This window comes from Taudactylus pleione, unplaced genomic scaffold (assembly GCF_031769625.1).
Source record: "Taudactylus pleione unplaced genomic scaffold, aTauple2 ptg000019l, whole genome shotgun sequence".
In the NCBI taxonomy this organism is placed as follows: domain Eukaryota; kingdom Metazoa; phylum Chordata; class Amphibia; order Anura; family Myobatrachidae; genus Taudactylus; species Taudactylus pleione.
The window spans coordinates 24,254,560-24,326,648 of record NW_028284421.1 but is presented as its reverse complement, the minus strand read 5'-3'; the positions used below and the strand labels follow the sequence as shown (position 1 = coordinate 24,326,648).

Here is a 72,089-nt window from a genome sequence, read left to right as displayed (position 1 = left end):
AATTTGGAGGCCCCTGTACAAGCTGGCTCTATTTTACCTGAGTTGCCCCCCTCCAGTGTGTACTCCGAAAGAGTGTTTAGTGCAGCCGGGAACCTTGTCAGCGAAAGGCGTAGGAGGTTGCTTCCACAGAATGTGGAGAAGATGATGTTCATCAAAATGAATTATCAGCTCTTCCAGGGAGACCAGCCTCCAGAAGGTACAGAGGGACCTGTGGTGGTGGATTCAAGTGGGGACGAGTTAATACTTTGTGAGGATGAGGATGTACACACTGAAGAGGGTGAGGAATCGGTGGATGAGGAGGATGAGGATGACATCTTGCCTCCGTAGAGCCAGTTTGTGCAGGGACACATTAATTGCCAGCTTGTTTTGTGGGGGCCCAAACGAACCAATAATTTCAGCCACAGTTGTGTGGCAGACCCTGGCGCTGAAATGATTGATTTGTTAAAGTGTGCATGTCCTGTTTATACAACATAAGGGTGGGTGGGAGGGCCCAAGGACAATTCCATCTTGCACTTCTTTTTTTTCTTTGCATTATGTACAGTTTGGGGCCTAGTTTTTCTAACTGCCATCCTGTCTGCCACTGCAGTGTCACTCCTAGATGGGTCACGTGTTTGTGCCGCCCACTCGTGTCGCTTAGCATAGTCATCCAGCTACCTCGGTGCAACCTTTTGGACATGAAAACACTATTGTGAGGTGTGAGGTGTTCAGAATAGACTGGAAATGAGTGGAAATTAAGGTTATTGAGGTTAATAATAGCATAGGAGCAGAGAAACCAACAAATTCTGTGATTTTAGCTGTTTTTATGCTTTTTAAAAAAAAATAAAGATCCAAAACACAAAACCCAGAACCCAAAACACGGAAGGGTGGTTTTGGCAAAACCAATCCAGATCCAAAACACGAAGAAAGATCCAGATCCAAAACCAAAACACAAAACACGAAAAGTGGCCGGTGCACACCCCTACTTTATTTAACTATTTATTTTACAGTGGAGGTACAGGTGCTGGTCGCCTGCTGGCACTTGTAGTTCCACAAGTGCCAAAGGGCAGGCATGCTGGCACCTGTAGTTCCACTGTAAAATACAATAGTTTACTACTATTTAACACTTTATTACCCCCGTTCCCACAGCCCAGGGGTGCGGGGAAGAGCCCCGGGCTTCAGACCAAGCCTTGGGTTTTGGGAGAGGGGGGACCCCTTCTTGGCGGGGGGTCCCCACCTCCCCACCTCCCCTGAGATCCCTGGCTTGGGGTCTTAATGCTTTGGCCATGGAGCCCCGGTGATAAGGTCTCCTGGCTGTGGCATTACACCCCGGTCTGTTTGGGTCCGGTGCTGGTTTTAAATACAGGGGGACCCCTATGCAATATTTTTCCCCTATATTTAAAACCAGGAATGGCCCTGCAGCCAGGTACTGATTCCTAAATTACGGTGGAGCCCCACTCGTTTTGTTCCCCATAATTTTCGGAACCAGGACTGGCTGACCAGTCCGGGGCTGGTTATGCTTTTGGGGGGGGGGGACCTACATCATTTATTTTTTTTAATTAACCCTATTTTTAATATATACAGGCAGAAACATACACAAATCACACTGATCTGTGTATGTTTCTGGCAAACTCGCAGCTCCGGAGGTGAGTTTTTAAAGCTTCAATTTCTAAGCGAGTATGCTGTCATCTTACCCGAGATTGTCATCTCGATTCTTGGTAAATATGCGAGCTGTATATTTTAGGTGAAAAATACTTCCGAGTTTGCCCAATGGTGATAAGATTCGAATTTGCGATCTCACCCGAGTTTTACAAGTGAGAAGAACTCTCTCCCAAGCTCACCAGAGTTTGCCTTTAGTACATTTGCGAGATGAAAAACATGCCTAAACTCACCTGAGATTGTCATCTCAATCAGACTCGATTCTTAGTAAATTTACCCCTTGGTCTCTATATCTTATGCTGAAATGCATCAGAAAATTCTACACAGATCTTATTTTACACCCAAACTGAAGTTCCTTATTGGCAATGCCCCTAATTCTAATTGCTATAAATGTGGGTCACCAGAGGCTGATATTGTACACTGCTTGCTCAAAAGTACAGATACTCTGGGGATCACTTCCAACTTACATTAACACTGAGTTAAAGATTCAGTTTATTATTGATAAAACCTGGGCTTTCTGGGGGTATGCAGTCGGGATGTCGATGGTCTAAATGCCGACAGTCGGCATCCCGACTGTCTAATCCCGGCAAGGGTCTAATGACAGGCGTAGAAATTCCGACGCCTGTCATTTTACCTACGCCCGGCGCCCGGCACCCGGATCGAAGGTAAGCCGAACACCGTGCGTGGACAGCCGCAAGGGGGGAGGGTTAGGTTAGGGGCTCCTGGGGGGGACTTAGGGTTAGGCACCCCCCTGGGAGGGTTACGGTTAGGCTAGGGGAAGGGAGGGTTAGGTACCCCCAGGGAGGGGTTAGGGTTAGGCTGCGGGGAAGGGAGGATTAGGTGTAAGCACTTAGAGGGGGGTTAGGCACTTGGGGGGGAGGTTAGGGTTAGGCACCCCTAAGGGAGGGTTAGGGTTAGAAAGGTTAGCGATACTTACCTTAATTTACGATCAGGCTTTTCACGCTTGCAGGGCTGCAGCTGTCGGGATTTGAACCATGCGGCCGGCGGTAAATCATACTGATTCCCTTTCTGGGGCATTTATCCTAAAACACACTCAAACAAATTGTCCAAGGGTAACCGCATATTGCTTATTAAAGTAGCTGCAGCTACCAAAAATACTATACTTTCCCAGTAGATAACCCCCGATCCTGTCCCTATTTCTCTACTGTATCCCAGACTTTCAGTCCTGTTCTCAATGGACTGGACTAACACCACACTACAAAAAGAGAAACTAACAGAACATTTTTTTTAAAATATGGCTTCCGTATGTACACACTTTATCAATTACAGTAAGGGAGGCCCTGTGAAATAGCTTTCATCTTAATTCATGGTGCAACATGGAAGTTCTCGAATTCAGATCCGGACGCTAAGCTGCGCTCTCTCGCTGCCAAAAGGGGCCGGGTATGCAAATTCCGCGATCGCACTGTCTGGTAAGGATGCCCTCTATGTTTTACAGAGCGACGGCAGAGTGAGCGCACGCCGGTATAAAGACGCCCACTTTTCTTTCTTAACACACGTTATCTCCAGGAAGTGTATGATTAATCAGAACCATCGAGAACCATCGGAGCTGCACGCAGCGCTTGATGTAGACCCTACTCCACCACAAGCACTGCAATCACTGCAGGTTGAAATACAACCAAGTGACGTGTACAATGACGCTTCCATGCTAATTATGCACACCCATAAAACTCTGTTTGACGCTGACACACGCCTGCGTTCGCAGCACCACTCCCCTGTTCACAAGCACCTTCCCCAGTTACCACCCACAAACGGCACTACCTGTCACTCAAAGTAGCACTCAGTCTTTGTGCTAAGAGCGCACGATTCCCGATTGGCAATGACTGGTACACGCACTGCAATGCGCATGCATACGCAGACGGGCGACAATCGCCAATAGCGTGCGTTCGTGGCTTAGCGCCGGGTATGAATCGGGGCCTTTCTGGAGTTTCGTTTTGTGACGTTTGTCAGGTTCCCTTCCTTCTCATTTCTTTTGTAATGATTATACTGTCAATTTGTGTGCTCTGCGGTATATTGTATTGATATCTGTATATTTTATTTTTGTATTGACCTGATATTTTTGTATCTTTTCTATCTTGTTGTAGTGTGATTGTCATGTTACTGTGTTTTGGTTGTGTAATAACAGCCTTATGATATATACTTGTCAATAAAAAAATTTTAAAGAAAAAAAAAAATGACAAAAAATTTAAATAATTGTTGACATTCTCTGTGTCGACCATTTGACCCTGTCAACCTTAGTCCATGTCATCCTTTTAACTGTTTACCATTGGGCCATGTCGACCCTGTCAAACTATTGCCTGCTGACCATCTAGTGTCGATCTATTGATTGTATATCTAGACACTGTCGATCTTTTATACCATACCATACCATACCTTGCATGCATTCAAATTGACATTAAATAAACCTGCTCATTGGTTAATTACTGGACTGTTTGTTGTCTGAGGGCATTCTCTGGTGTTTACATACACTCTGCCATACCACTGCCATCTGTACACACATATTTCAGCACTTACCACTACCATTGTGACATGATTCAAGCACACATACTACTGTTCTATCCTGCAGGCATATATGCTGCAGTTGCTGGGCCTGGTGCATCTTGTACTGGGGTGCATTTTGTGCTTGATAGTCAAGAGCTATATAAATTGCTGAGACCCTAATGAAAAACAGAGCTGCAGGAGTGCCAAACTGCTTGCATCCAGCCAGTAACAGTAATGAGCCATGGTCTAACAAGCCAAGTATCAGAGCAGGCTATCGAGAAACAGAACCCAGAGTTTTGAACAAAGAGCTGACAGTATCCAGCAGGCCAGGTCTAATCAATTTTGTACCAGAGGGCAGTAGAAAATGCAGGTCAGTTGGTAGCAATCATATTATATGGGTAACAAAAAACACACTGGCACAGGCCAGGCCATGGACATCGAATGAATTGTGGGGGTCATTCAGACCCGCTCGCGAGCGGCAGGATGCTCGCAAGCGGGTCGATGTTCCCCACTGCGCATGCGCACAATGGGTTCAACATCGCTCCGGGTCTCGTACCAAAGGGGGCGTGCTGTCGATGTTGATTGACAGCATGCCCCCTTTGGTGGGCGTGCCTGCCAGACGGAGGCGTTCCCATGGGAACGCCTACCATCTCAAGCTGGCCCCTCTGACATCACTAGTGATGTCAGTGGGAGTGATTTTGGCTCTGATAGAGCCAAAATCACTCCAGGGCTTGCGGCAGCGAGACCCTACCGCAGGGTCTCCGTCACAAGCCCGATGGTCGCGATGGTCAAGACCATCGCGACCATCATCATGGACGATCGCTATAGCTGTGGGTGGTAACCCACAGCTATGCAAGCGTCCATGAGGACGCTCCAAAAAAAGGTAGGAGGGCCCTGATTCAGAGCGAGCGCTCTGGTCAGAGCGTTCAGCTCTGAATCAGGCCCTGTATTAGCTGGTATTCTTAAATAGCCAGTCACCCCAAATTTGGTGGTTTCTTGTCTTCACAGATTTATCTAATTTGCTATCATGATTTTGTCTATGTCATTAGTTGAAATTTTTGGCTAGATTTACCATACCTTCCAACCAACCCAACTTCAGTCTGGGAGAACAGGTTTCGAGTAGGAATCCTGTAGAATAGGCTAAATTCCTGTTTCTCACTTTTCTTTTATGTGAAGTTAAAGGAGAGGGTACTTGATGACATCATTTGAATCATCAGGGCTTTCTGCACATCAGGTGATGAGATTATGGTGACGCAAATCACATTATTATCCCCACAGCACTTGCCCCTTGGACCTGTCTCCTGGCTCCCGGTAAAGTGGGTAAATCGCCTGCATCCCACCAGCTGACCGTAAAGTGGCTGGGTAAAAAAAAAGACATTAATAATGGCAAACCATCATAGGGTGTGGGGCCTTGATGACGTGATTTGCATTGCTCCACCCAGTTTTGCCCACACAAAGCCAGTAATACCGGTAAACCATCAAGGGGGCGGTCAGGTAATGATGCGTATTGCTGTGCTCCTCTTCCGTCCCACCCATCTGCCTCTTCCTCTCCCAGGCTCAGGCTTGCATTACAGAGAGACCTGCATTGTGTTGTTCATTTCCAGGGATAAGCTAATGGTTGAGGTGTGGTAATCTATCTTTCCTGTGTTCTCTTGCACAACAGAGATATATACCTTGTTGTAAGTGTTTCAAATTATCTGCTTTTTAGCGTATGTTCTTTGTCAAACCTATAGGCATTTAAGTGCCAAGACCCATGCTACATATACATATGTCACATTATTAATTGAAAATTAATAATTGTGTGAAGCTGCCTTTTGCGCAGTCACACGAAGGAGTAGATCTTGAAAACCCATTTCACCCTGGAACCCGGCGGCTTGCATGTTTAGGGCTGTTAAAACTGTCACGATCCAATGCTAGGAATTCCTCTGTGGGGGACAGGGAGCCGGGGGGTTAGGATGACTAAGAGACAGTGAGGGAAGAGACAGTGCTAGTATCCGCAATAAAGGTCAAACCCAGGTGTTGGCTAGACCTAACCAGAGGCACGGAGTCTCTCGCATGCTCACATGCGCGAGCCCCGTCCAGCGACTTCAGCTCAGTCGCTACGGGGCTCGCTACAAGACGGGGCGGCTGTCGATGGTGAGTGACAGCTCGCCCCATTTTGTAGGCAGGGAGGGGGGGGGTGGCTGCACAAACACTGCCCTCTGGTTAGGTACCTCGGAGTGATGAGGAGACTAGGGAATGGCACTGAAATAATGAATGGAATGGTGCACTGGTATGCTTTATGAAACTCGGAAGATCTGGACGCAGGGTAGTGTAAAGGAAGCTCAGGAATCCAGACACAGAGAGACACTGGGTATACAGTGGACCCAGACACAGGGTAATGTGAAGACACTCTGTAGATCCAGTCACAGAATACAAGTAACTGTGCAGGTAACTCAGACGCAGTTCAGTGCATAGCCTTCTGTAGATTCAGTCACGGTATACAAGGAACTGTGCAGGGGGGATGCAATCGGGAAACAGGCTGATGTGATCCTGACAGCCGGCTTCCCGACTGCTTTATCCCGGCGTGGGTTAAATGACAGGCGTCTATATCTAGACGCCTGTCATTTTCCCGACGCCGGGAGACAGGCGCCCGGCATCCCGATCGAAGGGATGCCGGGCGCCGCGAGCGGGCAGCTGCGGGGGGGAGGGTTAGGTTTAGCGCACCTGGGGGGGACTTAGGGTTAGGCACCCCCCCGGGGGACATAGGTTTAGGAAGCGGGGAAGGGGGGGTTAGGGTTAGGCACTTACAGGGGGGATTAGGGCTAGGCACTTGGGGGGGAGGTTAGGGTTAGGCACCCCGAAGGAGGGTTAGGTTAGTTATTATTTACCTGAGGACGATCGGGATTTCCAGCGCTGTCGGGCTGCCGCTGCCGGGATCTGTTCATCTGTCGGGCTGCCGCTGCCGTCGGTATTTCATACCGATTCCGTGCAGGGGACTCAGACGCTGGTGAATGAACTAGTTACACTGTAGATAGTCACAGAACACAAGTAATTTCGCAGGGAACTCAGACGCTGGTGAATTAACTTTATACACTGCAGATACAATTGTGGGGATAAGGGAAGGTGCTTTGTGAATCCAGACACAGGGAAAGCTACAGAAACTAGTGCTTGGGAACAGTGGCGTAACTAGGGCAGGGCGAGCGGGGTTCGTGCCCTGGGCGTCGTTGGACCGGCGGCGCGGGGGGGCGCTGCCTGCCATGGTACCGGCCCGCCCTAGTTAGCCAGTGTAGCGCCGACCGCAATGAGTGCGGTCAGCGCTACACATTTGCACAGGACCGGTGCTAGGCTTCCAGCGCCGGTCCTGTGCTGCACGCCTGAGCCCGTTCCCTCCCCCTGAGCGCTTGCCCAATAGCGCTAGGAGGCGGGCTCAGGCTGTGCATAACACATGCATCGCTGGCGGCGATGCGTGTGTTAAACAGCAGCCAATGAGAGTCATTGACTGCTGCAGCACCCACTGCAAGAGCCGGACTTCCGTCCGGCTCCTGCAGTGGGTAATGGGACTGATGTCATGATGTCAGTCCCACAATGCTGAGCGCGCCAGCGCGGGCGGACTGGCGGGCGGGAGCGGCATCGCGGACAGGAGCAGCGTGGAATCAGGTAAGTATATTTTTATATATATTTATTTATTTTTTAACCTATCTGCACAACGGGGGAGAGGATGGCTACTACTGGGGGACCTCTACTGGGGGAGGTGTGGCTACTACTGGGGGCGCCATTGGGAGGACCTCTACTGGGGGGGGCTACTCTACTGGGGACTACCACTGGGGGCATTCTAAAAGGGTCCTATTATTAGAGGCACTGCACTCGGGGGACCACTACTGGGGGCAATAATAGGAAGGGCCACTACAGGGACCACTGGATAGGGGGGGTCACTACTGGGAGCCTGCATCAGGGGGACCACTACTGGGGGCACTGCATGGGAGGGGGGGACACTACTGCTGGGGGCACTATATAAGGGGCTTACTGCTAGGGGCACTGCGGGGACCACTACAGGGGGCACTAGATAGGGGGGATCACTACAGGGTGCCTGCATAAGGGGACCACTACTGGGAAAACTGCATGGGGGGGACTACTGCTGGGGGCACTATATAAAAGGGCACTGCATAGGGGGGGACTACTACTGGGGGCACCATATAAAGGGCACTGCATAAGGGGATACCGCTACTGGGCGCACTGCATTGTGGGGACTGCTACTGGGGGCACTGCATAAGGGGGAACACTACATGGGGCACTGCATTTGGGGGGGCACTACTGGGGGTACTGAGTAAGGGGAACTAATTGGGGGCTGTATAAGAGGGACCACTACTGGGGATACTGTATAAGGGGCACTACTATGGGCCTGCATGAGAGGGACCACAACTGCATACTGGGGGTACTGTATAAGGGGTACTACTGGGGTTAAGGTGCATATGGATAGGAATGTTCAGTTTGAAAATAAAGGGGTGTGTCACGTTGACACGCCCCATTTTTAAGTGACCACGCCCATTTTTTTGCCATGCACGCCTTCTCCGCGCACACATCGTGGGGGAGGGGGGGCTCCCTTTTCAAATTTGCCCTGGGCTCCAAATACCCTAGTTACACCACTGCTTGGGAATGATACAGGAGATGACACAAGAAACTGGTAAATGAGCCAGAGCTGAATGAACACAAGAGGATTAACTGAAGCAAAACTTGAGGTTAAACTGGAGTTTCAGCACAGAGCCAGGAGCTGACATATACACAGGAGAATTAGATGCTGATTAGTGCTGAAATAGTTAAACTGGTGTTTCAACACAGAGACAGGTGCTGACATAAACACAGGAGAATTAGATGTTGATTAGTGCTGGAGTCTTAGCATAGAGACAAGTATTGAATTAAGGTTCCCTCAAATGTATGAAGGGACTGCAGCTGATATCTCCATATATCCAAAGCATTCCAGAGTTTGGCCCTGCCAGCTGACGCCATCTGAAAATGGCGCTAGACATTGTAGCCTATGGTCTACATAATGCAGAACGGCCCCAGCAGGGATGCCGACAATCTGGCTGCCTCTTCCAGGAGGAGGAAGCCAGATTGTCAGAGCAGGGGGGCGTGATGTGAATTTGGGGCGGTACTGTACGATCGCATCATCACGGCCATGCCCCCGCTACAAAATACTGATTATAGGCATTTTGCAGCCTGGGGAGTGGCCACAATGACGCGATTCAGCGAGTATCGCGTCATCGGCTCCCTCGGACAGCCAATCACAGGGCAGAGCGAAAGATGGAGGGGAGAGAACGGCAAGGGGGTGCGGGTGTTTGGCGCCGACCGGGAGACTTGCCCACTCTTCCGGGGGGCCAGGATCGCCACCCGATTTTCGGGAGGCTCCGACCATCCTGGGAGAGTAGGCAAGTATGTCCTGAAGGAGAACTGAAATTATTGCTTTTGCGATAATTTCCCTTCTTACACATCACAGAGAAGTAACAAGAAAAAAGTAAGAAAAGAAGACCCATTGTGTGGGGGCATTCTTAACTAAATATAAAACTTAACTTTTATTGGATCTATCTTGGGATCCGACACAGTTAATATATATATATATTAACATAAATATATATTAGGATCCATATATTATTTTATATCTAAATAGATTCTTAGATCCTATTACTCCTACAAATACACATTAATGTTTTTAAAATAATCTCTTTACAGAAATTACTTAAACAACCTGAGATATAGACATCAAAAAGCTCTTATATATGGTATCATTGCTGTTGTATTCTGCCTTCAAAGGACAGACTCCATAAAACAGATATCCTTTTAGTATAACAGTAATCCAAGAGCATAAGTAGATTTTTTAAACAAAAATTCACAGTTTATGACCAAGGGCTTCATTCAGAGGCGGCCGTACGGTCTACGACCGCACGGCCGCCTCAATGTTTGTCCAGTGCGCATGCGCACGAGGGAGCCGGCTCCTTCGTGCGCATGCGTGAGACCCGCTACGACCGACAGCGCCGGTCGTGGCGGGTCTCTTTCCAAAGGGGGTGAGCTGTCGATGTTAATTGACAGCTCGCCCCGTTTGGAAGGCGGGCCGGGGGGGTGGCAGCCCAAACGGAGGCATTCAAATGGGAACGCCTGCCGTTTGGGGGAGGCCCCACTGACATCACTAGTGATGTCAGTGGAGAGCTTCCGGCTCTGACAGAGCCAGAAGCTCTCCGGGGCTTACGACAAGTGAGACCCTACCCTAGGGTCTCGTCGTAAGCCGCGATGGTCTATGACCATCGCGACCATCACCCTAGCGGTCATTAGAGCTGTGGGTGTAAACCCACAGCCTAACGACCGAAACAGAGGCGGCCGGTCAGGATGCAAGCGGCCGCCCAGTTTCTGAGCGACCGCTTGCAGCCTCCGACCGCCTCTGAATGAGGGCCTACATTTCCTTTCTGTATACTTCTCTTTCTGTACTCTCATCAGCTCCAATCTCTGGGAGCTGACAGCAGATGCAGGAAATCCTGTATATCACCTGTATTGAAGTAGGTGACTCTCATTGATCACCTCTACCGACGGGTATGTGATTGAAAGCAGACTATCTCTTCATATGCATGCAGGTGCTTTTCAGAACTGTAGGAGTAATAGGATCTAAGAATCTATTTAGATATAAAATAATATATGGATCCTAATATATATTTATGTTACGTGTTGTAAGTAACTGTGTCGGATCCCAAGATAGATCCAATAAAAGTTAAGTTTTATATTTAGTTAAGAATGCCCCCACACAATGAGTCTTCTTTTCTTACTTTTTTCTTGTTACTTGATTTACTGACTCTAGGGGAGCACCACCGGTTAAAAGAATCATTATATTCGTTTGAGTGAAATTTGCATAAAAAACCGAACTTATCACCGGTTCATATAATAATAAAAATACCACGCAGACATAGCGGGGTAGGTACCTGTGCCCAGGCCATCCCCTTATACAACATCACAGAGAAGGCCTACTTTCTGAGCACCTGTCTTTGCGGGTGATTAATGATAATTTTCTATTGCCGCAAATAGCAGTGATCAGAAATTATAATTATCATGTCTAAATAAATTAGATAATTAGTAAATATGTTCCACATAGCTGTCCTGGCTATAAAAAGACTTCGGGTCCTATTCATCATAACTAAAAATTCTCTGGAGATAATTAGATTTAGAACTCGCATGGAGTTCTATTTAATTACCGGAGGAATTCATAATTTCTCCTCCCCATAACTATCTTTCTACCTCAGGGTCCTTAGGGATCCACAGGGATACCTTGGGGTATAGGGCTTGGCTCCAGCCATGGGCACCACAGAGTTAAAGATGTACCTCCCAGGATGCACCGGGCCCGCTCCTATACCCCCCCCCCAGGCCAAGGCACCTCAGTTTCAGTAGGTGCCCGGCCGGGAGCTGGGTCATCGCAGAGTGGGGGTATAACAGCCCCTGAAGATCTTCAAGAGTGGTAGCATAGGACTGACCAGCGGACGTCCATGCTACCGCTCCGACACCCCCGCCGGTGCCGACCACCGGTAGCGATCCAGGGAGCTCGGCGGGCTCTTGGGGGTTCCAGCTAGCGGAACCCCCGGGGGCCTGGGACTATGGCCGGATCTACTGGGGGGCGACATAAGGTAAGCAGCGGGCGTCTGCGGTAGGCGCCCGCTGACTCACAGTCCGGCGTCCCCAGGGCTGGGGGCTCCCTGGGGACGGCAGTATAGTGGAGCCAGGCGTGTGCCTGCGCTCTCCACTAGACCACCAGGGATACAGGGCTGGAGCGTTGCGGAACACGCTCCAGCATCCCGGGGGGTTAATGGCCTGCCAGGGGAGGATGCTTTCCCTGTAGCGCACAGGAGGCTCCTCCCCATCGCTGCTCTCCGGCGCCTTACATGAGGTTTTGGCAGGCTGAGGCAGTGATCCTCCCCAGGCCCGCCTCCCTTCATTTTTCAGCAGCTATTTTATGAGCAAAGACGCTGTGGCGCAGGGTGCAGAGCCTGGGTGCCCCTTACATACCTCTCCTCCCAGTATAAGGTCAGCATATGTAGCGCTATCACTGCCAGACTGTGTCTGTGTATGTGATAGTGCACTTAGTGCAGGGCTTCTGCATTGTATGTGACATTGTGCTAGCGCTGTGTGTGTGATCTTTTCTCCTGTCAGCCATTTTACTATCCCTATTTCTTCCTCCTGACCAGCCCTCTCAGTGCCAGTACTGTCAGGGTAGGAATTTACCTCACACTTTAAAGTTTATTTCTGTGAGAGGAGTGTCACATACCACTATGTCCAGTGAGGACTCTGTTAGAGGAGCACCTCTCCTATTTTCCTGCTCCAGATGTAAAACAGGTGTGGGGGAGGGGGCGGTACTTCAGGATGGGTTATGTGCTGCATGTTTGGCCATCCCTGGTACCTCTGCTGTACCAAGCACCTCTCAGGAACCACCTTGGGCTTGTTTTGCACAAGCCCTGACTGATCTTGTAAATAGGCTTGCAGCCCCTCCTGCATTTCCACAATTGGGGTTTGCACAGCAGGCGGTAGTCCCGCCTCCTGTTCTGGGAGTTCCGGGGCCGATAGTAATGCAGTGCCCCCCGCAGCATGTCCTTAATCAGGCTGACCCAGGTTTGTCTGATTCTGGGGTGCGGGGCTCTCAGCAGGATCAATCTAGACCTGCTAAAAGACCGTTATTGTCATATCCATCCGCTCAGGATGATGAGGATGACGGCTCGTCTGATGAGGGCGAAATTCTAGATTTGTCGGACACTGACACTCCTCAAGTAGGGGCAGAGGCTAAGTCTAGTATTTACATTCCAGGCCTCATACGGGCAGTCCGTGCAGCCATGGTAATTACTGACGACAACTTACCTGCAGCACCTACTCATGCTTATTTTAAAGAGGTTAAAGGAGCTGCAGCAGTATTCCCTCTATCTGGACAGCTAGTTGATCACATGGAGGAGGCCTGGAAATCTCAAAAAAAAGATTTCAACCTCACAAGCGTCTGGCTCGTACATATCCCTTTGCGGAAGATTACTTCACTAAATGGGAGTCTCCTCCTCAGGTGGATTCTCATGTGACGCGCTTAGTAAAGAGCACAACTTTGCCTATGCCATCTATGTCTTCTCTGATGGATACTACAGACCGTAAAGTGGAGGTGTGCCTAAAGTCAAGTATTCCCTTGCTGGAGGAGCATCTAGACCAGCTATGGCTGTCTGCTGGGTGGCTCAGCTATGGAAAGATGGGCGGACGCTTTGGAAGCATCATTTGCTTCTGAGGGTACCAGCGAACAGGTTGGGTTAGTGGGTAACCTTCGGGATTCCGCTACGTACATTAACGAAGCAGCTTTGAATTTGAGCCTGCTTACTTCTAGGATTTCTGTGGCTCGACGCTCCTTGTGGTTACGTTCTTGGAGGGCGGACGCTGAATCCAAGAAAGGCTTGGAATGCTTACCCTACAATGGGCAGGTCCTGTTTGGGCCAGCATTGGATAAAATAGTGAACACGGCGGCTGCCAAATCTGCATGTCTACCTTCAACCCCGACTCCGTCTGGGTCTAAAAATCCGTCCTTTCGGCCCTATCGCCCTCCGGGAAAACCTAGGGTTCAGTCTTTTCCGAGACCTTCAGGTCCCAAAAAGGCCGCTAAGACCAAGAAGCAAGCTTGGAGTACCAGACGTCCAGCTGCCAAGCCGGACGACAAACCCTCAGCCTGACGGGTTGGGCGGCAGACTTCTGCAATACGCTCAGTGTTGGTTCAAAACCACCACAGACACTTGGGTAAGGGAGGTGGTATCTCAGGGATATGCTCTCTCCTTCCGCAGAAGGTCTCCTCATCAGTTCTTTGTAACAGCACATCCTTCAGATCCAACGAAGGCTCTAGCGATCCAAGAGTCAGTGCGTTCTATGCTTCAGATGGGAGTAATAGAACCTGTTCCGTTATCCCTGAGAGGGACCGGATATTACTCCAACCTTTTTCTGGTTCAAAAACCAAATGGATCATACCGACCTATACTCAACCTCAAGTCCCTGAACAAGTTTTTAAGGGTCCCTCGGTTCCGAATGGAGACTCTGCATTCTATTGTTTTAGCTATGCAGCCTGGGGATTTTATGGTGTGCCTGGATATTCAGGATGCTTACCTGCATATCCCCATTGCCAGGGTTCATCAGCATTACCTCAGATTTACAGTGTCGGACCTCCATTACCAGTTTCAGGCTCTACCGTTTGGCCTTTCCATGGCTCCTCGGGTGTTCACAAAAGTAATGGCGGTCATGGCGGCACACCTGCGGTTGCAGGGAGTTTGCCTGTTACCTCACTTGGACGACCTTCTGTTGTTGGCAGGGTCACCACAAGTCCTTTGCAGCCATCTACAACTGACAATAGCACTATTGCAGGCTCACGGCTGGATAGTGAACTGGAAGAAGTCCTCTCTAATTCCTTCTCAGAGAATGGTCCATCTCGGGGCATTGTTGGACTCTCAGCAACAGAGGATCTTCTTGACGGAGGAAAAGATAGCCCTGTTGCAGTCCAAAATACGTAATGTTCTAAGCAGTCGCCGAGTGTCTCTTCTCTCAGTGATGAAGTTACTGGGTTCCATGGTGTCAACGTTGGACATGGTGGAGTATGCCCAGTTCCATTCCAGGCCTCTACAAATGTTGATCCTGTCCAGATGGGACAGAAATCCCCGTCGAATAAAGACGCAGATGATCAGGCTCACTCCGGAAGTGCGCCTGTCTTTGACGTGGTGGTTACAAAAGTCTCATCTCAGCAGGGGACGTCCGTTTTGGATTTCGGATTGGGTCCTTCTAACAACGGATGCCTGCCTTCGGGGCTGGGGCGCTGTGACAGGCCCACACGTCTTCCAGGGCCGGTGGACGTCAAAGGAATCGGACCTGCCAATCAATATATTGGAAATTCGAGCAGTGTTCATGGCGCTGCAGCATGCAAGACTGTTCCTGCTGGGGAAACCTGTGCAGGTTCAGTCAGACAACGCCACCACGGTGGCTTACCTAAATCGTCAGGGAGGAACTCGAAGCCAAGCGGCTCTAAGGGAGGTGTCCCGCATTCTGACTTGGGCAGAAGGCAATCTTCCGGCCATTTCGGCCGTCTTCATTCCGGGTGTGCTCAACTGGGAGGCGGACTTCCTCAGCCGCCACGATGGGGGAATGGTCTCTTCACCAGGAGGTGTTCCAACTCCTGGTCGACAAGTGGGGTCTTCCCGAAATAGACCTCATGGCCTCCAGACACAACCGCAAGCTGTGGGCGTACGGATCCCGAACAAGAGACGCAGGAGCTCTCCTGGTGGACGCTCTGTCGGCACGATGGAACTTCCAATTCGCGTACCTGTTTCCTCCGTTCTCCCTGCTGCCTCGAGTAATTTGAAAGTTCAGGCAGGAAGGAGGCAAGATCCTGCTGGTGGCCCCTGCGTGGCCCAGAAGGATTTGGTACTCGGATCTCCAGTGTCTATCCATCGACACTCCTTGGCTGTTACCTCAGAGGCCGGACCTATTGTCTCAATGTCCTTGTCTCTACCCGGACCTGAGTCGGCTATCTTTGATGGCGTGGCTCTTGAGACTTCCCTCTTGAGTCCAAGGGTTTCTCTAGAGCTGTGGTCAATACCATGTTACATACTCGTAAGCCGGCTTCAGCTAGAATTTACCACAGGGTGTGGCATACCTATTTTGAGTGGTGTCGCCATAAAGCATACGATCCTCGCGAGTTTAGAATATTGAGAGTGTTGGCTTTCCTTCAGGCAGGCTTGGATTTAGGTCTACGCCTTGCTTCACTGAAGGTGCATGTTTCTGCCCTGTCGGTTTTGTTTCAACGAAGGATCGCTATGCGGCCTGATATCCGTACCTTTATGCTGGGTGTCCTTCGCATCCAGCCTCCCTATGTCCATCCGGTAGCTCCATTGGATCTGGCTGTGGTCCTGAAGGTGCTACAGGATCCTCCATTTGAACCTTTGGGTTTTGTGGATCTGAAATGGCTTACGGCAAAAACAGTGTTCCTTTTGGCTATTGCTTCAGCCAGAAGGGTGTCTGATTTGGGGGCTTTTTCGTTTCGTCCCCCATTTCAAATTTTTCATTCGGATAGGGCGGTACTTCGTACCCGTCCCTATATTCCTTCCTAAAGTGGTGTCTAGTTTCCACATTGACGAGGAAATTGTGGTCCCAGCCTTTAATTCATCTGATCTCTCAGCTGGTGAGGCTTCTTTGGATGTGGTACGGGCTCTGCAGATTTACGTGGACCGTACCAGTTCTTTGAGAAAATTGGACTCTTTGTTTGTCCTATATGGATTTCATAAGAGGGGTTGGCCTGCCAATAAACAGACTTTGGCATGCTGGATCTGCATGGCGATCTCTGAGGCATACACTCATGAGGGAATTCCAGTGCCACCCACTGTGAAAGTTCATTCTACAAGATCTGTGGGACCTTCGTGGGCAGCTCAACGTGGCGCCTCAGCTGTTCAGCTTTGTAAGGCGGCCACGTGGTCCTCTGTCCATACTTTCGTCAAGCAGTACGCCTTTGACACATTTGCTTCTCAGGATGCCTCCTTCGGGCGGCGGATTCTCCTCTCAGCACAGGAGCGTCCCCTCCCTTGAAGGATACTGCTTTGGGACATCCCCAAGGTATCCCTGTGGATCCCTAAGGACCCTGAGGTAGAAAACAGGAGATATGGTAAGAACTTACCTTTGTTATCTCCGTTTCTACGAAGTCCTTAGGGTCCACAGGGCGCCCGCCCTGACGCCCTGTGCTTCCGTAGGGTGTTGTTCTGGTCACAAGTTTCTGTCTCCCCTTTCTATGAGAATGTGAATCTTGTGTGTTCCAGACTTTCTTCTTCCTTTTTCCTCTCTCCCGGCCTATGGCTTGATACTAAAACTGAGGTGCCTTGGCCTGGGGGCGGGGTATAGGAGGGGGCCCGGTGCATCCTGGGAGGGACATCTTTAACTCTGTGGTGCCCATGGCTGGAGCCAAGCCCTATACCCCAAGGTATCCCTGTGGACCCTAAGGACTTCGTAGAAACGGAGATAACAAAGGTAAGTTCTTACCATATCTCCTGTTATTCCGAAAAGCTGTAATTTTTGCGATGACAGCTTTTTGGGAAATAACAAGAGATATGGTAAGAACTTACCTTTGTTATCTCTGTTTCTACGAAGTCCATAGGGTCCACAGGGTTGACCTTGGGGTATAGGTTGGGAACCAAATCCGGGCACCACGCAGTTAAAGCTTTTAGCTCCCAGGATGCACTTGGGTCCACTCTCCCTATAACCCCGCCCCCCAGCCAGAGGCACCTCAGATTGTAAGTAGCCAAAGGCCGGAGGAGGAGAGAAAAAGAGAGAGAAAACTGGAACACTCTAGAACCATACTCACAGAAAAGGAGACGGGAAGCCGGTGACCAGTAACACAGCCCATATGAAGCCAGGTGCGTCAGGGCAGGCGCCCTGTGGACCCTATGGACTTCGTAGAAACAGAGATAACAAAGGTAAGTTCTTACCATATCTCTTGTTTTCTACTTCAGGGTCCATAGGGGGTCCACAGGGTTGACCTTGGGGATGTCCCAAAGCAGTTCAACCAAGGGTGGGGACGCTCCTGTGCTGAGAGGAGAATCCGTCGCCAAAAAGGAAGCATCCTGAGAGGCAAAGGAAACCAATGCCTAGAACCTTAAAAAGGTATGGACAGAAGACCACGTGGACACCTAGTAAGGCAAAACAGCCGAGGCGCCACGACGAGCCGCCCACGAGGGTTACACGGCCCGAGAAAAAAACAAGCCTCAACGACAGAAATGCCCACCCATGGGTAGGCCCCTGAGGAAGACATACGAGGCCATCCAGTCAACATTTCATTATAGGCCGGCCATCGTTTCCTGTTAAAACCAGAAACCGCAGACCACCAATAAGGAGTCCGCTTACCATAAGGAACTTGAACGGATCACATAAAGCCAAAGAGGCCGGACCACAGTCCATGAGGCCACAACAGCCGAGAGGACTGGGAACTGAATGGCCATACCATAAGTTCCAGAATAATATGGAACCTAAAAACCACTTTAAGAAGAAACACAGGGCGAGAGCAACTCACACCCTGACATGATGCCCTCCAGAAGAGGGAGCCACATGAGAACGCTCCCCATTCAGACACTCTCCTGGTTGATTTAAACACCCTGAGAGAGAGAGAGAGAGAGAGAGCTTAAACAATAGACCATGTAATGGCTATCACAACCAGCAGTTCCATTGACTGTCCCCGGAGGGAACAAAGAACCACTACTAACTCCCCAGGAGTCCCTAGGGAGGACAAGTGGAGACATAATCCAGAAAACACTCCAAAGGATGAACTGGATACCAGAGCGGAGCAATTCCATATCTTAACCATACCGACAGTGTAGAGATCCGCACTGTCAGGAAGGCCAGGCCAAGGGTGAAACCCAAGCCAGCTGGAAGGAATGCCAGAATATCTGGAAATCCTGGACACCGGAGGATCGTATCGACAGGTACGATACCATAAGAATTATGTATGCCACAGTCCGTGGCAGATCCCAGCAAAGTCTGGCCTATCTGCTCTAAACATCTCAATGAAGACAGAGCCAGGGAAGCCCGAGGACCACAGTAGGGGCGCAGTTAAAGACAAGCGATCCAGATCCAGGGAAAAACAAGGACCCTGAGACAACAGGTCCAGATAGTGAAGCAGTAGGAACGGAGCATCGAGGAGGAGACTCCGAAAATCTTAGTACCAGTGATGTCTGGGACGACCTGGAGCCCCCAGAAGGAAAGCCCCTCCGTCTCGAATTAAACTTCCGAAGACCTCGAGGAAGAAGGGAGACCGGAGGACACAGGTACACAAAGTGGAAGGACCACTTCACTGACAAAGAGTCACTGAAGGTAGCTTCAGTACTCCTAGAGCTGGACTGTAACACCGGTAATGTGTGATCGAGTCAGAAGTCCATGGGGATCAATCCCCTCAGGGAGGCCCCCTCTGCTCACCAGGAGTTGAAACCTCTCTTGGAGAAGAGACTAGTCCCCGGGATGCACGCCGTGACGGCTGAGGAAGCCCGCTTCCCAATGGAGAGCTCCGGGAATAAACACCGCAGAGTTGGCCAGGAGAAGACCCTTGGACTATGTCAGAATGGGTGACATTCCTAACATTGCCACCCAACTACCAGTGTTGCCTAGATGGAAGCCACTGTTGTGACACTGTCGGACTGAACCTATTCAGGTTTACCGTGACAAATGGGTTAGGCCAGAGTGAAAGTCCAAGACAGCTTAAAGTATCAACAAGGTAAGTGGCAGGGCAGAAGCGACAGACGTCCAACTGCCCCGAAATGAATGCGGACCAGACACTGTCTTTAGCAAAGAACACCCTGGACGAGATGGCCATAGCCACCCGGACAGAGACCAACTCGCCTCCGTAGAAAGTATCATCGTTCGAACAGCGATCCGATGGAAAAAACTCGATCCATCTGGAGGGGAGTCAATTATGGCAAGGCCTGGAATGGAACTGAGCACATTCCACCCTACCAAAAGGTAGACACTCTGGTAGACCGCGCATCACAAAGAGTAGTGACATATGTCGACTGCGTAGATATCCGCACACTCGAAGTTGAAGAGTGGAGATCTTGTCTTACGCCAGAAAAATTCTCAGATTCTGAGAATCCAGCAGTGCTCCCAGATGAAGAAAACCCTGTGAGGGATGCAGGGAGGACTTTTCTGTGACGAGAAGAAGCCCCGGTTATCCTGACCTGGCGGTAAAGTACCTTGGTGATCCTGCTAAAAGTAGGAGACCGTCCAGAGAAAGGAGCATTCGGATACACTGAACAGGTGAACTGTCAGAAAATCCATAAAGCTGGTAAACCCCGGTGGAGTTGAGGACAGCCCCAAAAGGCAGAGCCCGAAACTTACAAGTGTTGCTGTGGCACAGCAAACCTGAACCCTTTGAACCTCAGACGTGTTGGAGGGGAAAAACGTCACAAAAGCATCACCATGCGATGGCCATGGTAGGACGGGCAACAGGCCCTGAAAACGAGTACATTGATTTCAGGCAAAGTTACCACCTACGGATCCGTAAAATTCGTCCAGGCCGGGATGGGAGGCGTATTAATGCCTGTAACCCGATGATTAACATACAAATCCATCCCAGAAGGGGATTTCCATTACTTGTGAGGACCCTCAGGGAATGGGAAACAGGAGGCCTTTATGACTCCTCGTATCTGGGGACAGCCAGACTCCCGCTATGAGATCCACCCGCTGGGCAGAAAACGGGAGATGTATGATACTGGTGCAGGATCGACATTCTCTATATCCAGAATGAGCCTGGCTACCAGCCCCAAAGCAGGGATAATAATACTTGAGATCGGCTCCCCCCCATGTGAGAGGGAAAGAGCCGAATATACCATCCAGTTCACGGCAGAGCCACTGGTCAGTAACCACAGGGCGTATATCACGCCAATTAGTATTTCGTATAAAACGACATCCACCAGGGTGGCCGTTGTGGTAATCCCTGCAAGGGGAATGACAGACCGATGTGGTATCGGAGGTAATTCATGTACTGTGAAAAACCCCGGCAGGGAGCGATAGTCTGTGACACAGGGGTAAATTGCAAGAAATTGCGAGATACCCCGAGTTCAAAAGGGCAGTATGGTGAAGTAACTCCAAGCGAGTGACGACAATGGGGCCCGCCCGGCGATCGTCAAAGGAGAGGATCCTGAGAAACAACGCCCTTTAAGGGGGTCGTGCAAGGGGCCCGGCACCAGATGGTGCCGCATACGAAAACCTTTCTGAGTTAAAATCCTCCGCACTAATTCCTGCAGGCTATGACTTGCAGGATAGCAATAATGGGTGCAGTATCGTGTGCAATCTCCTGGTCAGATATATCTGACTATCTTGACGGAAATATTAAGCAGCGCCATACCGGTCCTGACTGACGCTAAGATTAGCTGCAGGAACCCATTATCAGCGTACGCAACTCACAGTTCCATCTAAAATATGGCAACGTGCAGCACGCAACAGTATGTGACAAACCTCACAGATATTAACAAATATATATATGTGAGGTCTCAGAACCACCCCAGGTACACCTGTATTAGGGCAGATAAAGAAAAGGGATAGATATACACTGACAGGTGAGAGAAAAAGCAGACAGTCAGCACTAGCATAAGTCACATACAATGCAGAAAAATATATATACATACATAAGCATGACATATAATATACTGCACAATGTCGCTACATTCAACTGCCCAGATTCAGTGTCTGGGAAGGCTATAGCGCTGTGTACACTCACCCAAAATGGCCAGGTACGCAGGGGGACTGGGCTCACTGACATCCTAAGAGTTCTGCAGCACCACAGAGAGAAAATGGCCACTGGAGACCTCAGAAGAAGCGTGGCCCGCGGAGGAAGCAGCTCAGCGACGCCAGACTGTATTATTGAAAGGCGCGCTGAGCTGAGGGGAGGAGCCGCTAGACAGGGAAGGCTTCCTCCCCTGGCTAGCAATTGACCCCCCGGGATGCCGGCTCCCGCTGCCGCTATAATCCCTGGTGGGCTGTGGACACGCGGGGTATGCCTCCATGGAGGGGGAGCCCGCCGCCACCGCTAGCGCCTCCGGTCTGTCCCCAGAGACCGGAGGCATAAGGCTGCATGTACACGCGGGTCACCGCAAGCGGTGACCACGCGACTTACCTGTCCCCGTCGATCCGGCAGCAGCCCAGGGATTCCTCCAGAGCCCGGCTAGTACAGACTCTGGGGTCCCGCTGCGATCCCCAGATCTGTACTGGCGTCGCAGCGCCGGCGGGGTGTAGGAGCGGCAGCTCAGACGTCCATTGGACAGTCTGATGCTGCCGCTCTGAAGAGTATTAAAAAAAAAATAATAAAATAAAACTCTTTTAAGCTTAGGGGCTGCTAAGCAGCCCCCCTGCAGTAACGGTGACCCGACTCCGGCCGGGCACCAACTTAAACTGAGGTGCCTCTGGCTGGGGGGCGGGGTTATAGGGAGAGTGGACCCAAGTGCATCCTGGGAGCTAAAAGCTTTAACTGCGTGGTGCCCGGATTTGGTTCCCAACCTATACCCCAAGGTCAACCCTGTGGACCCCCTATGGACCCTGAAGTAGAAAGATACTTTTCCCTCTCTACTCTAAGTTACCACAGCTGTAGTCAGTGCTGTGTATACACCGTTACGTCTGTAAAAGCAGCGCATGCACAGCACTGCCTACAGCTGCTGTAATTCTGTCCCCCCAACCCCCCCTGTCACTTACCTGGCTGCTGCAGCCGCCTCAGGCTCCGTCTGCTGTGCTGACACTGTGTTCTCCTGACAGAACACAGTAAAGTTTAGAAAGAAAAAAATATATATTTTTTTTTTTCTAAACTTTACTGTGTTACGGAGTGTCAGCACAGCAGACGGAGCCTGAGAAGCGACCAGATGACAGCAGGTAAGTGTAACCTGCTATACGCCACCTGACAGTGGCGTATAGTATCAAATTCCGAAAAATACATAATTTCCATATCCCCATACTAATGTATGGGGAGTGTGGAAATTAACGCAGGGGGACTTAGCAAGGAGATATCAGTTATATCTCCTGTGTTATGTCTCTTCATGAATACTAAAATAACGGTCATTAAGGAAAATGTCCTTTAAAGACGTTATTTTAGTGTTGATGAATAGGCCCCATCATCTCTAGAATGTTACGTTTTCTGAACCTTAATGCATGTGGTAATATTGAAGTGACATAAAAATCTATGGGGAACTGCTGTGCCGCAGGTCCGCAACACATACAGTCAGGTGCATAAATATTGGGACATTGACAGAATTTTCATATTTTGGCCTCTATTCACCACAACGATGGCTTTGAAATTAAACAAACAAGATGTGCTTTAACTGCAGACTTTCAGATTTAATTTGAGGGTAATTACATCCAAATCAGGTGAACGGTGTAGGAATTACAACGGTTTCTATATGTGCCTCCCACTTTTTAAGGGACCAAAAGTAATGGAACAAACTAAACAATCCTAAATCTAACTTTCACTTTTTAATACTTTGTTGCAAATCCTTTGCAGGTAATTACAGCCTGAAGTCTGGAACGCATAGACATCACCAGACGCTGGGTTTCATCCCTGGTGATGCTCTGCCAGGCCTCTACTGCAAATGTCTTCAGTTTCTGCTTGCTCTTGGGGCATTTTCCCTTCAGTTTTGTCTTCATCAAGTGAAATGCATGCTCAATCGGATTCAGGTCAGGGGATTGACTTGGCCATTGCATAACATTCCACTTTTTAGCCTTAAAAAACTCTTTGGCTGCTTTTGCAGTATGCTTCAGGTCATTGTCCATCTGCACTGTGAAGCGCCGTCCAATGAGTTCTGAAGCATTTGACTGAAAATGAGCATATAATATTGCCCGAAACACTTCAGAATTAATTCTGCTGCTTTTGTCAGCAGTCACATCAATAAATACAAGGGAACCAGTTCCATTGGCAGCCATACATGCCCACGCCATGACACTACCACCACCATGCTTCACTGATGAGGTGGTATGTTTTGGATCATGAGCAGTTCCTTTCTTTCTCCATACTCTTCTCTTCCCATCACTCTGGTACAAGTTGATCTTTGTCTCATCTGTCCATAGGCTGTTGCTCCAGAACTGTAATGGCTTTTTTAGATGTTGTCTGGCAAACTCTAATCTGGTCTTCCTGTTTTTGAGGCTCACCAATGGTTTACATCTTGTAGTGAACCCTCTATATTCACTCTTGTGAAGTCTTCTCTTGATTGTTGACTTTGACACATATACACCTACCTCCTGGAGTGTTCTTGATTTGGCCAACTGTTGTGAAGGGGTTTTTCATCACCAGGGAAATAATTCTTCTGTCATCCACCACAGTTGTTTTCCGTGGTCTTCCGGGTCTTTTGGTGTTGCTGAGCTCTCCGGTGCGTTCTTTCTTTTTAAGAATGTTCCAAACAGTTGATTTGGCCACACCTAATGTTTTTGCTATCTCTCTGATGGGTTTGTTTTGATTTTTCAGCCTAATGATGGCTTGCTTCACTGATAGTGACAGCTCCTTGGATCTCATTATGAGAGTAGACAGCAACTGATTCCAAATGCAAATGTCACACCTAGAATCAACTCCAGACCTTTTACCTGCTTAATTGATAAATAAATAATGAGGGAATGGCCCACACCTGTCCATGAAATAGCTTTTGAGTTGATAGTCCCATTACTTTTGGCCCCTTAAAAAGTGGGAGGCATATATAGAAACCGTTGTAATTCCTACACCGTTCACCTGATTTGGATGTAATTACCCTCAAATTAAATCTGAAAGTCTGCAGTTAAAGCACATCTTGTTTGTTTCATTTCAAAGCCATTGTGGTGGTGAATAGAGGCCAAAATATGAAAACTCTGTCAATGTCCCAATATTTATGCACCTGACTGTATCTCTGATATCCGCTGCAGACATTTTTAATACTCCAAAAACTGCAGTTTTCTGAGGTCTTTGTTTGATACATCCCGCCCTACATGAGGTAAAATGTAATAATGCTTTACTAGCACAATGGAGAGACCACAGCGCAAAAACACCTATTACACCTATTATTTATATAGAAACACCACTAGAATAGTGTCAAGTAGTGAGAATTGGAAAACCCGGCCTGTGCTTTACCAGCTCACCAGCAGGTGGCGATCTTTCTGCATCACGTTCTCAGTTATTGTTTGTACACGTTCAGCTCTATGGTGTAGGATCTCCGCCCCCTTTTACCCTTGTGTGTCCGTGCTCTCTGCGCCGGCGCCTGGTAACGAGAGCGTGTACGGTGCGTGTGCCTTTCTTCCGGCCAGGGCTCTCCGTCTCATCCTCCGTCTCCTCACACACCGCTCGGCCGCCGCCATGTTGGGAGCCGCTCTCCGGCGCTGTGTGTCCTCTGGCCTCCGGAGCCTGCCCCGCTGCCGCCCGCAGCCTCAATCAGCCTACTCCCCAGGTGAGCCACCCAGTCCTGTCTCTGCCTGTGCACCGGCCGGCATGTCCTTGAGGCGGAGAGTGGGAGCATGGGGCTAGGGGAGGGTGCTGGGATGACGGGGGTCAATGGAAGCTCGGGTTCTGCTCATAGGGTTTTGGGTGAACACCCGGAAGCTGGTGCATGGGGGCAATCGGGGAAGTACCCGGTGACTCTGTGCTGGTTACCTGCTGTTCTCTGCGTGTCACTGCATGGAGACCCGGTGTGATGTCCTTGTAATGACCCGGCACTGGCTGCATAGGGGGCCTAATGAGTACTGAGAGAAGAGTATGTGACCCCAGGGCACAGGGAGCGGAGGGGCAGGCATCTGACCAGGGCAGATGCACCATACACCAGTGTCAATTAGTGTAAGCGGATGAGTAATTGTATTCCTGATGTATCATGTTTTCACTGTATCCTATCTCACCATTCCAGCTGTACCACAGCACCAGTAGCTGCACTGGCATGCCAGCCCCCAATAGCTGCTTTATTATAGAGGGCTGATGCTGCTCCTACCTTAAGCTGGCCACATACGCAGCACAATAATGATGCAAATACATCAGCTAACTGACAGGTTTGCACGTCTATCGTTCAATGTATTGTACTGAATGATCATTCACCGTCTGAAAATAGATGATAAACCAGTTTGGATCATTCCATTTGTGAAACTTGTGTGATCCACCTGACCGTCGCTCAGCAAACTTCGGGCCTCATTTATCAACAAGTGATATTCTTGTTATTACTCGTTACTAATCTTAAATGGTTCTCCAACCAATCAGCTCAGTCTGTCATTTTTCAAATGCATGACAGGAGCTAATTGGTTGGAGCACCATTTAAACACTATATATACACTATGCGACATGAAAGTCTGAATGTCCAGCGTTCAGACCCTCATGTCGCCAAGGTGCGGGCACCGCACTGAATGGTGTTCACTGAACGTCATTCAGTGAACGAGCCCGACCTCCTATCCCTGAACATGCCGAATCTGACGAGCGTCGTCAGGTTGACGGGCATGTTCAGTAGACAGTCGGGGACGGCAAGGATCCAGCGTGCACGGGCATCGCTGGTCCTTGCCGGCTATCCATTACCCGACTTTGTTGACTGGACTACTGCAGATTGTGTTTTTTCCCTCTAAAATGCACTGTTTGTCTATTTCTAGGACAAATTCTCTAATTCAGTTGTCTGTTTGGCAGACTAGTGAAGTGAAATGGTTATATTTTGATGACAATGGCTTGATTTTGTAATGTTATGGAATCCAAACGAGTCTTGTTATAGGGCAGGACTTGTCATTCATTCTTGCTGAAATTTCACTGTAGTAGTTTGTCAAATTGCCAGATAAGCACAAAAATGTTTCCTAAGTATTACACTTACACATGTAAGCAGTGGGACGTGAGTTTATGAAAGCAGCTGATGTCGCTGTATTTGAATTGCAGAAGCAAGGTCACTTGTAGTAGGTGTATTGTGAAGGAGAACCAGAGACTCAATGATTAGCTTTCTTCCTCTTCCGGGAAACAACACACAGTATATGCAGTGGCTCAGTCTCTCTCTATTTTATAGATTTGCTATGTTTTGCTCAAACTGGAATCTTTTCCATTGCCTATTATAAATTATTTGTAATACCTTTTTAAATGTGCAGAAACAATATTGGATCTGCAATCCATAGATAAACCAGGCATTCAATGATGGGTTTGAATCCTTGATTAGTGAATGAAAAAAAATACTGTTTTTGTTGCATTTTAAACTTCAGTCATTAGATTTGCCTTTAGCATTTTTATTTTAAAATATTAAAATCCAGTTTTTATACAAGTAATATGATTATTAGAATATGCTTTGCCCACAGATCCTTAGGTAATTATTATCATCCTTTATTTATAGGTCACCACAAGGGGTCCACAGCATGTTACAGAGTTCATATACAGATACACCAAACATAACAGGATTTAAAGTGCATAAAAATGACAATGCAAATAAAGCAGATTCAACAGGATAAAAAAATAAACCTGTTAAGGTGCATACACAGTCAGATATGTCAGATGAACGATTTGCCTGCATTAAAATGAATGGAATCGTCCAAATCTGACTGCAAACACATCAGATGTCAGATATCGTTATCTGACAAACATGTTATGATATGAACGATTTTTAAAATAGTTGTTGTACAGATCTGAAGGTAAATCTGACCGTCTGTATGCACCATTAGATTAATAAATATTTATGTGTATATATTCACCATGATCACAAAATCTGAACTGGCTCAACTGGTACTCTAGTTGATGGGCACAGTGCGTAACGGTGGGTTTCGTTCTGATCGAAATGAAATGGTACAAACATGTGACCAATATGAGTGAGTACAAATGAACTCACTTTATTTACAAGTAACAAACTAACAAACAACATACAAAGTATACAGTATACTCAACTTTTGTCTATGTATTCAGATGACACCGGTAAATCATCATCTTCAGCATAAGATGTACTTCATCTTATCTTCTCTCTGGGGAGCCCATCGTTTCCAACGCCCAGATAATCAATATACATTGCACGCACCTCTTCTGCAAACTTTGAGATCTGTGCATGCGCTAAAGGGTCCTTTGTCTACCTCCTGATTTTATACCCTAGTATGGGGTGTTGGCTTTCCAGATATTAAGCCCATATTAATTACATACAGTGCTAGGTATCAAGCACTCATTGGTCCAGCATAGCATTGACCAAACTTATCTCTCTTGCACATGCTCCGTAAGCAGTAAGATATTACCAGACAAAGACATACATTAATGACGTATCCTAATGTCTGGAGATGAACTCTATTTCAAGGCTCATTTGTATAGAGTCTGGACATCACTGCTAATTACCCATAATGCTTAGCATCTCTACACATCTTACAATGGAATGTAGCTAACTGATAAGAACATAGAAGCTATGAATGGCTCATTATACTTCTAGTTGCAATAGAAATGACAGGTAGAGCTAGGCCTCAATTTATATCTTCTTTGAACCCAAAAGGTCATTTGACCATTCTATGGAAAAACAGCAACTGTATTAAGACAATCTAATTTCAAACCTCAAGAGGCCTAGCAAGGGGTATATGTGTTTGTAACTTATATGCCTATGTAGAAATTAACTATTTAACCCACTGATTACACACAGCAAAAAGGACAGCTCCTCTGTAAGCGAGTGAGGTGATAATGGTATAAGTAAGGAAAGAAAGATTACAGAGAGAAGAGAGCACTGCTCGTGAGCTCTTACAATGTTAGACTAGGAGGTAAACAAGGAAAAGGTAGCCTAAGAGATCCTAAGGCTGGAACTTTGTTATGTAGGGATAGGGAATTAAGAGTGTGGCGTGGAGCCCAGGAAAGTTATGCGATATTTCTGGGAAAAAAAATTAATCAAAAGGTACTCTGGGTTTTGTGCACTCTACTTAAATAATTAAAATGTAACTTTTATTTAAATATACGAGAAGCAAATATATGAATGACTATACACAATAACAAATTGAGGTTCTCTTATCTTCAATAAAAAAACGAAGGGGTCAATCCAATTGGGTGCGAATTGCGAGTTGCTATTTTCACTTCGAATTTGCATAGCGAATTCATTTTGCAATTCAGTTAGCAACTCGCACTGAATCAGACTGAATTCGCAACTTTCCATTCGCACCTCCCTGAGGGTGAGAGATGGAAAAGAAAATCTTTATTTTAAGGTTAAAACGTCGGGACTTGGTGCTGAACCCCTTGGACACCCCCACTAATGACTAATTAGGCATTTGAAAGTTTCCAATTAGCTTAATTACTCCAATAATTAAATGTATTTTTTGGGGGTAAAAAAAATATATATTTCCTCAGATTACCCCAAAATCAACTTTTCTGTTAGTTCAGGCATCCCAAATTTAATTACAATAATTTTTTAGTTGAAAAATAATTTTTATCATTTTTTTTTTAAGGTGCCCTCAAAGTACCCCAAAATCACCCTTTTCCTCCTACTTTTTTTTTTTGCATTTTTCGTTAAATTCGTTTGGGATTAAACGAAAAAAGTTTGTTTTTTATAATTTTCTTGCATTTAAACCCCCCCCCCCCACAAATCAGCCATTTGACACCATTTAAAAACCTACAGTACCTTCCTAATGCCCACAAACAGCCTTTTATACTGACCTACTAACAAAATTATCCATTTTGGGGGGTCCAGGATGGTTTCCCCACATTTTCATGCATTTCTTTCAAATGTCATTTTTAATTGGATGGAGAATTCTCAGGAGCGCACTTCGCTGTGGAGTCTGCGAGTTTCAAGAAACAAACTTGCAATTCGCACCAATAGGATTGACCCCTAAGACAGGGATGGGGAACCTCAGGCCCCGGGGCCGTATAAGGCCCTCAGAATCAGTTGGTCTGGCCCTCTGAGCTTTTTTCTGCTAGCCTCATCTGGCTAGCATGGTGCCTAGAATGTCACACAGCAGCCAGAATCTATGCAGCAGTGCCGCCTGGAGCATACTTAGGGCACTTCAGATGGTCACACCGCTGCCCTTACTGCTCCCCGGAGCATCCTCTTGATGCTCCAGGCATTGCTGTAATCACCAGTGATTGTGGCTCCGCCCCGTGTGGCATCACATGGAGGAAGCATGGCCTGCACCGAGCCCGCGAATAAGGTTATATATATCAAAATGGCCCTCTGCAGAAAAAAGGTTCCCCACCCCTGCCCTAAGAGGTAAAAGAAGAAAATCAAATGATGTTTATAAAGGCAAAAATAGAATGAACATTTTTTTTTAGGTATAGGAGTGAATCAATCCAATTAATGATGTACAGCAGTCACACTATGATAGGTAAATTGCTAATGGTAAATTAAACAGCAGTACAATGATGTAGAAATACAATTATTCAACATAACATTGTAGTAGTATATCAAAATCCGTTAATCAATTACAGGTGCATATGCGGTATGATTTAGACATGATATACATGCATAGAGCAATACTAAGGGTGTCAAGGTATAAATACAATAGAAATATAGCCCCTCTAATAGTGTCTAAAGAGGGTGGCTGCTGTGCACTCTGCCCCAGGCAGTAAAAAGTTTGTGAGCGTACCTCCTTCTGCACCTGGAGGTGGGAAAAAATTGGAGGTGGTGTCTGTTTTAGGACCTATACTTAAGTAGATTAGTGTTCACTCTAGGTCCGGGGCAGGCAGCCAGACTTTAGAGAAGGCACTGTAGCGTACCCCAATGGAGCATGCCTGCCCAAAAGGGAGCGCATACCCCCACGAGAAGACTCTTGGGGGTATGCCCTGCACTAACGGACATGCCGGACTGCCTCTACCCATGTTTCGTCTGAGACTTTGTCAATTGTTTGAGTATGAGCAGATAGATATGGGTGAGGCAATATACAAGGTCAGAAGGTGTGAATTAGTATGAAAGCTATATTACTTGGAAAAATAAATGGTGATTGAGAGCCCATTTGAAGCTTTGCAGACAGGTGGAAAGTCTGAGTTCCAGTGCTGGGGAGCGTCACAGGCAAAATCCTAGGGGAGGGATCTGGGCAGGGGCTGGCTGGCAACTTTTAGCCTGGGGGGCAAATGCATGCAGGCGGCCCTGGCAGAGGGGTAGCGTGTAGCCAGGGTGCCCGAAGAACATGCGTGCTACGGCGCCCCCCCCTCAAGTGTTCCAGGGAGGAGGCGGGTTCATATGGGATTAATGTAAAGTAAAAATAAAGATTAGGGACAGCCCCATCGTGGTGCCCATATGCTGTGCCCCAGGAGAGGATCCCCTTATGCAGGCCTCCAGTAGTGCCCCCAGTAGTGATCCCCCTATGCAGTGCCCCTTATACAGTGCCCCCAGTAGTGGTCCCCCCTGTGCAGTGCCCCTTATGCCCCGAGTAGTAAGCCCCTTATATAGTGCCCCCATTAGTGGTACCCCCTATGCAGTGCTCCTTATATAGTGCCCCCAGTAGCAGTCCACACCCCATGCAGTGCCCCCAATAGTGGTAACCCTTATGCAGTGCCCCTTAAATAGTGGCCCCAGTTGTAGTCTCCCCCCTATGCAGTACCCCCAGTATTTCCCTTTTTATAGAGCCCCCAGCAGTGGTCCCTTGATGCAGTGCCCTCAGTGGTAGTCCCCTCCCCCCTATGTAGTGCCCTTAGTAGTAGTCCCCTCCCCCCTATGTAGTGCCCCTAGTAGTAGTCCCCTCCCCCCTATGTAGTGCCCCTAGTAGTAGTCCCCTCCCCCCTATGTAGTGCCCCTAGTAGTAGTCCCCTCCCCCCTATGTAGTGCCCCTAGTAGTAGTCCCCTCCCCCCTATGTAGTGCCCCTAGTAGTAGTCCCCTCCCCCCTATGTAGTGCCCCTAGTAGTAGTCCCCTCCTTGTAGTGCCCCTAGTAATAGTAGTCCCCCCCCTTGTAGTCCCCCCCCCTTGAAGTGCCCCCAGTAGTGGTCCCCCCTTGTAGTGGTCTCCCTCTTGTAGTGCCCCCAGTAGTGGTCTCCCTCTTGTAGTGCCCCCAGTAGTGGTCTCCCTCTTGTAGTGCCCCCAGTAGTAGTGTCTCCCTCTTGTAGTGCCCCCAGTAGTAGTGTCTCCCTCTTGTAGTGCCCCCAGTAGTAGTGTCTCCCTCTTGTAGTGCCCCCAGTAGTGGTCTCCCTCTTGTAGTGCCCCCAGTAGTAGTCCCTCCCTCTTGTAGTGCCCCCAGTCCAGTAGTGGTTCCCCTCTTGTAGTGCCCCCAGTAGTAGTCCCTCCCTCTTGTAGTGCCCCCAGTCCAGTAGTGGTTCCCCCTTTTGTAGTGCCACCAGTAGTCCGTCCCCCAAATATATGTCCACACAAAACTCTCAGGAGCAAGACAGTAAAATGCCATATTATAGAAAGTAAAATGAAATCCAGTCCCAAAAAAACATCAGAGAAGGTCTTTTCTAATCCTTTGAATGAAATGCTAGGAAGAAGCCAAATGGTTGATGACAATACGCTCACTTAGTAGTTATTGACTGGTGATCATCAGATGATATTACTATGTGCAATCGAAAACAAGCGTTCCATCTTTAAAATTATGTATCGTTTAAAGAACTTTTGTCTTGTGATCACCACTCTGCGCTGTTCAAAAATGACATTCTTCCATAGATGAGAGGAAGGCAGATTGCTGTTACCTCTATCCTGGCCCGAACACCCATGAGGGCACCCTTTTTATGTCAAATAATAATGGATTCCCCTCATTTAATGCAGGAGGTTTACTAGTTTAAAAAATGTTAGCCCTTTTTACATAATATTTCACACATATTGTCAGCATTTAAAATGAGACTGAAAAAATTTGCAATGCTGGGTACACACTTGAGCGACCAGCAATCATGTCAGGGACACCCTGGACATCCCATGATTGCCGGTACACATTACAGAGGTGTAATGAAGGACAGAACAATCACTCGTTCCGTCCTTCATTAATATACATGCGACCACAGGAGTGCGCAAATCGGGCGACATTGCTCCAGTGTGTACCCAGCTTAATGTGTGTGATCTGTATCTGACAGGAAGTGCTGGTCTTGTCTAGAACAAGCCATCCTCCAAAACTGAACATCCATATGAGAAGGACACTTGTTAGGATAATCAATGAGATGCCTATAGCTACTATGATAGTTAGCCTTCAGTGACTGAAACTGTCCATGGGACAGTAATATTCCCACTTCAGAGCTCTGTACTTTGTTTTCCCCTTTGGAAAAAATAAAACCCGCTGATGAAGAAAACCTACATGAAATCTCACCTTGAGTTTGCTAGAATTCATGTAGAAGACTCAAAGGGAGCATGATTTTATGATGCGACAAGACAAGGATGGACTCGGGCTTAACACTGCATAATATAAGAAATAGTCCACTATTCTCACTGTAAAGCTTTATGTTGCTAACTTGTGCTCCTGGGCTAGCCGCATGCGGTAACAGCATCATGCAATGTACTTAAGCCATCAGTAACAGTTTACCACGACTAAGCTACTGGCATTAATGGCGGCAAGGTGCATCTCTCGTCTTAAGTTCCAGACACGATGCATTGAGCTTAATAGCTGCGGGTACTTAACCCGGGGGGAGCTGCATCCTGGCAAAGAGAATTCAAATAAATGTCATTCTTGAAGAACCCCTCAAATGAAATGTTGCAACATGTTCATTCCGTAGCAATTAGCATTGCAGTTGAATTCTGCAGTAATGAATGTAGCCAAACTGTGCCAGAAAAATGGGCAAATACTATGGATTGGAACATGACAATTTAAATTTTTTTTTTGGGGGGGGGGGGGGATTTTTAAACCGAATTTACCTTGGACATCATTGCCCATGAAAGGTTAGCAAGTTGAGCTATCTTGAGGTATATTTACTGTGCAGAACTTTTTGATCTAACTGTGTCTTTCCTGTAGGCGTATTACAGGGTATGTGTTCTTGATACTCTGCTTTTCTTCCACCTTGTAGGCTAATGTTTGGGTTCTCGCTTATGAGTGGTAGGAGGAGACCTGAGCTGTGTATCGACATGGACCCAGTATAGGATTATTGACCTTACATTTATTAGTATAAATAGTCTTTGAACACTGCTGAATAAGGAGGCTAGCGGTCTTATAAAGCTTATTTCTCTAGGAGCTGTTTGTTTAATAATTGTGGGAAGTGTTGGTTGGATGTCCTTTATATATTTATGTTCCACTTAGCTTGTGAGTTTTCCATCTAAGACTGGGAGATCCATCCTAATTACTGTTAAGTTTATCTGTAGGGGGTCAATCCAGTTAGCTGCGAATATCTGTCACCTGCGAGTAAGTGCCGCTTATATGCCACTGTTAGGGTACCTTCGGGACTTGCACATTTCTGTTCACAGCCCCATAGGGCAGCGAGCAAAATGTGGGAGTCTGGAGTGAGATCGGATCGCGAGGGGGGGGGGCAAATTGCAGTGTCGTTGCCGGCATTTCTATGCTGTGCTAATGGCAATTCGCCCCATTGGATTGACGCCAATGTGATTGAAACTTTTCTGTCTCCTTTTACATTTATTGTATGCTTACATTTTTTTTAAAATTGAAAAATGATGTCCCTTTTCATGGCGTTTTTGTTTCAAATTTATAAATGTATTGTAAGGATTGTTCTGTATTACCTTTATTGTGAAATAAAGTGTTCAAAATCCGAGACTTGTACATATTGCCTACATGCATGCATAAACACTTACACACAGGAGCTAGGTGGCCAATACATAAATGAAAAAAAAAAATGCAACATCTCCTTTTGGTACAGGTCAAAAAGCTGAAATTTTAACAGTTGGGCAGTTATGACATCCCCAGCGTCATGGTTTGTAATTTAATGTAATGAATAAAATTGCTAACATTTATCAAAGAATAAATGTGAGCCAATGAGTAAGTACACAGGACTGCCAAAAGTCATGGGATGGATGCCTAGTATCGTGTAAGAACCCTCTAGCCCGGTGAAGTGGAGCAACTTGACGTGGCATCGATTCCAAAGTGGAAGGAAGACCTCTGGAGAACTGTTGACCCATGCCGTCTGGATAGCTTCCCACAGCTCCCTGATACTTGTAGGTACAGGATCTTTGGTGTGAATGGGTCTCTCCACAGCGTCCCATAAATGTTCGATTGGGTTCATGTTGGGTGAACATGGTGGCCCCACCATTTGTCAGAATGCTCCTCAAACCAATTTTGGACCACTTTGGTACCTATCACACAGAGCAGTGTGCATTCTCCTGCTGGAGTATTCCATATTTGTGGGGCTACATGAAGGGCTGCAAATGGTCATCAAGCAACTCTACCTAATGATTACCAGTCAATGATGTGTTCAGGTGGACCATATGAACACACCCCACACCATTATGGAACCACCACCAGCCTGCACAGTGCCTTGTTGACAACTGGAGTCCATGGCCTCGTGGGGTCTGCGCCACACCCGAACCCTACCATCAACCTGAAACAACTGGAACCGTGACTCATCCGACCACTTCACATGTTGCTAGTCCTCCAGGGTCTTGGCGACGTTTTGAGCTCAGGTAATGCGCTGTCCAGTGTTGTAGTGTTAGCAGGGGCACTCTGGTTGGCCTTCTGTTCTTTAGATATCCCATGGTAGCTAAAGAACATTGCACTGACCTGCTGGATATGCGTCTGGTATCTCCTACATTGAATATTGTATGTGATTTGAGCATGTGTCGCTTGTCTGTTACCATGGGAAATTCTGGCCAGATACCGCTGGTCACGATCATTAAGCACCCGTGTTCGTTCATTGCGCTGTCCACGGTGGGTGGATAAAGCCTTCCATGAGGTATTCCTGGTACACACGTGACAACATGGATCAAGGAATGGAATGTCCCATCTGTCTGTCACACACTGTCATGCCCTGTTCGAACTCTGATAATGCATGTCGCTTTGACATGCGCAGCCTTGCTGGTGTTCAAACCTGACTCATAAGATGCCAGAATACAACTGATGCAGGTCTGGGCATTTCCAAGATGTCACAGTACGGTAAATCCACCTACCATTACCTTTACATACTGCTATCCCATGACTTTTGGCAGTTGAGTGTATATCCTCAAGCTTAATAATAGTCTTTCATATATAGAAGTGACTTTGCTAGCCATTTAAATGTGAAAAATGTATGTGGTTTTCTTAATCTCAACAATGCCTATCTCTCTCACAGCTGCTGTAGCGGCTCGCTGCTATTCTCAAGCCAAACATGAATCAGATGAGGAGTTTGATGCTCGCTGGGTAACTTATTTCAACAAGCCAGACATTGATGCCTGGGAGCTGAGAAAAGGTAAATGGTAAAATGGGAGTTCTGCATTCTGAGAAATTCATCCAAGCTGAGATTTGTGCTTACCTTACCATAATACGGTAACATCTGCACAGAGACTTTATTACAGACAGTGAACAAACAAATATGTCTAGAAGATAAACTTGGCTTAAGCTCTCATTCAAAATACAACTACAGTTAGCATAGGTGTACTAGGTATCTATAAATATGAAATAAAAATATTTGAGTCAAGATAAAACCTGTTATTGAAGACAGATTTTTTCCCAGCATCTTAATAACTCTGCTGGTCAGTGCATGAATGCATTCTAATACCCCCATTATTGAGCCGTGTACATGCTTCTGTTATATCTCTTAAAAAATGTAATCTTCTCTTCCTTTCCTGGAAAGGTTGGACATAAGCTGACCTGAGATCATTTAAAATAGGGAGCATGGTGAATAATACGGTTCTTCTCCAGGCTTGGGAGTTCTCTCATTTACGTACATTTACATAGAAGTAGATTGAGAACGTCTTTGAAAACACATTTTTAATCTCTTTGTAGTGCTAACAATAGTGAATCGTGTTGCTTAAGACCATATCCTTGTTTCTTACAAAAATTTATATTTCTATTATAAGGAATTATTTTCTCTGGCATTCACGGCTGTGTTCCTTTAGCCAGATTGCCATGCTGTATTTGTGACATACTTTGAAACACGCTTCAGTTTTTTCTGTTGTAACCACTGAAAGCCCGAAGAAATAATTGCCATTACCCAGCATTTTGCTCTGGGGTGAATGAGGTTTCTTAAGCCCCGAGACATTTGTGGCAGGTAGTTTCCAGTGTCCTTCTATATCTTTGCCTGTTTTGTTTTAAAGGCGTATCTTGCCAAATGCAGGAATCTGCTTTGCCTGTCCTGTCTGTGTACACGTCACTGTAAACTTGTATGTGGAATGCAAAACATCAGCCAATTTACCCTTCCTCATTACATTAATGGCAATTAGATTAATATGCCTGAGCAGCCATCCCAGAAATATGTTCTAGTAATAATTGAATTAATTCTTATTAAGGTGGGTACACACCTGAAAGATATATCTGCAGATGGTGGTCGTTCATACACACTGAACGACCATCATCTGTGCTGCGGGGGGGCGTGGCCTAATCGCAGACTGCGTGGCCACGCCCCGTTCAAACCCAAAACAAAAAACCTGTTTGCGGCGCAGGGGAGGGGGGTGCTGTGTGCCCCTCAGCCCGGCACACAGCCAATGGGCGCGATCGCTCACCCTTGGCATAGGAGACTGCTCGGGCTGCTGCTTTAGCAGCCTCGGACCGTCTCTCAGTGCAGCCCAGCACACAGCAGCATGTGCTGGGCTGCTGTGGATGGGGAGCTGTGCCGGAGTCGGGTAAGTAGTACCCGCTCACGGCTTTCCCCCTCTCTCTGCACCCCTGTGTACGGGCGATCGACTGATCGCCCGTACACACTTGCCAATAGACAGATATGTCTGCAGACATATCTATTCGTTGGCTCTGCAGCACAGCCAGTGCGATATGTTTGTGAACGACGTTTTTCACAGACATATCGTCTGTACACACTGGCTGACGGGGGAATGAAATATTGTCCGATCAATTGATCGGCCAATATATCGGCCAGTGTGTACCCAGCTTAAGAGATGCTTTCAATTCATTTTAATGAATGTCCTATCATCCCCTCACTAGATAAAGTATTTCATTGCCTGAATAACCCTAGAGTGAAGAACTGCTTTCTGTGCTGAATGAAAAACCTCTTCCAGGTTTAAAGAAGTAGCTGCTGCTTGCACAAGTTAACCAAAAAGATCTTTGTATTGACCGAGGATATATTTATACATACTAATTACATCACCTTTTGAATGTGCCTTCTACTGCTGTTAACAAGTCTATCTTGTCTAGGTTTTCTTAAACTGTAACTCTTCTAATCCATGCTTTGAACCCACATAATTACTATGTTCCTGTAGCCAGATGCTCAAAACTGGTCTCCCAAGTCGATATTGTCTGACCAGAACTCCTCATGTCTATTGGTGCATACACACGGTCAGATGAACGACTGAACGATTTCAGACCGTATTAAAATAAATGGAATCGTCCAAATCTGACTGCAAACGTATCAGATGTCAGATATCATTATCTGACAAACGGGAACGCTCATCGTTGCAGGCACACACGTCAGATTTTCTTTCAGATATGAACTATTGAATAAAGGCCCCCATACATCAGCAATCTGAAAACCACAATTGAACAATTTGAAGATTTATTGCCTGAATTTAGGATTTCCCAATCTAGTAATCTGCGCCCATACATTACAGATCTTTTTCAGTGATTTGCAGATCGATTGCAGCACAAACAGATCTGCCCATCTTTTTACTAGTAACGGTCTGCAAATCTGCTGATCATCTCCATACACTAGCAATTTACAGCCCCAATCCATCTGTGAAATCCAGCATGTTGGACAGTCTAATTTATCAATTCCAATCACTTTTTGGTTGCAATCTGCATTGCCGATTTTTATACACAATCGATTGCAAATTGCAGAATTGCCACAATCGATTGCCGTTGTATGGGGACCTCAACATGTTGGATTTCACAGATCAATTGGGGTTGTAGATTGCTAGTGTATGGACATGATCAGCAGATTTGCAGACCCTTACTAGTAAAATAATGGGCCTTTCAAGATTGGCAGATCTGTGTTTGCTGCAATCGATCTGTAAATCACTGAAAAAGATCTGTAAAGGCCCCCATACATCGGCAATCGATTGTGGCAATTTTGCAATTGATTGTGTATAAAAATCTGCAATATATGGGCTTTGCAAATTGCAGATTGCAACCAAAAAGTGATTGTAATTGTTAAATCAGATTAGCCAACATGTTGGATTTCACAGATCGATTGGGGCTGTAGATTGCTAGTATATGGACATGATTTACAGACCATTACCTGTAAAATGATGGGCCTTTCAAGATTGGCAGATCTGTGTTTGCGGCAATCGATCTGCAAATCACTGAAAAAGTATGGTCGCAGATTGCTAGATTGGGAAATCCTAAAATTGGGCAATAAATCTTCAAATTGTTCAATTGTGGTTTTCAGATTGCTAATGTATGGGGGCCTTAATGTATAGGCCCCCATACATCAGCAATCGATTGTGGCAATTTGCAATCGATTTGTGTATAAAAATCTGCAATGTATGGGCTTCACTGATCGCAGATTGCAACCAAAAAGTGATTGGCATTGTTAAATCAGATTGTCCAAAGGCCCCCATACTTCAGCAATCTGAAAACCACAATTGAACAATTTGAAGATTTATTGCCCGATGTTAGGATTTCCCAATCAAGCAATCTGCGCCCATACATTAAGGTGACCATACATTTGCGACAAGTTGTCGCGATTTTAATGCCGATCTGCCGGGTGGTAACGCCGACCGCCCACCATCGATGTTCATTGATCCATCGCAGGATCGCTGAATTTTTTCATGTTAAATGTCCCCGATTAGACAATCACGACCATTTTTTGATCGCGATCGTCAAATCGGGAAAATCCAACATGTTGGATTTCTGCGATCCTGCGATGCCGTGTTGAAGGGTCACGGCAAACCGTCGCTGATGTATGGGGGCCCTTTACAGATCTTTTTCAGTGATTTACAGATCGATTGCAGCAAACACAGATCTGCCAATCTTGAAAGGCCCATTATTTTTACAAGTAACGGTCTGCAAATCTGTTGATCATTTCCATACACTAGCAATCTACAGCCCCAATCCATCTGTGAAATACAACATGTTGGACAATCTGATTTAACAATTCCAATCATTTTTTGGTTGCCATCTGTGATTTGTGAAGCCCATACATTGCAGATTTCTTTATACACAATCGATTGCAGAATTGCCACAATTGATTGCTGATGTATGGGGGCCTTTATTTTTAAAATTGTTATTGATGTACAAATCTGAAAAAAAATTTGACCGTGTGTATGCACCATAAGACTGAGTTTTACACCTCCAGGACCCACTTTGCTTCTCACCTCTTAATGGTGCCAATACTTTTCCTTCTCCAAGTCCGCTGCCTGATGTCACCCTCCCACAAAGTCATGCTATCTACTAATCCTGCTGTTTCCACTTCCACAACATCTCCATAATGCTATCTCCGTGATGGTTCCAAATCTGTTTTGTGCCCTTTTCATCTCCAGCTTTGACTAACTTCAACCTCTACTCTTTCACTGGCTTCTGTTCACATACAGAATCCATTTTAAGCTCCTCACTACAATTCTCAATTCACTAAATTGCTCCTTTTTAATACATCTGTGATCTCCTCTAAATCCATGCTTCCTTTTTACTCTTTGCTCTGCCTCTGTCACTTTGCCTCTACCACCTCCTATTCCCAAGATTTCTCCTGTGCTGCTCCCTTCCTCTTGAACTCACTGCTGCTCTATCAGACTGTCTACGAGCCTGAACTATTTCAAACCTTCCTTGAAAATACACCTGTTCATCATAGCTCTTGTCGCATTCTTAACTCAACTCTGCCCTCCGTCCTCATTTCTTCCCAGTTTCATCGTCCAGTTATATCTCTGAATCTTAAGATGGGTACACGCTTGTTGATATATCGTTCGTATTGGCGGGTGTGTACACCGCTGTGTCTGTGAACAACGTTGTTCAGACATATCGGGCGATGCCAATATATCTTGCAGATATATCTGTACGTCTGGCTGTGTGTACGGCCAACTGCATGTACACTGGCCACAGGGACCGCCAACACTGACATCACAACTGGGCGTGCAATTTAAACGCCCACTCAGTTGTGATGTCAGTCTAGACATATTGAGCGGCCAATTAGTGTGTGTAGCTTTCAAATTGTCCGCTCGGACGGCATATCTGTCTGCTGACCGACATTTACTTGTATATCCTCATTAGTCTGTATGCGGTCTTGGGCAGGGCCCTCTTCTCTTCCTCTCTGATTTCACCAACTGAGTCTCTAATAAAGTGAAAATAGCATCACTATTGTCTAGGTCAGTGGTTCCCAAACTTTCTTGAATCACGGCGCCCTATAGTGTCAGCATTTTTTTTTTTTTTCAAGACCAAAGTTACTTCTTGAGAAATTCAGCAAAATTATTAAATTAAGTGGATTGTGCTTCTGTTTGTCTACATGTTTTGTGATTTGCAACCACCAGCACTAGTTTTGCCTATTACATTGGCTATAAATAATTTTACTTGGTACTGAACCACTGGCCCGTGGCACCCCTGCAAGTGCCCCACAGCACCCTGTTTGGGAACCATTAGTCAAGGTGTTCAACCTTAAATTTATCTATGCTGAACTCAATCTGCCATTTTGCACCATCCTTTGCAGTTTAAACAAAAAATATACTAGCTCAATCTACAAAAGAGCAAAAGGTACTTTAGGGGTAAATACACTGGGTTCATTTATGAACAATGAGGTCACCAGTTTTTCCTTTTTCTTCTTTTTTTTTATTTTTTTTTTGCAATTTTAATTAAAGTTGTAATACACTCCATTTTTAATGTGCTTTATTTGAATTGACTGCTTACAAAATGTATGTTTCTATTGCAGGGTCCATAGTGCTCCACAGGAGACCTAGGGGCATAGGTTGATGGCTTCAGTCGTCGGGCACCTCATAGTTAAATTTGTGCTCCCAGGATGCACCCGGGCCCCTCTCCTATACCCCGCCCCAGGCCAAGGCACCTCAGTTTTGTAGGTGCTCGGCACTGAGTCGGGTCACTTCAAGAGGGGCTGCGTTGACAGCCCCAGAAAATAAAAAAACTACAGAGCGGTCAGCATGGGCTGTCCAACAGATGCCCATGCTACCACTCTGACACCCCGCTGGTGCCGAGACGCTGGCACTGCGCTAGGGATCACGGCGGGTGTCTGGAAGTTTTGGCTAGCAAAAGCCCCAAGACGCCCAGGACTGTGGCCGGACAACACGGGGGACGTTAAGGTAAGCAGCGGGCGTCCGCTGATAACAGTCCTATTACTTCCCAGGGCTGGGGGGACCCTGGGAAGAGGCTGCACGTGACAACAGGTATGGCGCCTGTGCTGTCACTACACCACCAGGGATAGGGGGCAACAACATGCGGACGTTGTGGCATCCCAGGGGTTAATAGCAAGCCAGGGGAGCAGGCCTTCCCTGTAAGGCACAGCCGGACCCTCCCCCGCTGCACTGCGCGCCTTTCCACAGTCTGGTTGTTGCAGGCAGCTTTCCTCCCTTAGGCACGCCCCCTATGAGTACTCCGGCGGCCATTTTATGTGCTACAGACACTGGTCTCACCGGGAAATGTGGAGCCTGGGTCCCCCCTACATACCTCTCCTCCAAGCAGGTCAGTGTATGTAGCACTATTCCTACTAGACACAAGGTCTAGTTAGTTGATTATAGTGCAGTATAGTGCAGGTTTTTCCTGGCACTGTATGTGTCTGTAGCTAGCGCTGTCTGCTGTAAACCTTTCTCTGTCAGCCATTTTAACTATCCCTGTACTTTCTCTTTCACTAGCCCTTGCGGTGGCAATGCTGCTGAGGGGTTAGTTTACTTCACAGTTCAGTTGTGATTCAGCTGAGAAGTTTGACACACAAATCCATTATGTCTGGAAGTGATTCTGGACAGGCTGATATCCCCCTCACACAGTCCTGCAACAGGTGTTTTGCTGAACTAAAGGAGGGTGGGAGGATTGTGTGCCCTGTGTACCAGAACTGCAGGATTACCTGCTGGGCCCAGCTCTTCCCAAGAGCCGCCCTGAGCTTGTTTTGCACAAGCGCTAACTACCCTGATGGGTCGGTTTGCTGCACCTCCAGTGGCCCCACAATTGGGGTACACTCCGCAGGTTGCTATGCCATCTACGTCACAGGAAATTCCCAGACAGTTGGTTGTGGCTCATATGCCTTTACAACCTACTCCCTACCAGGCGCCACCTGAACCTATTTGGGTTAATACTCTCTCCAATACGGTGCAAAACCTGACGGAGGTGTTAGGGTGAGTCTTTCCAGCGTCCCGCTAGGAAGGAGGTGCTGTCTTCCCAGTCCACGTACTATCAAGATGACAGGTTGACTGATGATGGGGAAATTCAGGACTTATCTGATACAGAGCTCCCTCAAAAGGAGGCAGAGCCCAAGTCCAAAATTTATGTACATGGTCTCATACGTGCGGTCCGTGTAGCCATGGATATTGGGGATGAGGACACCCCAGCAGCCAAATCCAGGCATGCTTTCTTTAAGGAAGTTAAAAGTTCAGCGACGGCTTTTCCTCTGTCGGATCAGCTAGTTGAACATTTGGAAGAAGCCTGGAAAACTCCAAGCAGGAGATTTCAACCGCAAAAACGGTTGGAGGCCACTTATCCGTTCGAGGAGAAGTATTTCTCTAAATGGGAAACTCCTCCTCAAGTGGATTCTCGTATTACGTACCTTGTCAAAAGTGCGACACTTCCTATGCTGTCCATGTCATCATTAAAGGATGTTACGGACAGAAAGTTGGAGGTGTGCCTAAAGTCTATTTATTCCCTCTCTGGGGGGGGTCGCTAGGCCAGCTGTGGCTATATGCTGGGTGGCCAGAGCCATGGAACGTTGCGCTAATGCCTTGGATGCGTCCTTGTCTATGGAGGCTACAAGTGAACAAATTGAACTGGTAGGTTACCTCAGAGACTGCTACATATGTGAATGAGACTGCTTTGGATGTTAGTCTCCTAATGTCTCGCATTTCATCGGCTGCGGTGTCAGCTAGACACTCTTTGGTTGCGATCTTGGAGGGCAGATGCTGAGTCAAAGAAAGGGTTGGAAAGTTTACCCTTTAATGGCCAGGTCTTATTTGGGCCAGATTTGGACAAAATCGTGGACACTTTGGCTGCTGACAAGTCTGCCTGTTTACCCTCGGCCCCAATCCTGTCGGGATCTGGAACTCTGTCCTTTCGGTCTTTCCGTCCTCAAGGTAAGGCCAAGGTTCAGTCCTTCCCCAGACTGTCAGGATCTAAGAAGGTCACAAAGCCCAAGAAGCAGGCTTGGAATACCAGGTGTCCAGCTGCCAAGCCTGACGCTAAACCCTCAGCCTCACGGGGCGGGCCTCTCCTTGGGGTACTCCCAAGGTGGGAGGCCGACTTCTTCAGTTCGCCCAGTGTTGGTGTCATACCACAACCGACACTTGGGTAAGGGAAGTGGTCTCTCAAGGGTACGTCCTTTCCTTCCGATACAGACCACTTCATCAATTCTTCCCTATGGGACATCAGATGGATCAGGAAAAGGCATTGGAACTGCAGAAAGTTATACGATCTATGCTCCTGCAGGGAGTTATAGTTCCAGTACCTGCTCCCCAGAGGGGAATAGGATACTATTCCACTCTTTTTGGTTCCAAAAGAGAATGGCGCATACAGGCCTATCCTAAACCTCAAGTCACTGAACAAGTTCCTCTGAGTGCCTCGGTTCAAAATGGAAACCCTGCGGTCAATTATACTGGCTATGGAACCTGGGGATTTTACGGTGTCTCTGGGCATTCAGGATTCATACCTGCATGTCCCGATAGCTTCGGCTCACCAGAGGTACCTCAGGTTCGCAGTGTTACAACAACACTTCCAGTTTCAGGCCCTGCCGTTTGGACTGTCCACGTGACCCAGGGTGTTCACCAAATTTATGGCAGTGATGGCGGCCCAACTGCGACTGCAGGGGGTCCGTCTGTTGCCCTACCTGGACGACCTACTATTGCTAGCCAGGTCTCCGGAAGTACTTCTTCAGCATCTACAGCTGACAATAGCAGTGCTACAAAGCCACGGTTGGTTAATCAACTGGAAGAAGTAATCGCTGACGCCCTCACAGAGGATGCTACATCTTGGGGCATTGTTGGATTCTCAGCAACAGGATTTTCTTAACCTGGGACAAGATAACCACACTGCAGCAGCGGGTTCGCAGCTGCCTGCACAGTCGCCGGTTGTCGATTCACTCGGCAATGCAGTTACTGGGCTCCATGCTGTCAACATTTGACATGGTGGAGTATGGCCAGTTTCATTCCCGGCCTCTACAGACACTGGTCCTTTCCAGATGGGACGGATCTCCACGCTGAATACGAACCCAGACATTGGTACTGTCTCCGGAGGTACGTCTGTCTCTGACTTGGTGGCTCCCCACAAGTCCCCTTACCAAGGGCCGCCCCTTTTAGATCCCGGAGTGGGTCCTTCTGACAACTGATGCCTGTCCCCGGGGTTGGGGTGTAGTGTCAGGTTCACACCTCTTCCAGAGAAGGTGGACAATAGAGGAGTCCGTGCTTCCAATAAACATATTGGAAATCAGGGCGGTTCTAAGGACTCTTCAGCAAGCCTCATACTTCACGGAAAGCCCGTGCAAGTCCAGTAAGACAACGCCACCACAGTGGCCGAAATAAACCGCCAAGGAGGCACTCTAAGTGAGGCAGCACTAATGGAAGTGTCCCGCATACTGACTTGGGCGGAGGTAAATATCCCAGCCATATCGGTGGTGTTTATCCCAGGAGTCCTGAACTGGGAAGCGGACTTCCTAAGCCGTCACGACGTACACCCGGGGGAATGGTCACTTCATCAGGAAGTATTTCAGCTTCTGGTGAACAAATGGTGCTTCCCGAAGTAGATCTGATGGCATCTCTGCACAACCACAAGCTGCCAAGGTACGGTTCAAGGACAAGAGACGTGGGGGCTCTGCTGGTAGACGCTCTGTCGGTCAAATGGACCTTCCAGTTCGCATACCTGTTCCCTCCATTCTCCCTTCTACCTCGGGTGATCCGGAAATTCAAGCAAGGAGGTAGTATGCTGCTGCTGGTGGCGCCAACGTGGCCCAGCCATCACTGGTACGCAGATCTTCAAAGTCTATCCATAGACACTCTGATGCTGTTGCCTCAACATCCGGACCTGTTGTCCAAAGGTCCTTGCCTATACCCGGACCTGAGTCGTCTGTCTTTGATGGCGTGGCTCTTGAGATTGCCCTCTTGAGACTGCCCTCTTGAGTTCCAGGGGTTTTCCCAGCTCGGTGGTAAACACCATGCTTAGAGCTCGCAAGCCTGCTTCTGCGAGAATTTATTAGTGTGTGGCACACCTTCTTTGAATGGTGTCGCCCCAGAGGATATAATCCTCAAACATTTGGATTATCCAGGATTTTGGCATTCCTACAGGCGAGCTTAGATCACGGTCTTCGCCTTGCTTCTCTGAAGGTGCAGGTTTCTGCTCTGGCAGTACTGTTTCATCGTAGGATTGCTACTCTTTCGGATGTACACACTTTTATGCAACGTGTGCTTCGCATCCAACCTCCTTTTATCCCACCGGCGGCTCCTTGGGATTTGACTGTGGTTTTTAGGGTTCTACAAGGACCGCCATTTGAACTACTGGGCTCAGTGGATTTAAAATGGCTTACAATTAAAACTGTTTCTTCTGGCCATTGCTTCGGCCAGAAGGGTATCCGATTTGGGGGCTCTTTCATGTCGCCCTCCCTTTCTGATTTTTCATAGGGACAGGGTGGTTCTTCGTACTCGCCCTGGTTTCCTGCCTAAGGTGGTATCCAGGTTCCACATTAATGAGGAAATTGTAGTGCCAGCCTTTAATGCCCCAGACCTCTCAGCAGGTGAGGCCTCCTTGGATGTGGTACGTGCTCTAAAGAACTATGTGGACTGTAACCAACTAATTTAGGAAGTCGGACTCGTTGTTTGTCCTTTATGATTTCCGAAAGAAAGGATGGCCTGTCACTAAGCGGACTTTGGCAGGCTGGATTCGTCTGGCAATATCAGAGGCTTACATTCATGAGGGCCTTCCTGTACCGTCCTCTGTCAAAGCTCATTCTACTGTCTGTGGGTCCCTCGTGGACAGCTCGTCGTGGCGCCTCTGCTGTTCAGCTGTGTAAGGCAGCCACTTGGTCTACTGTCCATACATTTTTAAGGTATTATACATTCGATACCTTTGTCTCTCAGGATGCTTCCTTCGGGCAGCGGATTCTCCTTTCTGCACAGGAGCGTCCCCACCCCTAAAGGATACTGCTTTGGGACATCCCCCAAGGTCTCCTGTGGAGCCCTGTGGACCCTGCAGTAGAAAATAAGAGATGGTAAGACCTTACCTTTGTTATCTCTATTTCTACGAAGTCCATAGGGATCCACAGGACTCCCACCCTGTCGCACCTGTGCTGCAGATGGGCTGTGTTCTGGTCACCGTTTTTTCCATCTCTTCTGTTTGTGAGAATGTGATACTTGTGTGTTCTAGAATTTCTTCCTTCTCTCTTCTCCTCCGGCCATTGGCTTGTTACGAAACTGAGGTGCCTTGGCCTGGGGGCGTGGGGTATAGGAGAGGGGCCCGGTGCATCCTGGGAGCACAAATTTAACTATGAGGTTCTCCGACGACTGACATCAACCTATACCCCTAGGTCTCCTGTGGATCCCTATGGACTTCGTAGAAATAGAGATAAAAAGGTAAGGTCTTACCATATCTCTTATTTTAAACCTGCAGTTTGCGCAAAAGTTTCATTTTCTGCTATAATAGACTGGTTTAAATTGATGATAACCTGTTTCCTTTATGCAGTCATTAATTTGGTATACTTGTCATTTTAAGAAATAGTGTATTTGTTTCCTGTATACCAGGTGTGAACACACTCATTGGTTATGATTTAGTTCCGGAGCCAAAAATCCTTGACGCTGCTTTGCGTGCTTGCAGACGGTTAAATGACTTTGCCAGTACAGTCCGCATTTTGGAAGCAGTAAAGGTGAGCCTACTAACCTCCGCAGCTTCTTTTAAATGTGTCTGTGTTAAATAATTTGGGTATAGCTGGGAAATTTGCTACTTTTGCAATTCATATTTTTTTTTATGACACTAGTTCATGAGTATGGTAAACTTGCTCTGAACTATCTATAGTCCTGTTAAAATGAACGGCAATGACAGAATCCACAAGTAATTGAAATATATATCATGAAATGGTAAGAATCTTACCAATATTCATATTGTCAAAGGAAAGTACTTCCTCTTTCATATGAAATTAGACTACAGCTCCCTCTAGGAGCCTGCACTAAGCTAACATTTATATGTCCATGCTGAATGAGTGAATAATCCTTTTGCTGCTGAGCCTATTTTATGCACTTTTAGGGTTTCCCCACATTCAAAGATCAATATTAATATTTATGCATTACCCCCAAAACTGACTGTTTTTTTCATAAGACTTTGAGTTTCCTGAGAATAACATTAGTTTGCGTACTACTTTGCTTTTAATGTACTTGTCATTTCAATAAAAAAAAAAATGTTTTTGTTTCCCTCACCACCACCTCCAAGGGGTGTGATATACAATTGATTTTGGGCGCCCATGACTTATCGCGTATGTCATGCCCAAATGGACAATCTAAAGTCCTGGTTAGCCCGCCAAAACCACAGACCTATCGCACGGCTCTGCTTGCTGCCTCAGGAGGGTACGAGCAGAATTGTGTGCTCCCACGGCTATTGCTGCCCGAATGGAGCAACAATTGAATCGCCCCATCTGGCGGCCATTACACCAGAGCTGTGCTAAAAACAATTGAATCACCCCCTTTGCGTCACATTGTTTGAAAATTAGTCTCTGGGTGCCAGGATGGACAAATACAGCACTTCAAATGCCCCCCCCCACCCCCCCCACCCCACCCCCCACCGTTTCCTGGCTAATGTATACATTTGTTTTGAAAATATAAGTATGTCTACTCTTGGGATCACTAAGCATAAAAAGCAGAATGGAGCAATACGTTTACCAAATGTTTCATAATGAAATACACACAAAAAAGAACTGCAGTTCCTGAATATTAAATGAACAATCAGCAGGTGTAAATATACATCAGTACATAAGAAATGGATATATATCATAATCCTGAAATGAAGTTTTTTACATTGTTTTGCCTGGAATGGCCAGTATGATGACAAGCCTCGCCCACCTCCCAGGTCTGAATAATAACCATAAAGGGTGGACCTATAGAAAAAGCTTCCCCGTCCCTATTTGAACCCCTGCAGTGCTTAGGTCGAGTCCCAAGTGACATTTTAATTTTGGAATTACTGACATGCCCATTATCAATATTCAATATACAGCGAGAGTGGCTACTCTACTCAAGGGTCCAAAACTAGATACTGCTATTGTACTAATGTAACATGAAGTGTGATGTAACCCATAGCTGTGCTCTTTACATATCTGAGATACTGTTGGTTTAATATTGGCTATAACTAGAGTTCAAACTTGAGTTGTGGCCACAAGACATGGATTTCTGATCTTGTGAGCTTTATTTTTCAGGACAAGGCTGGACCATATAAGGAAATTTATCCCTATGTCATTCAGGAGCTCAGACCGACCTTAGATGAGCTGGGTATCTCCACCCCAGAAGAACTGGGCTTGGATAAAGCATGAACATTACAGGTGAACGTATGCTGCATCTCTCTATAGTATGCTTTCTCAGCCTGTAGATCATGTACACTCCAGTGGTATATTAGACAACTGCACATACTATAGTCATGCACAAGTAACAATTCTATGAAAGTGGGTTACCTAAAGTACTTGAAATCTTAATTTTGAAAGATTGTTTCATAATGGAGGATTTCATACTATGCACATGTCCTTTAAAGTTAAGATTATGGCAATGTTTGTATAAAAACAGTACATTTAGCTAAGAGGTTACATGTTGATAGATGGGTTGTGAGTAGGAGGATCAATCATAAGCTACAAACATTTGATTTAACCAATCACACATTATGCAGTATGCTAAAGGATTAAAGCAATTACAGTGAGTATTCTACCAATTTGTTGCCCATGCACGAATAGAAATGTGGCCTATAAAGTTTCAGACGTTTGGAGGTTATTCAGTTGTGGGTGATGGGCATGAAGTGCAGTCAGCAAACGGCACTCGGCGATCACCAGAAGTGCCAATTTTCACTTGCATTCCAAACAGCGGCGGAGCAAGCTTGGTTATGTTAGAGACATAAGGATTAAAGGTTATGTTAGAGACATACGAGGATTAAATACAATCCTGTGACTCAAACTTAGCTTCTTAAAGCTGTTACTTGCACCTCTTGGATTTAACAATACTAATATATAATACCCTGATATCCTAGTTTTGCTTATTCCGTTTGTCAGCAAGTTTCTTTTTTTCCCTTTTTAAACCATTTTCTCTCTTTCCAACAGGTTATCCATCCAAATGTTTTATCAACAATGCTACTTGATTGTACACAGCCATCTAGGAATACAAAGTTCTTAACATATTACCTTTATTTGAAAAACAATGCAACAATCTGTTCTTTTATTGAGTCCAAATGTGTGTAATATTATGTCGGACCTAATAAAGGGATATTGTTTACTCTGATTGGACTTTCTTTATGGGAGTTATAATAATTATATTAAACATCTATACTCTTATAAAGTAGGTAAAGTTGATGTACAGAAAAGTCTTCTCCCTGAATGTGTAAATAAATGAAAGTCTCACATTAATAATGCTGGGCATACACAGTCAGATAAAATGTCTGTCAGACCGACAGACATTTTATCTGGCTGGCTGCCAGCCGCAGATGTCGCCGGCATACACTGTGAGAGAAATCTCACAGTGTATAGCCCGACATCCGCGCTCCGCCCCCGGGGGAGGAGACATTTCCCTGTTCCTTCCGTAGGAAGGAACACAGGAAATGTCTGTCTGTCAGCTGCGCTGGGCATACACTGCCCGATGCGGCCGACAGTTACCGGGTAAATATCGCATCGGACGGGCATGCTGGACAATCCTGCATGCCCGACCGAGCGATATTTAACCCTCGGACGCCCGCACACACGCTACAATTATCGGGGCGATCCGCCGATATCAGGCGGATCGCCCCGATAATTGTAGCGTGTATGGCCAGCATAACTATTATTTAGTCACACACTGGTTTCTTGTTTTGATTTTTGGGGGAAGGCAAAACCAATTGAAATGAAAAGACCCCAGGCCTGCACTAATGAAGCATGTTCATAAAATAAGCTTAAAGCAGAAATAGAAAAGGTATAGTAGCGCTATAATCCATGTCCACAAAGAACTGCTTCACCTTCACAGCCAGTGTCCGTTTCCTTCCACCACAAAGATCAAACATTTGAGAATCGGGAGGATTTCCTAATGCTCTTATTCCACCTTGTACAGTACAAATCAGACGCCAGTGGTACAACAATAGCAAACTGCAACCACACATTGTTGTCTCAGCCTCTATTTACTGCTCCCCTTAGTGGGTATTATTAGAATGGCTGATAAGCAAAGAGAATGTTACTCTGGTACTGCAGCCGCTTTCATCAGTTATACACACTAGATCGTCAGTCTGGTGACATCTTCCTCCTCAAGCAGCAAATAGCTGGGGATGGCACACTGGTCATGTTCCATGGGCCATATAAGAGAAAAACCTATGGAATTCCAATTGTTTATCATTTCCTCATTATTGGCTAAATAAGGGAAAATTACTTATTCTATAGACTAAAACTTTGTTTTGGTCAGCATTTAGGAATCGGAGATACCACTAATAGAGCCCTAAGGACATTTTGGGTATGATCTGTAAGGTCCTTAAGTAATAGAAATTAAAACCAGCTAACCACTGCTCAACTTCTCGTGGTAAAAGAAAATATTTTGTGCAAACTTAACTGATGGCGTTACAATTACACAACCTATCCTCACAAACTGGTAAAGTCTAAACTCCCATCACCCCTTTTTTTTTTTTTTTTTTTTTTCAAATTATAAATGCATTGAAGTATTAACAAAAGTTCATAGAATTTATAACCAGGATTGTCTAAGTGAAAAAATATGGCAACATATGCTATAGTCAACAGTATAACTCCTAATATAATGAAGTACATTGCATACGATAGAATAAACAAGACAATAGAACTTGATGCCATTTTCCTGGAGACCTACGCATGCACAGTCTTTTTTGACACCAAACCACTCTGCGCTGCAAGAGAGGAGGAGCCCACGTGGAGGCTGCACATGGGCCCTCTCCTCTCTTAAACCTACCTTGACCAGATGAGTGTAAGTATAGTTTTGAGTACAGCACCAAAAGGATTTAATAAAGGGACAATCCCACACACAATGCAAAAAAGACGCTTTAGAGTGTTCACATTTCGGACAGTAGTCTGAATCTGATAGGCCCCTAAAGCAGCGGTAGGTGAATTCCCTATAACCTAAACATGACATATACTGTACAGGGAGGGCAGTGTGTGCATTTAAATGCTTCATGTCAGTCTAAATTTAGTAGGTAACACAGAATGGATAAATACATTTCCTTCTAATTTAACCAATTCTCATCTAACCACAGTCACAATCCCCAGAGGTACATAAATCGAAATTTGCACCTCTTTTCCACTAAACTAAGTAGATCCCTCTGTCAAATGTGAAGAAAATTAGCGCAATACTGAGGGAGTCTTACTAAATGAGTCTTTTGGAATCAATAAAGGCAAAGATGCTGAAAAATAGCTTTCTTCAAAATCACCAAATACTGTTTGTATTTAAAAAAAAATTAAAATAAACACAAAATGTACCAATCGTTGGTTGTGATTGCATGGTGTATGAGCTATCTGGCTAGTAAGGAGGAGGAGCAATACACTTGTGTAGCCAATTATTTGTTTGAGGCAAAAATCATTAATCATGAGAACAATATTTTATTCATGTTATTTTATTAAGGGTAATATTAATTGACTGGCTGTAATAAAAATGTATTTGACAGGCAGCAAATATGATTTTATGGTTTTAGGAATGGTTCACACACACTAATTGTTCCATCAGTCATAAATCTTTTTATTACAGCAACTGAATGTTATGGTCAATAAAATTATACTGTACATATCCAATAGGTGATGTCCTGTTAAGTCTAGTAGTCTGCACTGTGCGTCTGCAAGGTCCAAGCATAATACCGTGTTTCCACGATAAGAAGACCTACCCCGAAAATAAGCCCTACCCTTACTTTTGGAAAATGGTCCAAAATAAGCCCTACCCCGAAAATAAGACCTAACAAAATCCCCATTTTGTCCGGTCCCTGCCTGCGCTACACTAAAATGCCCACCGCTCCACACCCCGCATGAAATGGAAGCCGCTGTTAAAGATTTAACAGTGGCATCCAATCACAGCTGCAGCGTCTCGCTCTCTCACAGTGAGCGCGCGGCAGCGTCATTTACAGCAGCGCCGCGGAGGAGAGGAGAGAAAAAGAAGAAAAAAAATAAAGGCAAGTAAGAATTGTATTGATTTATTGAAATTGCTGTCAATGTTAATTAAAATAAGCCCTATGGAGTTTGTTTGACCAAAAAAAATAAGACAGTGTCTTATTATCGGGGAAACACGGTACCAGCAGCGCTTCTCCATTGCGGCCGACACTATTTGTAGCTGTGAAAGTAAAATGTACATTTTCTAAAAACTAAAATTATTTTGCTAGCAGCGTCCTGCTTACAAATTAGTCTTACCTCTTCTGCTTTGGGGGATATCATCTGCCTTCCATTCTTTTCTGACTACTAGACTATTGTATGTCCTTAACAGGACACTATATATTGGATTACTTACAGCGCTGTATAATGAATTAATTGAACACAGAAGATCTAAGCATAGAACCTCGGGACAGGCGACTATATTATATCGTATACTGGTGGGGAATTTTTTATATTAAAGGTATAAAGGATGATATTGGGTATATAAGGGTTTTTACAAAACAAGCCCTAATGTATCTAGCATATATATGTGATTGAACAGTCGTAGCCATCACTATATAGGTGTATTCTCTGCAAGGCTATAGGTTATAGTACGTTAAGAGGCATATTCATTTAGGTGCGAGAATAGCAAAAAAAATCTCATACCTGCAGGGTTTTTCTGCAGGTGTGGGATTTTTATTATTCATTTAGGTGCTGAGTTTTTACTATTTTGAGTGCCAGGGTTTTTTTTTTTCGCATCTCCAGAGCAAGTCTGATTTTTCTTAAAATGTGTTAATTTTAAGAAAAAATCAGCGGACTTGCTCTGGGACAGCGGCGGCACCCCGCCTGTGGACCTATTAAGAAAATGGAAATTTTCAATTAGCTTAATGAATCCCTTAATTACTCCCTTCGGAAGCAGTGTCTTCTGCATCATAGTCGGGACCCGGGGTGTGTGCGTGCGTGTTCCCTCCCTAAACGGGCACTGGGAGAACTAAAACTCCCAGCAGCCCCCTCCCGAGTGACCAGGTGGAGGGTAGGTCACCGGGAGCAGTGGAGACCCCCGGACATGTAAGTAAAATGCGCACAGCATGGTTTTCAGCTCTGAAAATCCTGCAACCATTTTTAAAAAATTGGGTAGCGGGAGTGCTGGCCCTATAGTAACCTGGTCGATATCGACCAGGTTAGCCTGCATGCACGGGCGATGGAAGATATCGTCCATACGTGCCCGCATATCGCAAGTTGTTAGGCGTGAAAAATGCATGCTATAAACGATAACTATTTGATATCGTTATCGTTCATATCGTCCATTTTAATCGCACCTTTATACTTACTGATTTGTTATTCTTTAGATGCATTATTAATGCGTCTGATGTTGGGGAAAAAAGCCATTTCACTTCACTATAAACTTTTGCACAATTCTTTGGATTTGATGAAATCTCCAAGAGGAATATCCAATTGGATACAGATTTTTCCTGATATTTCTATTGAAGCAATAGTAAGCGCACTGGTTTATTCTACACATGTTCTGTCTTCAAAAATGTATACAGAGATGTTTTATAATATATTTCACAATGGATATATTTTCCTTCATATATATGATGGGATTAATAGATTCAGGATTATGTTTAAAATGTGGGATCGAAGAGGCGAATTTCATGCACTGCATGTGGTATTGCTCTGCTATTAAGTATTTTTGGTGTCAGGATAGATTATTTTCTATGATGGCGCTAAAATCTCACACAATAAAAAAAGAAAAAGAACATATTACTTTTCTCTTGTAGATAGTTTTCAAGTGAAGTTTTTCAACATGAAAGATAAAATTAAACAACACATAACATAGCATAATATTGTCATAAATAAAACAGATTTCATATATGCCCAAAAAATAGGCCAACATCTATGCACACATAAATATAAATAAAAGAGAGATAATACCAACACGGTGTCTTACAAGCAAAGAGTTCTCGGTCAGCAGGACCTCTGGCCCGTCAAGATGGCAATAATAGTCCTGCAGTCCTTTACGCGTTTCGAGCCCATATGCTCTTCATCAGAAGGATGCAGACTATCAGAACAATGTGGGTTTAAATACCCTGTAACAGGAAGTCAATTCTGTATCTCCCAGCCGGAAGTTGACGTGACTGGAAGTCCCGCGGTCCGATACTTCCGGTTCGCGATCCTAATTGCGGTCTCTACTAGTGAGTCCCTCTATGGTGTGTTTCCTTCTTAAATTGTCCTCCTATGTTATCCTGGGTAGAAAACACCTTGATCCCAACTCGTCCAGCCATATTCAATACAAGTGGCGAAAACCGAAAGTGGTCGCAATGCGATGTCAACATCCAGTCTGGACTATAACCGGAAATTGATGTAGGATTACCGAGGGGATGGCGTTTTTCTTCCCCAGTCACAGGAAACAAATGTTCTTCATATAAGTCCATAGACATATATATATGATTGGGGTAGAAGACAGTCTGAATAAAACAATCATACAAATTAACAGTGACAAGTGAATGATAAAAAGGTGATATAAAATGTGTAATATATATATATATATAAATATTACAAAATATGTAGAATAGAATAAAAAATTGGAGATATCAAATTAACATTTTAAGTTCAAAGTCCTTATTCAACCCTACTGGTATGAGTGTCTTAAGTTTGTAAATCCATTTAATTTCATATTTTGCCAGTTTGGTCTCTACATCCCTATCTTTCCAGGTCGACTTCACATGTTTTATCCCCATAAAAAGTTATACTTCTTGGAGAACAATTATGTAATTTTTTAAAATGTTCTGAAAGGGAGTGGGTCTCCATCCCTTTTTCTACATCCGGGTCCATAGGGTATCCACAGGATACCTTGGGGTATAGGTGATGATGTCAGGCATCGGGCACCATAGAGTTACGTTTTCAGCCTCCCAGGATGCACTAGGGTCCCCCTCCTATACCCCGCCCCCGAGCCAAGGCATCTCAGTTTCGTTGGTGCCCGGCTCGGAGTCTGAGTCGGAGCACCAGTTTAGAGGGGGGCTAAGGATAGCCCCTGAAGTTTTCTTCAAGGCAGCTGTGGCTGCACATCTGAAAGTACAGCATGGACAGTCACTACTGACGTCCATGCTGTCTCCCCTACACCCTGCCGGTACCAGAACGCCGGTACTGACCCGGGGATGGTAAGCATCTGGGGTCATGGCTAGCGGTGACCCCAGATGTTTTTGACCATGGCCGGATTCAAGGGGCAGCAGGTAAGCAGCGGGGGTCCCGCGGTGGGTCCCTCCTGAGCACATGGTCCACAGTCCCCAGGCAGGGGGCTCCCTGGGAACTGGCTGCAGCATGGAGCCAGGTAACTAACCTGCGCTTCCACTACTCCCTGGTACAGAGGACCACAGCTGAGCGGCAAGCGCTACAGCATCTCAGGGGTTAATTGCATGCCAGGGGAGCGCGCCTTCCCTGTACACAGCCGGCGCCTCCCCCGCTGCACACAGCCCTCTCTGCGCTGCCGATTGGCCCTGTGGCAGCGCACCTCCTCTCTGCTCCTCAGTGGCCATCTCTGTATGGTGAACGCTGCTGGAGCTGCTGACGGCGGCATCGCGATCTGGGTCCCCCGGCATACCTCTCCACCGTTGAAACAGGTCTGTGTATGCAGGCTGTGTCTACCAGGCTCTGTGTCTGCGTAGTTGAGGAACAGCGCTGATAGTGCAGGGATTCATTTCTTCTGCATTGTATGTGACTTCTGCTAGCGTCTGCTGCCTGTACTTTCACTTTCTACTGTCAGCCATTTTACTGTCCCTGCTCTTCCTCTGCTAAAGCCCTTGCGGTGCGGTGATTGCAGGGTGGTTATCCCACTATACTAACGAGTATCAGTGAGAGGGGTCACATACTTACCATCATGTCTGAGAGTGAATTTCCTCTCCAGCTTGTGTACTAAGTGCAATGTACCAATAGCGGAGGGGCTATGTCGGCAGTGTTATTTATTGGCGCGGCCAATTACTGTCACGGCTTCGGTACAGGAACCTCCCTGGGCTTGTTTCGCCAAAAGCGCTTACAACCATAGTGGGCCAGTTAGCTCCGCCACCTGCGGTTTCCCAGATGGGATTGTCCCAGCAGTCAGTGGTGTCGTCACCCATGCAGGGGTTCCCGAGACAACTGATGGTACCCCACAGTCTCCCTATTTCCCCTCCCCAGGTTTCACAGGAGCCTGCGTGGGTTAATTCACTACAAATTCGGTACAGCATTTGTCGGACGTGTTACAAGGGGAGTCTGTGTTGCGGCCTGTGGCGTCTCTGTCTGCTCCTTATGAGGATGATGACGTGATGTCCGATGATGGTGAGATTCTGGATCTATCTGACCAAGAACCTCTCCGTACTAAAGAGTCGGACGCTAAGTCCAAGGTTTATATTCCTGGCCTTATTAGGGCAGTCCGCACAGCTTTAGTTATTGAGGATGACGATCCTCTGGTATCCAAGTCCAAATATGCCTTTTTTAAGGATATTAAGGGTGAAGCCACAGTGTTTACTCTTTCAGGTCAGTTAGTAGACCATTTAGAGAAGGTGTGGAAACACCCTGGTAAACGGTATCGGCCTCAGAGGCGCTTAGCTGTGGCTTATCCGTTTGTGGACAATTATTTTTCTAAGTGGGAATCCCCTCCACAAGTGGATTCTCATGTGACACGCCTAGTCCGAAGTGCCACATTGCCCATGTCCTCCTTGAAGGATGCTACGGACCGCAAGGTGGAGATCTGCCTAAAGTCCATTTATTCCCTCGCGGGAGGGGCATCCAGACTGGCTATGGCCGTATGTTGGGTAGCCAGAGCTATGGAGAGCTGGGCTGATAGTTTGGAGGCGTCTTTGGATTCCGACTGTTCGGCTGAACAGGCCGAGTTGGTAGGCAAACTCCGGGATTCGGCCACTTACATCAATGAAGCGGCCTTGGATATCAGTATCCTCACATCTTGTATTTCTTCGGCAGCTGTTGCTGCTTGTCGCATCTTATGGTTGCGATCTTGGAAGGTGGACGCTGATTCCAAAAAGGGCTTAGAAGCTTTGCCTTTTAATGGAGAAGCCCTATTTGGTCCGGATCTGGACAAAATTGTGGCCACGCTGGCGGCAGCCAAATCTGCATGTCTCCCGTCTGCTGCGGTCCCTTCCAGTTCGGGTACGTCGTCCTTTCAGCCTTACAGGGCCCAGGGTAGGCCTAAAGCACAGTCTTTTTCCCTGACAGGCTGGGCCCAAAAAATCGGCCAAGCCCAGGAAACAGGTCTGGAGTACCAGACGTCCGGCCCCTAAGTCAGATGACAAACCTGCGGCCTGACGGTCCGGGCCTCCCTTTGGGGGATCCCAAAGTGGGAGGCCGCCTGCTGCTGTTCGCCCAGTGTTGGTCGATAACCACGACAGACAATTGGGTTCACGAGGTGGTTTCTCACGGGTATGCCCTCTCTTTTCGGCACAGGCCCCCATCCCGGTTCTTCACCACGGGCCTTCCATTGGACCGGAACAAAGCCTTGGAACTGCAAAAGGTTTTGCACACTATGCTCCAGGCTGGAGTTATAGTGCCAGGGTTTCTATTCCAATCTATTTTTGGTGCAGAAACCCAATGGGTCGTACCGTCCGATTCTCAACCTCAAGGCCCTCAACAAGTCCTTGCGGGTGCCGCGGTTTCGGATGGAGACCCTACGGTCCATCATTCTGGCGCTGGAACTTGGGGATTACATGGTGTCATTGGACATACAGGACGCTTACCTGCATGTCCCTATTCTTTTATGCTATCAACAGTTCCTCAGGTTTGCAATCCGCAACGATCACTTCCAGTTCCGGGCGTTACCTTTTGGCCTGGCGACAGCACCACGAGTGTTCACCAAGGTCATGGCGGTTATGGCAGCTTACCTGCGGCTGCAGGGAGTCCGCATATTGCTGTACCTAGTCGAGCTGCTGTTGGTGGCAGGATCTCCAGAGCTCCTTCTACGCCACTTGGACCTGACTATTGCAGTACTGCAACGTCACGGCTGGTTAATAATCTGGCAAAAGTCCACCCTGATCCCGTCTCAGAGGATTCTGCATCTCAGAACCTTATTGGACTCCAGACAGCAGAGGATCTTTGTGACGGGGGAAAAGATCTCTGCCTTACAGTTGAGGGTGCACATTTGTCTGCAGAGTCGCCGAGCGTCTCTGCACTCGGCGATGAGGTTACTGGGCTCCATGGTGTCAGTATTCGACATGGTGGAGTCTAAAGTCCCAGACGATGGTGCTCACTCCGGAGGTTCGCCTGTCTCTAACCTGGTGGTTGCAGATGACCCACCTCAACAAGGGTCGTCCATTTTGGGTGGTGAACTGGGTCCTGTTAACAACGGACGCAAGCCTTCGGGGCTGGGGAGCTGTCACGGGTCCACACTTGTTCCAGGGCAGATGGACTCAGGTGGAAAAGGAGCTTCCAATAAACTTCTTGGAACTCCGCGCGGTTTTCAATGCTCTCCAGCAGACACATCGGGTTCTCCAAGGTCACCCCGTGCAGGTCCAGTTGGACAACACCACCGTGGCCTACATAAATCAGCAAGGAGGAACCCGAAGTCGGGCGGCACTCGTAGAGGTGTCCCGCATCCTGGTGTGGGCAGAGCGCAATCTACCGGCCATATTAGCAGTATTCATCCCGGGAGTCCTCAACTGCGAGGCGGAATTTCTCAGTCGCCAGGACATTCATCCGGGGGATGGTCTCTGCCCAGGACGTCTTTCAACTTCTGGTGGACAGGTGGGGTCTTCCAGAGATAGACCTCATGGCGTCACGGCACAACAACAAGTTGCCGTTGTACGGATCTCGAACAAGAGACGAAAAGGCGTCTCTGGTGGATGCTCTGTCCGTCCAGTGGACGTTCCGGTTTGCTTATCTCTTTCCTCCGTTTTCCCTTCTTCCACGGGTAATCCGGAAATTCAAACAGGAAGGAGGTACGCTCCTGTTGATAGCTTTCGCGTGGCCCAGGCGGCACTGGTTCTCAGACCTTCAGAGTCTGTGCGTGGACATTCCTCTGCGTTTGCCGCTACGACCGGACCTGCTATCACAGGGTCCTTGTCTTCACCCGGACCTGGCTCGGCTGTCTTTGACGGCGTGGCTGTTGAGACGGCCATATTAAGGTCCAGGGGGTTTTCCAGCTCTGTGGTACAAACTATGCTACGAGCTCGGAAACCATCTTCTGCAAGGATATACCATCGTGTGTGGCATACGTTCTTCCAGTGGTGTCGACCGAGAGGTTATGCCCCTCGGGAGTTCTGTCTGTCTAGAGTGTTAGCTTTCCTACAGGCGGAGCTAGACCATGGGCTTCGCCTTGCTTCTCTGAAGGTGCAGGTGTCTGCCCTGTCAGTCTGGTTCCATCGTAGGATTGCTGCGATCCCCGATGTGCGCACCTTTATGCAAGGTGTTCTTCGAATTCAGCCACATTTTGTTCCACCGGTGGCGCCTTGGGATTTAGCTGTGGTTGTGAGGGCTCTCCAAGGACCGCCGTTTGAACCACTGGGCTCAGTGGACCTTAAATGGCTAACAGCTAAAACAATATTCCTTCTGGCTATTGCTTCGGCCAGACGTGTTTCTGACTTAGGGGCTCTCTCCTGTAGACCCCCTTTCCTGATTTTTCATAGGAACAGGACGGTGCTGTGCACTCGTCCTGGATTCCTTCCCAAAGTTGTTTCAAGTTTCCATATCAACGAGGAAATCGTTGTGCCGGCTTTTAACTCACCTGATCTTTCAGTGGGTGAGGCCACTTTGGATGTTGTGCGGGCCTTAAGGATTTATGTTGACCGCACTTCTTCGTTTAGGAAGTCGGATGCCTTGTTTGTCCTCTATGGCTTCCGTAAAAAGGGTTGGCCTGCTTCAAAGCAAACTTTGGCAGGTTGGATTCGTATGGCGATTTCAGAAGCTTATCTTCATGAAGGCCTTCCGGTTCCATCCTCTGTGAGGGCTCATTCCACTAGGTCTGTGGGTCCTTTGTGGGCAGCTCGACGTGGTGCCTCTGCAGTCCAGATCTGCAAGGCTGCCACGTGGTCCTCTGCCCATACCTTTGTGAGGTATTACGCATTTGACACCTTTGCCTCTCAGGATGCTTCCTTCGGGCGGCGGATTCTCCTTTCAGCACAGGAGCGTCCCAACCCTTAAAGGATACTGCTTTGGGACATCCCAAAGGTATCCTGTGGATACCCTATGGACCCTGATGTAGAAAATGAGATATGGTAAGAACTTACCTTTGTTATCTCTATTTCTACGAAGTCCATAGAGTTCCACAGGACTCCCGCCCTGTCGCACCTGTGCTGCAGATGGGCTTTACTCTGGTCACCGTTTTTTTCCGTCTCCCTCTGGTGAGAATGTTTCTTGTGTGTGTCCAGATCTTTTTTCTCTCTTCCTTCTCCTCCTCCGGCCTATGGCTTGGTACGTAACTGAGATGCCTTGGCTCGGGGGCGGGGTATAGGAGGGGGAACCTAGTGCATCCTGGGAGGCTGAAAACGTAACTCTATGGTTACCAATGCCTGACGTCATCACCTATACCCCAAGGTATCCTGTGGAACCCTATGGACTTTGGAGAAATAGAGATAACAAAGGTAAGTTCTTACCATATCTCATATTTTTTTGATATTTCTTAGATGTTCATTCATCTGAGTTTTCAATGCTCTTGACGTACGTCTAATGTATAAAAGTCCACATGAACATTCGATAAGATAAACCACATTTGTGGTATGGCAAGTAATAAATATCTGTTATTTTAAAAAAAATTGCCTCCTCTTGAAAACTGCATGATTTTAGAACAGGATTTGGGAACATTGATACACATACTGCATGTACTGTAGCGGTGGAAGCCCTTAGTGTGAATGGGGTTATTGGTCTGAAAATCTAAAGCACTGCGCACAAGTTTACTCTTTAGATTATCCGCCCTATGGTAAATAAAAGAAGGTTTCTCTGGTAAAACTTTTTAAAACAGGATCCTTTTTTAAAACATGCTAATATCGTTTTAAAATTCGTTCCAACTCTTTAAAATGGCTCCCATATTTTGTAATAAAAGACCATTCATTCCCTTTCTTTAAATCTTTGACTTCTTTGGGCTTCAAGAATTGATCTCTTTCCATTTTCTGGACATCCTATTTAATTTGAATGATTTGATTTTCTTCATATCCTCGTGCTAAAAAATTATTTCCCATTATGTCCATTTGGCTATTGTGTGTAGAAATTTGAGGACAAAAATGAATTTATTCCATTTTGGAATAAGGCTGTAACATAACAAAATGTGGAAAAAGTGAAGCGTTGTGAATACTTTCCGAATGCACTCTATATATCTATGGAACTTATATGAAGAACATTTGTTTTCTGTGACTGGGGAAGAAAAACGCCATCCCCTAAGTAATCCTACATCAACTTCCGGTTATAGTCCAGACCGGAAGTTGATGTAGGTATTGTATTGAATTTTATTCTATTCTACATATTTTTTTTTATATTTTTTATATATATATATATATATTATACATTTTATATCACCTATTTATCTTTCACTTGTTACTGTTAATTTGTATGATTGTTTTATTCAGACTGTCTTCTATCCCAATCTTATTTTATTATAATTTTTTTTAATATATATATATATACAGTCAGGTGCATAAATATTGGGACATTGACAGAATTTTCATATGTTGGCCTCTATTCACCACCACAATGGCTTTGAAATGAAACAAACAAGATGTGCTTTATCTGCAGACTTTCAGATTTAATTTGAGGATAATTACATACAAATCAGGTGAACGGTGTAGGAATTACAACTGTTTCTACAGAATTGACTTCCTGTTACAGGTTATTTAAACCCACATTGTTCTGATAGTCTGCATCCTTCTGATGAAGAGCATATGGGCTCAAAACACGTAAAGGACTGCAGGACTATTATTGCCATCTTGGCGGGCCAGGGGTCCTGCTGACCGAGAATTCTTTGCTTGTAAGACACCGTGTTGGTATTATCTCTCTTTTATTTATGTGTTCATATATGTTGGCCTATTTTTTGGGCATATATGAAATATATACAAGAGAAAAGTAATATGTTCTTTTTCTTTTTTTATTGTGTGAGGTTTTAGCGCCACCTGGAGGACACACACACTACTGTCACTCATTTATCTGTTTAGGGGTTTGTAAGGTACCCATGTGTGTTCCATCTAGGGCTGCGTTATTTGCGCTAAGGGAGTAGTATTGCTATTTCTCTACACAATTTTCTATGATATATCTTCTTAACTATTTACCACTTTCGCCTGAATGGGTGGTGTTGGGGATTCCCCCAAAGGGTTAATTAATGATTAATAGTAAAAAAAAAATGTTGCTGATTATCTCAGCGATGGCACGTAAATGTATTTTACAAATGTGGATACAGGGAGAATCACTAACATTATCTTTATTCTGTGCTAAATTATATTATGTTTTTTGAATGGATTGGATAGAAGCATCTTTACATAGAAAATAATCTACAGAAAATGTTTCCAAATTTGGGAAGGTTTTATAGATTCATTGTCCATAGACATAAAAAATGAAATACATAACTGCTTCCGTTCAACCCAATAGTATTAAATTAGATTATTGATAAATGATGATCCAATCAATAGAAATGTATAGATAATTTTATAAATCTGCAGATATAAACATCGCCGGCCATGCTCCTGATATGATTTTGATCTGGTTTGTTTCCGATGTGTATTTGATTTGCTTCTGATTCGTTTTTCTGATCCATTTTCCATTTGTTTTATTAATCTTATTCAATGTGTTCATTACTCAAAATGCATTGTGAAACCTTATATGAAGATTGTATGGTATGATGGGGAAGAACAAAACTATATGTGTAAAGAAATGAAAATTTTTAAATGTGAAAAAAATATTTATTTGAAGGTGAATGTATCAGATGTTAAATGAAAATATGCTCTAAGATTGAGTATAAAGTTTATTAAAAAAAAGTTCCAGGCGGTCTCCAGCATCACAGGTTCCAGTCCAGTTAAAATGTCCACCGATTACAGTCTGATCTCCAGCATCAATGGTTCCAGTCCGGCTAACAAGTGCATCGGTTCCAGCCTGGTCTCCAGTGTCACCGGTCAACAAGTCCACCGGTTCCACCTAGGCTTCCAGTCCAGGCTCCAGTTCCAATCTGGTTAGCAAGTCCAGTTTCAGCTAAGTTATCAGTACCATGGATCCTTTGGGACATTGCTCCCAATTCAGTTATAGTATTACATTTTTCTGGTCTCAGAGATACACTTTACTGGTCCCAATCCGGTTACAGAGATACACATTACCGGTCCCAACCCAGTTCCAGAGATATACATTACTGCTCCCAGCCCAGTCCCAGAGATATGCATTACCGGTCCCAGCTTGGTTCCAGAGATATGCATTACCTGTCCCAGAAAGGTTCCAGAGATATGCATTACCAGTCCCAGCTCGGTTACAGACATATACGCATTACCCGTCTATCTTAGACAGAAGGGCTGCAAGACCATAAGAATGAATTAAGTCCAAAAGTTGTATCAAAAGATTGATAAGTAACACAGCACATTTCTATAAGAATAGCATTGTCAACTAAACGACCTGCAGTGAAAGACAGATGTTGAATTGACCAAAGCTTGCTGAAAGTCTTCTTTGGTGCCATGCTGATAGGGCTAAGACTGCAATTGTCGCAATGAGGCCGGACCAGTGGGGCCGGCAGATGCTGATGTTTGAGCAACCAGCAGAGAAGCCAATGCTTCCGCCAAAGCCACCAAAACATTTGCTGCAGTTAAAAGGTTGGGTGCTATGGTTGACTGGCCAAGTCTGGCATATGGGGAGACAACAGGGCCATGACTTTGTTGGACAATGGAAGGGTCCCCATGTGGCAACATCCCACGCACTCAACAACCGAGCCCACCACACCAGCTGTTACTTAGGGGTAATATCAACAGCTGGGGAGGCACCAAAAGGAACCGGAACCTTCCTGGACACAACCTTTCTGTATAAGTGGCGTTACCCCTCTGGGACCTATTGTGAATGGCCAGGACTTACACAAGACAGCTGCCAGCAAATCAACTGTAAACAGCGATGGCAGACCCTGTGATCTCCTGCCCTGCTTCCCTATGTGAAGGGAAAAAAAACTGTATGTACCTGTGGTGGCATAGTTTCTATTTCCACCAAATTGTTTAATATAGGCATAAGTTGTGAGGGGTGGGGCTTATATAACATGTACTGCGTTGCCCTCACCCCTGAGCAAATGGAATCATAACTGCAATCGCTGATGGACTGCAGTTGCTAAAATATGCTAATGTCTGCCAAAGTACAGCCATCATAAAGACGCCCACTGCTGCCTTCTCATATCAATCCAATGTCGCACTCCTGTGTAAACATCTGTACCATTGATGTACATCAAGCAGTCATGCAGCATCTACGGCAGGTCTGACCAGTCGCAAACACTGCAGCTCTCCCCACATGCAGAGAGCTCTCATGCTGAGAATGCAATAACTATGGCTAATTTATGCACGTCCATGAAATGGCGTTGAAACGGTCAGACATGCCTGCGTTTACTTAGCCACTCCCGTTACCTCCCCCAAACTCTGACCACATGACACTCACTTTGCGAATGTTCTTCTGTGCGTACGTGATTGCAATGCATGCGCAGTGCGATTTACACGTATGCACAATGGTAAATAATTGCTCGATCTGTGTAAACATCGGCATTGCATCCACTGCTTAATCAGGCCCTATATTAGGCAGAGAAGAAAATTGTGTTTAAAAAAGGGGAAGCCAAGAGAATTTCTATTTAATAATTGAACTTAATGCTTTAAAGTTGTATTTGTATCTAAATGTGTATTACATGGTAAATGTGACTTATTCATTAATAACACTGTTCAGATACAGACAGATTGTCTTATCTATAGGATACTGCATTAAAGTACTATTGGCTCTATTGAAGAAGTGAAAATTCCTGTTTCACAACCCACCTGTGCTAACAGGGCTTTTCATCTCTTCATCTTATTTAGAAAAGGGGTTTACTGTGGAGCAGTCTAGGATTTCTCTAGCAGTACCCCTGATTAGTGTTAAATTGCTTCTCCATACACTAGTATGGGGAGAGCAATTCATAGAAGAACAGAAAGCTCTGCTGTCCATTTCGCATTTCAAAAAAGTTTTGCCATCTGAGGATGGCGTAATGAAGCTTGTTGGAGGAGAAGAGCAGTGAAGACTGCTCTCTTCCTACCTCCTCCCTGTCGCCGTAGCCTCTTCAGTTTACTTCGGCCAATCAGAAGCATCAGTGTCCAACTTGACGTAAAGGTTGTTTCTAGATCCCCTTAAAGCATTCTGTCAACCCCACTCTATACCAAATATCAAAGACAGCTTAGATTCTTCCTGGGTCGTCACCGGACACAAACAAACGGAGGAGAGTAGTCAGACTAGCCGTGGGTCAGAGCCATAGGTCAGAGGAAGTACCCAGAAGAATTGCTACACAAGCTAGAAGTCTAATACTGGAATCCACAGCAGAAATACCTAACGAGTAATAAAAACAAGCTGGATCAGATCATAGAGTCGCTATCAGGATCTGGAACAATAACGCTGGAACACAACCTACTATGGGGCCCATTTATCAAAGTGCATTTGAGGTAAATTCCCCGAAAACACCTGTGTTCGGGGGTTTACCTCAAATACTCAGTATCCCCCGAATGTATGAAGGAGGGACCGCAGCAGGTATCGGAGATACCTGCTGCGATCCCTCCATTTCCGCCGGCAGCCGCCTCCCCCATAGGTTTCTATGGGGGATGCGATGCTGCCAAATGTATCAATATCGGGAATGCGAAGCATTCCCGATATTGACCCCAGCAGCTAACGCCATCTGAAGATAGCGTTAGCCACTCTGTCCTATGGGCACTCACCGCATTTCAGCCGGCGGAGGGATCTGGAAGATCCCTCCGCCGGCAATGGGCGCCGCTCATGTGCAGTCCACGGGACTGCGCATGCGCAGCAGCCCGGAATGTGCTCCGGCCACATCGCAGGGACGGGCTCTTTTCGGAGCCCGTCTCCCTGCATGTGCCGGGTCATACATTCGGCCGGTATGATCGCATTTTGCAATGCGATCATGGGCGGTACTGCATGCCCTGATCGCATTGCAAAATGTGATCCTTAATAAATGGGCCCCTAAGTTCTTTTAGTTAGGCAAACTGAGAAAAACTGTTGAGCTGGAGGTAGATGACATGAGAGGCAACAATTAAAAAAATGGGTATAAAAATAATCTGTAGATGTTTAGTGCAAATTGTATAGTAATTAACTACTTAATAAACCATATATTAAGAAACCTGGTGGAAGCCCAGCCTCGTCCCACCTCTGCAATACATATTCATCCTTGGTAGCGCTGTGAGGTCTCCTTCTTACCATGGTAAGGCTGTACAGGGATACATGCTGAGGATGTCCTTGTCCCTGACTGTCTTTTCGGTTAGGCAGGCTCCTCAGCTGGATTACACAAAACCCAGCTCCAGCTTTTTCCCATAATGTGCTTAGTGTGCACGGCCATTGTGTCAACAGGCACACTGAGCCTGCGCACAATATTGTGGAGGCAGCCACACTACAGAGTTACTGAACTGAAAGGTGATGATCAGTGGTGGCTCCTACCTCTATGTCTCAGGGGGTCTGAATTTGCCGCCGGACACCAAGTATTTGGATGGGGGGTAATCTCGAGGGAGTCAGTTATCAGGTTCCACACACTGCCTTTAATGATAGAGAGGCAGGCCACACAGACTGTACTGTCTGTGTGCTCTTTGCACACCTCTGTTTTTGCACTGCACTCCCATTTACTGAGAAGCAACAGCAGGGGATTTTTCCAGGGGGAGAGCGATCAGGCCTTGTCTCAGGGCACCATGACTTAAGTTCCACTACCACCATTGGCTCTACTGGTTTGAAATGTTCGCATACGTGGGATCAGCATCCCGCACATGCACACATATCGTCAAGCAGGCTTCTAGGGACCGCATCGGCTGCAGACCCTAAAAGCTAAATAGGTCGTTATAGCTGGGGGGTGACTTATAATTGGAAGCTCTCACCCTGCTAATTGCAGTTACAGGGGGAGAAAACACCTCCCCCTGGGACTGCCTGTCCAGCTGTGATTAGCAGGGAGTGTTTCCAATGGGAAGCCACTGCCATACTATTTGGCAGTCATTGCTAGGAGGTGCTGCAGCCCCTAGGTAAAATCCGCCACTGGTGATGATTGATTACTGGGTACAAAAACATTTTAAAGAACTTTGCATGCATTTTGAAGTAGATTTAAGATGTACTAAAATCATTTTTGGATGTTTATACTTCACTAAAGTTTAATATAAAAATGATTAGAATAATACAAAGAAGATATTTCTAACTTATAAACATCTTTGTTTATTGTAAAAAAAAATTTATAGTCAACACTCACCAGCTTTGTGGAGCTCCCTTGGACTGCAGGGAGATGAGAGATGAGACAGCTCAGCTTCGCTTCTGTATAGTCAGACACTGCTTTCAGAGCTGGGGTCGGGGCCCCACCACGGGTAGTAAGCTGCACAGAAAGAGAGCTAATAGAGACATGCCTCTGAGTATGGGGGGCGAGCCTTGACCACTGATGGACACCTTGGATATGTCATGTGACCAGGAAGTGCACTGCAGTGTTTATAGATTGGAGCCCCGTGAGCAGCAGATAAGAGAATCAATGGATACTGAAGCTTAGTGTAGTGAGGAGAGAGTTACAGTGAGTAGGGGGTGTGACAGGCTCCCAGAACTCAGACCCATCTCCATGTGTGCCTCCCCAGCCATTGACCTCTCCGCACGTCACTGCCAGGCAGTAAGCAGGGAAGCGGTATGAAATACCGCCGGCCGCATGGCAGTTCGATTCCCAGCAGCGTGAGGCAGACAGCTGGAGAGATCCCGGCAGCAGCAGCCCGACAGCACTGGAAATCCCGATCGTCCCTAGGTAAGTACTTACTAACCTAACCCCCCTAACCCTCCTTAGGGGTGCCTAACCTTAACCTCCCCCTGTGCCTAACCCTAAGCCCCCCTCTAAGTGCCTAAACCTAACCCCCCCCCCCTTCCCCTAGCCTAAACCTAAGTCCCCCGGGGGGGGTGCCTGACTCTAACCGCCCCTTCCCCTAGCCTAACCCTCCCGGGGGGGTACCTAACCCTAAGTCCCCCCCCCGGGTGCCCTAAACTTAACCCTCCCCCCCGCAGCTGCCCGCTCGCGGCGCCCGGCATCCCTTTGATCGGGATGCCGAGCGCCGGTCTCCCAGCATCAGAAAAATGACAGGCGTCTATATTTAGACGCCTGTCATTTAACCCTCGCCGGGATAAAGCAGTCGTGAAGCTGGCTGTCGGGCTTACGTCAGCCGGCTTCCCTATTGCATCCCGTAAGCAGAGAATGCTGCCCAGATGCTGTGTTATGCACACAATCAACGGGACCAGGAGCAGTGGCATCATAAGGAGGGTGCGGGCCACACCCGGGTGTCACTGCAGTCAGTCAAAAAACAGGGATGACCATCAGTTGGTGAAACCATCGATGATCATCCATTGCATAGTTGGTAACCATCGATGGCTACTTGCTATCTTGCCATCGATGGTAACCACACCGATGGCCATCGGAGACTAAAACGGGGGTTTGGGTCGCATGGCCATGCCCCTACGCAAGGGGCCACCCCCCCTTATCGCTAAAGTGGAGGGACGCCACTGACTGGGATCACTCTCTAACTTACAGCCCAGCTGTCGGGTATGTGTGTGCAGTGCTGCAAGGTATGTACTGGGTGGGGGGCAGATGCCACACTGTCCCACGGCCCAAACCACCCCTGCTGGTTCCCTCCAAGACTTGTTTCCAGGATTCTGCTGGGGAACCTTATCACCTTCTCTAGACGAATTTGGACTGCAGAGGCAGGTAGACAAGATAATTAGGCAGCAGTCACCGAGTGTGAGCTCTTTGAAGTTCCAGTGAAACAATTAGCTGGCTATGCTGGCCAGTTCTGGCCAGTTCTCCCTGCACCTCCTGATCTCACTTTTAGTAATGAGGCTGCAGGGGAAGAAATTTGGTTCCTTGGAAGGGGGACTGGGCAAACCAGCAGCCCTCAGAGGGCTTTAAATCCCTATAGACCACCAAGGAATAGATAAGGGCATTGTAACTTTTAAATACACATTTTACATTAAATATAAATACATTTAAAACATGTTACCATGCTGCTAAATATACTCTGGGCTTTATACTACAAGGCTGTGCTGTAGTGCAACAATAATTTTAATACATTTTATTTAAACATTTGTACAGTATTTTTTCACCAGTCGCTGAGACTTTAACTATTTCACTCCTTAAGGTGCGTACACACGGGATGATTTTTTGAATGATTGGTCATTAACAATATCGTTATTGTTCAGTCCTTCAAAAAATCTTTCAGTTTCTGGGCCAAAACGATGAACGACAACTACTAATGCGCGCTCCCGTTTGTAGTTGGTAGTTGCCGTTCATCGCCCGAACCTCCTGTCCAACCTGACTATTGTCAGGTTATACATGTTCGGGGATGAGGGAGGGAGCCCGGCACTGATCGAAATCGTTATTGATTTTGTTCAGTATTTGTGTTCAGTGTTGTTAACAACACGGAGCACACCCCTACCGGGGACCCACGGGATGATTTCGTTCATGGAGAAAATCGTCCCGTGTGTACGCACCTTTAGTGTTCCCGCTAGACCACGGGCAGTGTAGGGCACTGAGGGTGCAGCAGGGAGTCTCTGCTTCTGTGCGCTCCCGAAAAAAGGGCTTGGCCGACTGGGTCCATTTTGTCACACTTGGGGGCATGCCAGACACTTGAAGGTACTGGGCTTCCCCCAAGATCTACCCTCACAGTGAAAAGATGCAACTTTTCCCATCCCCCGGACACTGTGGCCTGCAGGTGGGGAAGGCACAGGGCAGGCTGTTTTAGTGGGGAGCCGCTAAAAAGGCAGGGCGCATTTTCCCCTTTAAAATCAGGCAGGGCGCGGCACCCCTCTAAAACAGCCTAGTGGGAACACCTGGTGGTACTGGGAACTACTCCCCCGGTCAACAGCATGCTGCAACACAGCATCGCCATGCTCCCCCTCCTGCAGCCTGCACATGGTTAACTTGTCGAAAAAGCCACAACCGCTGGTCTTATTCCAGGTTGCGGTGCTCCTTGCTGTTCCCTCTCAGTGCTGGGTTACTGGGGGACTGCTCTCCCAGTCCTCCAGCTACTCATAGTCCTGTGTTTTATTGGACTGTGGGCCTGATTCAGACCCGGTCACAAGGGCTGAGCGCTCGCAACCAGGTCGCTGGTGGCCCACATCGCATGTGCACGATGGAGCCGGCTCCATCGTGCGCATGCGCGAGACCCGGATAGCAATGGGCACTCCGTCGCTCCGGGTCTCTCAACAAAGGGGGCGAGCTGTCGATGTTGAGTGACAGCTCGCCCCCTTTGGTGGGCAGGCCGGGGGGGGTGGCTGCCCAAACGGAAGCGTTTCCATGAGAACGCCTGTCGTTTGGGGGCAGCCCCACTGACATCACGAGTGATGTCAGTGGAGAGATTCCGGCTCTGTTAGAGCCGAAATCTCTCTGGGGCTTGCGGCCACGAGACCATACCACAGGGTCTCGTCGCAAGCCCGATGGTCGTGATGGTCTTGACCATCACGACCATCATCATGGCCAGTCGCTGAAGCTGTGGGTGGTCACCCACAGCTATGCGAGCGGCCAGGAGGCCGTTCTAAAAAAAACCAAAAACCTGGCCCTGATTCAGAGCGAGCGCTCTGTCAGAGCGACTGGGTCTGAATCAGGCCCTGTGTTGTAATTGATGTGATATTATTCACATGTGTTTTGATGACTATTATTCTTATCTTCATACATTTATTTATTAAATATTGGTATACTTTTTAATCCTATTACTAGTCATTTCTACTGTTTTATTGAATGCGCTGTATCTGTGTTTATGCATGTATGTATACTCATAGCCCTGCAGCCTGGGACAACTGTCCATGCTGCAGCACCTCTATGTGTACAGCCCCCTGGTGCAGCGCCTAGCCGCAGCCGTCGGAGGCGAACCGGGGCTGCGGGACATAACATAATACAGAAAATACATTTTTAAACACCTGGTGTTTGGCACTAGTATGCGTTTGCATATTCTGAATGCCCATGTACCACTCGCAGCAAGGTGATCTCTTTTAGATGGGAAGCTAAACTTAACTAACACTATGTAATTTTATGC

General features: G+C 46.7%; 1 protein-coding gene across 1 annotated transcript; it reads left to right on the top strand.

The window, feature by feature from the left end:
• Window positions 1–24,824: 24,824 nt before the first annotated feature.
• On the top strand, window positions 24,825–50,080 carry COX5A (cytochrome c oxidase subunit 5A). Its single transcript, XM_088446180.1, has 5 exons — window positions 24,825–25,061; window positions 35,686–35,802; window positions 47,360–47,481; window positions 49,018–49,140; window positions 49,903–50,080. The coding sequence occupies exons 1-4, from the start codon at window positions 24,971–24,973 to the stop codon at window positions 49,129–49,131; spliced, it is 444 nt and encodes a 147-aa protein (XP_088302306.1). The 5' UTR covers window positions 24,825–24,970; the 3' UTR covers window positions 49,132–49,140; window positions 49,903–50,080.
• The last annotated feature ends 22,009 nt before the right edge of the window (window positions 50,081–72,089 follow it).

Bases quoted from the DNA above. Each gene is read 5' to 3' on its own strand.
- COX5A (XM_088446180.1), top strand. From the start codon at position 24,971: ATGTTGGGAGCCGCTCTCCGGCGCTGTGTGTCCTCTGGCCTCCGGAGC. The intron at 25,062-35,685 runs GTGAGCCACCCA...TCTCTCTCACAG, and splicing joins TCAATCAGCCTACTCCCCAG to CTGCTGTAGCGGCTCGCTGC. The intron at 47,482-49,017 runs GTGAGCCTACTA...TTTATTTTTCAG, and splicing joins GCATTTTGGAAGCAGTAAAG to GACAAGGCTGGACCATATAA.